Raw genomic sequence first — 72,089 nt, forward strand, 5'->3', positions numbered from 1 at the left:
GATAGATAGATAGATAGATAGATAGATAGATAGATAGATAGATAGATAGATAGATAGATAGATAGATTGTTAGAGGTAATAGAACTAGAAACATAGACTAGATTTAAAAGAAAAAGAAAGGGAGTTTAGATAAATTAAACACAAGATAAAAATATTGAAATATTTAAAAAATGGACTGGTCCTGCAGCATTTTGTCACTCTGCTCAGTTTGTGATTTGAATTTGGAGTTAGTCAGAAGTGAAACATATGCAGTGTGATCTCCAGCCTCACTTTATATTTCATGCATCTACCTACACACTCCCTGTATCTTGATACATGCACCTGGTTTCTTGTTTTTACCTGAGCCAGTTTTCCATAGTAAGGGAAATAAGAGAGATCCATTTTTCCTCCCTCAGGGAAATACTCGATTTTGGCCACGTTGTTCTGTCCTTTCTGTAAGTGAAAGAACACAAACATACATATCAAAGTGCCCTTTTATATAATATAAAAAATAACTTCGGACTGGTTTTCTTTATTGCATGTTGTTGAAGCCAGTCAATGCAGTAGTTGCTCACCAGTACGGTGCAGTTGACATACGGGGCGACACCAGTGTGATTAGAAGGCAAGAAGTCAATAATCTGCAGAGACAAAAACACTGAGACATTTATCATTTGTCTTGGTTATTGAATGGGATTAAATTGTTTTTTTATTAGTGAATTGTTAAAAAAACAAACCCTGTTCATCTTAATGACGACACAAGGCATGGTGCAGTTGTAGCCGAAGGTCGGGTCCTCGAGTCCCGAGCAGGCTCCCAGCATGCTCTGCGTGAAGGGACAGGCCCACTTCGTGTGTTGGGGGCCGGAGAAAGTTTTCTGGATGAAGTACTTTCCCGTAGTGCAGTTGTGCGGGTTACATTCATGCTGCATGGTGTCGTTGTAGGCTGAGGGAGAGACGCAGAAGCACTCTTATATCTTTAATTTCTTAATTTCTTTAAATGTTCCCACGTTAAAGGGATAGTTCACTCAAAATTGAAATTTCACTCATTATCTACTCATCCTCATGTGGACTAAGGGCTGGGAGAAGTTTCAGAGTCCTCCGTGGCTTCTCTGAGTTACAGGGGGTCTCGGCGTAGCAGTGCATGTCCATATAACGGTTGCAAATTTAGAATATTGGAGTTATCAGAAGAATACGTCATCTCCTGCCTGGTAAAATCTTGATTAATTTATATTATACGATGATCTATCCTTTCATTTCATATTGTAATATTATTTGGGCAAGCACTTTCAAGAGCTCTCTCAACTGTATTCTCGTTTTACAAAAGCAATTCATCAAAATGATAACATTTTCTAGCAGATTTACTAGATCCACACCTCTGTTTCAATCTCTAAGTATTCTTCCTGTTTTTGCTGTAAATACTTTTCAAATATGTATTTTTGTTTATCAATCTATTCACAAGTTACTCCCAATTTGTTTCCAAACTGTATTTCAGTTCAATTCCCAGATTCATAATTTCAACACTAGATCAGCAAATAATCTTCATCTCACCTTTTTTAAGTCTACTTTTTCTCAGTTCTCAATCAGATTTAGAGGTCCGCATTTTTGGAATGCACTACCAATCCACCTTAGAAACTGCACAAGTATAAATTAATTTAAGAAACAAATAATTCACTTTCTATTGGCCCAATTGAGCGATTCATAATTCCACATACTTTTTACATCATTTTTGTTTTTCTCTCTCTCCTTTTCTAATTGTTTTGTTTTTCACATGATGGTAAACTGAACTTATTCTGAATGTCAAATGTCTATCCTGAATATCCACACAATATTGATTTTCTCTTTTTTAATTGTTTTATGTTGTTTTTTCATTCTGTAAACTAAATTTATGTTGAATGTTTGTCTTATGGAGGACCACTTGACAAGCCCTTAGGGGTTTTTTTGGTTTCTCCTGCACATTTGCTTTATCTACTGTATACTTTGTATGTCTCTTGTCGTTGTCGTTCCACTTATCTACTGTATACTTTGTATGTCTCTTGTCGTTGTCGTTCCACTTTTTTAATATGCTGTTTTATACATCTTTTATGTGCTAAATAAAAATACAATACAATACAATACAATACAATACATATAACGGTTGCAAATGGATACCAACTGTCTTCGTAACAAAAAGACACACCAAAAAACATCCATGCTGCTCGTATGTAATGTCCGTCTTGTATTGAAGCCTCAAAATGCGAAATTGTCCCGAAAAAAATTAAATAAGTCTATATTTCAAGCTTGTTTGTAGCTGAAGCTCCTCTTCCCGGTTCGTCAGAATACGAAGGCAGTTGGTATCCATTTGCAACCGTCATATGGACACATGCACTGCTACACCGAGACCCCCTGTAACTCAGAGAAGCCACGGATAAAATTTCAATTTTGGGTGAACTATCCCTTTAAATGGTAGAAATAAATACTAACGCTTCAGGAACTCGTTGAGGATGGTGGACATCTTCATCCAGCTCTTCTTGTCTGACGTGTTGTAGCAGATTTCAACGGCCTCCTCTCCGTAAGTGTCGGGCCACACCATCACCCCTGAACCGGCAAACACAGAGCAGGTTAACGACAGGCGCTCTGGTTTAGTCTGTTATCGTCTGAACTCTTAGTTGTTGTTGTTGTTGTTGTTGTTGTTTTTACCCGGGGATTTTAGCCGGTCTTGGTAGTCAGGGGCGTACGGACACAGGGTGTACATGAGCACGTAGATGGCCAGAGAGAAGAGGCCGGTCATGATCACGTAGAAGGCCACGTAGTACATACTGATGTAGACTGTGAAGAGACAGATTCATACAGATGTGTTTTTATTTCTCACATCTTCATGGTTGCACATTGTCTCTCATTTTCAAGTTTTCATGTTTTGAATTGTGGTTAAAAAGGTGTGAGTGTGTCTGTCTGCAGAGGTCAAGGCGTCCTCTGTCGATATGAGCTGAATTTTATCTGATTGTAACTAAGATCAAACAAAACACAAAACTTATGAAGCTTATCTCGCCACAGCAGGCTTATCTGTGCCCGTCCACATGCTGCACACATACACTTTACTGTGGTGATATTAAAAGGACACAAAAAGTCACACACACAGTGGTGCTTTCCAGTGCGTTACATTGTGAGATTATTTTAATATTCCTCTTAATGACCACTTCAGGGCCCGCACGGACAGATGGTAACTCCTAGTCGATGTACATGAGGGCATCTGATTTCTCCTGCTAACATTTCCATATTTCGCACATTCTGTGACATAAACTGTAAACTGTTTTCTTGTCTGTAACAACATCTATTGCACGTCTGTCCGTCCTGGGTGAGGGATCCCTCCTCTGTTGCTCACTCTGAGGTTTCTCCGATTTTTCCCTGTTAAAAGGGTTTCCGTGGAGTTTTTCCTCAGTCGATGTGAGGGTCTAAGGACAGAGGATGTTGTTATGATGCCATGTAAAGCCCTTTGAGACAAACTGTTTGTAAAAACGGGCTATACAGATAAAATTGCCTTGCCTTGCCTATTACAAACTTGAAACAAGTGCAAATGAATCTATACTTTTACTTTGATTTGAGGAAATCCTTTCATTTCCACTGTTTAATTGTCGGAGAAACGGTATACGATGTGATGGTAAAACTCAGTAGTGGACAAAAAAGCAAAACAGCAACAAATTTTTAATGCAATTTAAAAGTTAGTCAAAATGCTAGATTTCTAGATACCTTGAAGAGACAAAAATCTCCATCACCAAAAGTGAATGAAACTACAAAATCATTTAAATTCACTATATTCAACACAGAATCATTGATAACTTAAAAATTCAGCATATAAAAGTGGCTCATGAAGACATTTTTTAAAATTATTTTATTCCTACCCCATTTTTCTGGCGTTCTCCCAAAAAACATCCCGGTGTCTGAGTTCCAGACAAAACGGCCAAAGTCTTCACATCGCTGCCCACACGTCCTCTTCTCCTTCAGCGTCGCCATGATGAAGCTCTGTCCTGACCAGGATCCACAGTTTTACTAAACTTCAACCTTTTACTTTTCTCTTCCTTCTTTGTTTTATCCTCCCTCCTGTCGAGGAGTTTCGAGGCGCTGTCAGCTGTGAGCTTATGTCTCGTTGTCTCGTTGTCTCCTGTCTTGTTCTCGTTCACAGTAAAAGCTAAAACTCAGCTGGATGTTGCTTCACAGTGTGATAAATGTGTGTGATGTGTTATCTCTTATTCACTATTTATAAGGCCGTGATAAGGCGGGCTTGCAGGAGCGAGGCAGGTAGGGGAGCTGAGGTGGGCCAGCATCCGAACAGGTGAACTTCCTTCTTCTCATTGGACGTCCTTTAAAAACCTTCAAATCACCTTGAACAGCCAGAAGAGAGCGTAATGAAGGGTAAAATAAAAACCTAAATGCCTTTATTCCATTTCTCAGTGTAATAAAGAAGAACTTTTATAGTCAAGGAGTGAAAACCTGTTGTGTATGTTTGATAAATCAATGTTAACCCAAGAAGTTTCAAAGACACTGGCCAGTTGAAATCATATCAAAATAGACAAGATATCTGCAAATGTTAGCGTGCTAATGTGCTGCAGATGAACCCAAACCCTTCACAGAGCTGTTTAGCGTGGCTGAAACTGGGAAAACAACAATGTCTTAGAAATATTAAAGATAATTTTCTGTTTTAGTGAAAATATAAGAGCGCCACAAGCGTTATTGTCAAAGCTAACAGCTAGCAGCTCTGTAAAATCTGAATACAAGTTGTTTGAACTGAATACAGATGTTCAGCAGATAATGTTGATCATATTCACCACCTTATTTTTACTTTCATTGATCATTGAAATAGTTGTGATGTTTCAATGTGAAGTGTGAGTGTCGTTGACCTACAGGAATCATGCAGCTAGCATAGCTAATACCTGTAGTTAGCTACCGTCCTTACCACAGTTTTACAGGGAATTATGGGAGGGAAAATGTCTTGTGTTTTAAAAAGAAGTGAAGTTGTCCAACACATGGACTCATTGGAGGTTTGTTAAAAGAGATGAGACCAGAAGAGTCCAGAACCAGAACAGGAGGATACTATCTACTGTCAACACTATCTACTGTCTTTTTCTCTCATTTCTCTCTATAACAGAGGCCATTGTCCAACTCTCTCTCTAGACTTCATCACCAGCCCACCACATGCATACCACATCTATCCCTCCTCTTCCTCTCGCTCTCTCTGTCTCACTTCCTGTCAGTCCTCTAGCTCCATCATTGTGTCTTCTCTTTTCCCTCCTCTTCACCTGTGATCGTCGCGGGTCACTCAGCGCAGGATAAAGCCCTACAGAGTGACAGCGTGGACAAATCCCCTTGTGATAAGTGGTGATGAGTCAGGTAGATCTGCGTGCTTGTCCGAGGAAGAGCAGGGAAACTCTGAGCTCCCTGCGAGGCTCAGATGGTCGTTCGTATGAAACGCTCTGCTGCTGAATCGCTGGACGAGGAAGAAATCCACATCACATCCAGGTCTTATCTGTTTCCTTTGTAAAACTTTTGTCCCGTAGCTTTTGCTGCAGCTCACAGATTTCTCCGTCCACCATGGATATCGGTGGCCTGACGACGGTGGTGGCCAACTCCGCCTACATCTCGGCCCGTGGGAGCCTGGACGGCACCGCCAACCCTGCGTCCAACCGGGACAAGAAGTACCACGGCCGCCTGAAGCTGCCTCACATCACGGTGTGCGAAGGTCTACGGGAAACCTTGGACCTGGGCTTCCATACGGTCTGTGTGGAGCAGCCCATCGGCAAACGTCTCTTCCACGAGTTCCTGGACGCCAACAAAGAGTACAAAGGTCCCTGCCGCCTGTGGAAGGACATCGACGAGTACAACATGGCCGAGGACGAGGATCGTGTGCAGAAAGCGAACAAGATCATGTCCCGGTACATGGAGCCGGACGCCAAGTTCTTCTGCCCGTTTCTTCCCGAAAACGGCATCACAAAGGTCAAAGAGAAACACCAAGGGGCCGGGGACGATCTCTTCAACGAGACCATGGACTGTGTGATGGACTTTCTGAAGGAGGTGCCCTACACCTTCTTCCTGGAGACTATGTATCTGAAAAGGTTCCTGCAGTGGAAGTGGCTGGAGACGCAGCCCATGGGAGAGGACTGGTTCTTGGATTTCCGTGTGTTGGGCAAAGGGGGCTTTGGGGAAGTGTCGGCGTGTCAGATGAAGGCCACGGGGAAACTGTACGCCTGCAAGAAGCTCAACAAGAAGAGGCTGAAGAAGAGAAAAGGTTACGAGGTCAGTGCGCGCACATCGAAATAATGGGAAATACGAGTTGTTGTCTCGTTTGTGTTTTGTGTCTGTGTATAATCCCGCCTTGTAAACGCAGTCCGTAACTAGATGAGAGCCGTTTTGATCTCCTAATAGAAAATGCCATGTTTATAAATGGAGCAGCTCTTGAGTAGATTTCCTAATTTTCTGCTCGCTATCCAAAACAAACAGGATGCCTGTAACTTTACTCAGCACCGTCCAATTCAACTGATACAGTAACACCAGGATGATCAGAGTCACTACAGTGTAATATCATCACAGTAAAGCTGGTTAGTTCTGCACAAGACGCATCCTATGTGGAAATAGAGCTGCAGACACAAAAAACTATGAAGAACAAAGGAGAAATAGTTGGTGCAAATAAATCATAGTATTTTCTAATTGAAATAAAAGTGAAGTTTAGGGAGTCACAACATTTTTAGATGTACAATTAAGTAAAGTCTTACTTAATTTCAACCATCATACGACACTTCCTCTGTGCACTACACTTCAAGCCAAAGCCTGGTGATCATAGACATGTCTATGTTGGTGATGTTGACCTTTGACCTTCAATTATAGGGAAATTAAAGGAGACAGTAAATTAAGAAGAGTAAAGCTACAGTATGTAGTTCAGTTTAAAGGTAGAGTCTGGAGGTTTGTTCGCTGCAGTTTGTAAACCAAACATTCAAACTGGGCCCCTCCTCCCGGCCTCAACTGTGCAGCAGCAGCAGCAGCAGCAAAGAAAAGGAAATACAGAAGCACTGGAGTGGCAGCCGATACCCGTCCGTCACCGTCAACGGGAGCGTCCAGTGTTATGCTGTTACGAGTAGGAGGGCCATTTTGGTGAGCTGGGAAGCGGGTGCTAGCGGCGGATGCTAGCCGCTTTTATCCGCGACAGCTAGCGGGGCTAGCAGCCCTCCTGCTCTGCTGCACGGAGCTTCACCTGAGCTCCGTCATTGGCTGGAGAGAAAACACGACTCTCCACCCAGAAACGTCCCCGTGCACAACCAAACAAAGCAAAAGACCAACATACAGGCGGGGGGAGGGGGCTCTAGTCTGCAGACACAGTCACCACCACACAGGAGTAGAAGTCCATAGGTGACGATTAAGACGGATTTCATTTGTATTAGGCTGTGTATTAGCGTTTATTTTTGAGCGAAAACCTCCAGACTCTACCTTTAAAGCTCCAGTTGGTAAGTTGACGAAAGTGAAAGTAAACTCCGCGACTTGGTCGGAAATTTCAAGACAATACTCCGTCAGGTCCCTTTATGAACCTCTGCCAAAGAGTTTATAAACCGTCTTTGCCTCTGCCAAGCGCCCCACACACACACAGACACACACAAAGTAGCCATAAACGCACCCACAGAAGATGTACCGTATCCATAGCACGACGTGTAGGAGCGGCGATTGGCTGCTCCTCCTGCTCCCTCTACCTGACTGGTGGAGAATCGTCGGGCGCGGTGGATTTTGGCAAATACGATTACAGGCTGTAGGTGGAGCCAGAGGAGTTGGATTTTGTCCTAAATTACTCATTTAATGTCTGACCATCAGAATATAGTGACAGTTCCAGCAAATATGACTGAATAATTGTTACCAACTGAAGCTTTAACTACTTTAACTTGCTTTGCCCTGTTTCAGACTCTTTCAGATTCAGATTCAGATTCATAATTTATTGTCCCCGAGGGGAAATTCATTTTCACAGTTCTGTCCCAGACAAAACACCAACACATGTGCAACACCAGAAAAATAATACCTACATATAGAGCTGTAATGGCAGAGGGGACGAAGCTTTTGCAGAAGCGGGTTGTTCTGCAGGACGGTTGTCTGAACCTACGACCAGAGGGGAGGAGGGTGAAGTATGAGTGTAGTGGGTGGTGGGGGTCATTAATGATACAGACTAAAGACGACAGAAGCCTTGAATGCTATGATCAATACAAATATCTGCTGTCCCTCTCTGGCCTGTAGGGGGCGATGGTGGAGAAAAAGATCCTGGCTCGAGTTCACAGCCGGTTCATCGTGTCTTTGGCGTACGCCTTCCAGTCCAGAACAGAGCTGTGTCTGGTCATGACCCTCATGAACGGAGGAGACCTGAGGTCAGAGCTAACTCACTCACTGACATCCTGATCAGTGTTTATAAAATGTGTTGGTACCACTTTACGTTGAAGCTAGCCTTATAGAGGATTTATTAATGGTTTATTATTTATTTACTAAGCTTCATAAATCATTTATAAACTGATAAGCTGACAAAAACGGCAGTGTGGCTTGTTGCCTGTCCAACAGTGATCCCACATTTATCTGAGCTGAGCTGTTAAGCCTCAAATCTCATTGTCATCATGCTTTATCATATAACATATTTGTACTATAAAGTACCAGCAATTAAGCACCATTACAATCTTAATTGCTACATAGTTTTATTTGGCAGATTAAATCATCATATTAATATCATACCCCAGAGATTCCTCTATTGTGAATATTTGTAGTGCGTTTGTGTATTTGCAAGTATTTTCTTACGTTGTGCTCAGTGTGCTGAGCTCACAGGGCCACTACAGTATATTCTACTGATATAGATTTATCATTTTGTCTATGTAAAGTCAGAAAATAGTGAAAAATACCTGTTGTAATATCTCAAAAGTCAAATAAAGCACCATTTGCTGTATTCAGTCCCACAACTTTTGAGGTTGGTGCCAGTGAATGTTTGGTATTTTTGCTTTAAGTACAACAGAAATGAATAATTAATAATCTCAATAGCAGCTATATGTCTCTTTGCCAACAAATTAATTGACTGATTGATTGTTGCAGATACATTTAAAGAGGGTTAAGATACACAGAGATGCTGTGTTTAGAAAGGGAAATAATCTGTGTTTATAACAAATGTCTCCATCACATGTTTTTCCTCACACGCTCCTCCTCTGACTGATGTGACCAGGTATCACATTTACAACGTGGATGAAAACAACCCCGGGTTTGACGAGCCGCGGTCCTGTTACTACGCTGCTCAGATCATCCAGGGTATGGAGCACCTGCACCAGAAGAGGATCATCTACAGAGACCTGAAGCCGGAGAACGTGCTGCTGGACAACCAAGGTCAGAGACAAGACTGAGACATGTCGTTGTCTTTAGTCGGAGGTCTAGGTTCACTGATATTATATTTGGACCATTACAAATTTTCTTTTTCAGTTTCCTAGAGGGTTAGGTAAGAAGATCTGGTTGAATTAACTTAATATTAGCACAAATACTGGAAATGTGAAGACACGACTGTCGTGGTTCAGTCCAAAGGCGACACAATCTGCTCAGACACACCTGAAATATCTTGTTTATTTCATTGAGAATAGAACATTAGAGTTAAAGCAAGAACATTTAGTTGTGGATTAATGAACACAGACAGGTTTTCTTCTTGTTTCCAGACTTTGTGCTAAGCTAATCGTGTCCTGACTATAGCTTCAGTTCATACACAGATGCACCTGAACAAATAAGTTCACACACGTCGTAAAATGATTAACTGTCCTTTAAAACATCACAATGTAATGTAGAAACCAAAGACACAAACTTATTTTATTATAATAACGTTATAGCCACTCCCTTTAACTTTAGAAAAGTCTTATTCTCAGGCTCTTTAAGTCAAAAGACACATGCACGTGCCACACACTTCACAGTGTCGAACCAAACACAAGGACATCTCAGAGTTATCACACTACGACAGGTGAACGAGTCGTCGTGGAGACGTAGAGAGCAGGTCAACACTCGTATCTGTGACGTCCGCGGCTCTTGACTTTGTCCTCGTGTTTGTCCTCAGGAAACGTCCGGATCTCCGACCTTGGTTTGGCCGTGGAGCTCGCGGAGGATCAGCTCAAAACCAAAGGCTACGCCGGGACTCCAGGTACGATCCAGGACAGACAGCAGGATCTATTTATTTATTTTATTTAAAGGTTTAAGGATCTGGGATCAGCGTCCACACCCACAAAACCCACAGCGCCACAGTCTGTCTGTATTATGTTATTTACACTGCAATAGATCATTTAATAGAGCACAAAGACTGGAGATTAAATATCTTAATGCTTATATCAGCTTTAACAGATAATGTAAGTATTGTATATGCACTGAATCTGCCATAGTTGTTTTTTATTCTCTGGTTGTTGTTGTTTTTTAAAGTAATTATCATATACAGTAATAACCTTTATGAATAAGGAATAATAAAGAGCTCTTTTAGTAAATGCTCTTGGTTACTGGCTCTGCTTTAATATCACATCAAATTATAACTATAAAACCAATTATTTTTGGTAATAGTAGAAGTATTTAAAGTCATAATTTCATTCAGTAACACGTGGGTGGTAGTTTCATTATAATAATATAGCGAGGCTGCTTCTATCAGTAAGGTTTGTTTTGTTTTGTACAATATTTCTTTAGTCTTTAACTTCATGCATGGTATAATTTGAAGAGAGCTGCACACACTCTCACCCATCACTTGAACTTAATTTGTTTCAGTCCTCAGATTTCTGTCACACAGGCAAAAAAAAAACTAACAAAAAACACAGCAATCAAATGTTTGAACTTAATGAAGAATCTATAGATATATATAATATATTGATGATGACTGATCACTTGCTGTTTTGTCTCGGCTGCAGGTTTCATGGCTCCAGAGCTGCTCAGAGGAGAAGAATACGACTTCTCTGTGGATTATTTCACTCTGGGCGTCACTCTGTACGAGTTCCTGGCTGCTAAAGGGCCGTTCCGGACCCGAGGAGAGAAGGTGAATATAAATAACCGTAGATTCACTGTGGTTTCTTTACGTCTTTTAACTCCTTCTGTCATGTGATGTTTATTTTAACCCTGTGTGATGATACAGGAACAGCCATGTCAGATCTAACAGCTCAACATCACCGACCTGTGGCCTGATGCTGACACTGCTGCAGAATACGAAGCTGTGACCTTCGTTTAACTTTAAACTTTTGAGTTTCATCACAAATTTACACTTTTGTTTTTATGTTTATGTTGATTATCACAGATATTTAACGTGTACAGGATTTCAAATGGTGTTTGGATGATTGTGCATGAACACTGACATAAAAGGCCTGGATTCACCTGCTGGATTTAACTCACAATCACACATTTTCATTTTTTCGTTTAGTGTTTTTCCCATTGAATTTTTTTATCATTTTCAAGTGTCAAGTGTTGCACATACTCAGAATCTGTCCAACCTCAGCAAACTCTTTATGTCAACTAGTAAATACTTCTTATTCAGTATAAAACAGGTTTATGTCCCATCAAGCCAAAAAACTAAAAACCGACCTTGACTTTTTCCTTATTTTCATAGCTAAAAGTTATAAACCATAATAAAGAAGGAATTTTTCGCCTCAGAAAGTTGTTTTTATCTGTTTGGATTGTTGTAGAAGTGATTTGAAGTTTCTCTTTTTATCTCCGGAGCAGGATTTATGGATGTTTTCTTGTTTTCTCACAGAAAGAAACTAGCTGCTGGGTCTCGGTTCAGTTCCTGTATCTGATCTGATCCTCAGTCCAGGGCCGTTGCTAGGAATTCTGGGCCCCCTTAAAGAATACTAAAGTGGGCCCCTCCCCCTAACTTTTCCTTTTTTTTTCTTAGACTATGTACGTATTATCGTTTTTTATTTAGCCTTCTTTGTTTTGATGCTAATGCAGCATTACACTGCAAAAACTCAAGTATCTTAGCAAGAATATTTGTCTTATTTCTAGTCAAAATGTAATTTCTAGTCAAAACAAATCTCATTCTACTTAAAATAAGACACATCATATTAAAAGCAGCTTGTTTTTAGACACTTTTTTACTTCTTTCAAGCAGATTTTCACTTGGAATAAGTAGAAAAAATCTGATAGTGGAGCAAGTTTTTCTTCCTTATTACAAGCACAAAAAACTTACTTTCACTGGCAGATTTTTCAATTTTATTGTGAATTTAAGTGAAAATGATCTAAAAACAAGTTAATTTTTAGGTAATGAGTCTTATTTTAAGTGGAAAGAGATTAGTTTTGACTAGAAATGAGACATTTGGACAAGAAATAAGACAAATATTCTTGGAAAGATGTTGAGTTTTTACAGTGTACTATGAGTATTAGTCAGGGTCTTACGCAGAATAAATCAGTCATACAACGGCCCTGCCTCAGTCTCTGTTTCTCGTTCACACAGGAAAACACAGCAGGACTCAGCTCAAACTGATCATCTCATCTGTCTGTACAGGCTCGTGTCTGAGAGCGTCTACTGTTCGTTCTCCTCTGGACCTCTACTCAGCGAGTTTTAACCGGAGCTTCTCTGTTGTGTCTGAAGTTGGAGAACAAGGTGGTGAAGAAGCGGATCCTGAACGACCCCGTGACGTATCCAGAGAAGTTCAGCGACGAAGCTCGCTCCTTCTGCGAAGGTCTGCTGCACAAAGAGGTCGACAAACGCCTCGGCTTCAGGAACGGGTCGTGTGACGAGCTGCGGGCTCATCCCTTCTTCAGAGACGTCAACTGGAGGAAACTGAACGCAGGTCAGTGAGCGACACAAACCGGTCACCACCACACGTCTGCTTCTGCTTTTCTTTATTCAGTCGTCCATTAAAGCAGAAGTAAGCGATATATTTGTGTTAATATAAGTCTTAAATAGTTCTATCTTCCGACAGCAATCACTTCTATAGAGTGTTTGGTCTGAAACACGGGTCTGTCAGTCACTCTGCTCTGCTCTGAGCCGAAGAGAAAACATTTATCGTATCCTACAGTTTTTATCCAATGAGGAGAGAGAACTGCATGCAGGGCTGTGTGTGCAGCCAAGGGATGCTCGTGAATGTGGTGACGTAGGGACGAGGACTGTTATGGTGCGTTCAAGGCAACTCGTAACTCGTGTTTTTCCGACCTGTGAAGTTGTACCAGTTCGATCTGGTACGCAGCATTAGCCAAAACGACCGGATCGCTTACTTCTGCTTTAAACCTTTATTTTAACAGTTTATTCTGACATTAAGGTGGAAACTCATTTACAGAGTAGCCGAGAAAAAGAAAGGAAAGAAACAACGATGTTGAGCTTCAAAGTAAAAGTGTCAGGAAACAAAAACATAATCATAATAACAATAGAAGCCAGAAAATGTTAAGAAAAAAAAATTACATAAATTAAAATATTAAGATAAGTGTGTGAAAATATGTTGTATGTAACAGGAAGATCTGGAAGTAAAGTGTGATGTAATTAAAGATTTACGGATAAAAGTGAAGAAAGATTCAGTTTATTCTGCTTCATCTGTTTCATGTTGCAGCTGCACAAAAAAAACCCGAATTCACTAAAAACAGTCGACTTTAAAGTAAAATAAAGACTAAAATCTGCAGGTTTCACTGTTTTATTTTACTTTTTATTTTCTGCTGCTTCCACACAGACTTCAAAAAAATAATAAATAATTAACAATATCAATATCTAGTCACCCCTGTTGCTGCTTTTTTCTAAAGTTTTGTGATGCTACTGAACTTGATGCGATTGATTTGCTGCTGTTGGCTCAGAGTAAAAACCTAAATAATTAGATGTAAATGCATTTATTTGAACTTATGTGAGTTTGCTGCCATGACAGTTGTATTGTTAAACTCTCTAAAGTTGTTTTTATGAATGTTGAATGTTGTTGTTGCACTTTTATTCGTAATTTTTGAATGTTATGTAACACATTTTTATTCTAATCAACACTATTTTGTGGCAGCTTTGACTGTTCATGTTACATCTTGTTTCAGTTTTGAAATAACTAACAAATATTCAGTTCTGTGTGTGTTTTCACCGGTTGAGTAAAATATCCTGATGAGCAAAGAGCAGGTTGAAGTATTTCACCTCCTTCACAGGTAATTACATTAAGTTTATTTGTGTTGCACCAACTCAACTACTAAAGTCATTAGGAAAAAGATTCACAAGACAATAAAAGAAGAAAGAGTCATTTACCTGGGACTGAAAAAATGAAATAAAAACCAGCTAAAACCAAACAAAACTGAGAAAACCACAGAACCACAAAGTGAAAAATCCTCATTAAACTGCAGCAGGAAACATAAAAAGTCTCATAGTGAAACATGCACAGAGGTCGTTGTGAATCTTTCGTTGGGTGAAAGTAGTTTAACAGTCGAGTTTTGTGTTTTTAAAGATCTGAAGATCTGAAGATCCCTTGGCTGCACACACAGAGAGGACTGCCCCTTTATGCCGTTCTCTCTCCTCATTGGATAAAGGTTGTAGGATACAAGGAAAGTTTTCTCCTGGGCTCAGAGCAGAGCAGAGTGACTGACAGACCCGTGTTTCAGACCAAACACTCTATAGAAGTGATTGCTGTCGGAAGATACAACTATTTAAGACTTATAGTAACACAAATATATCACTTACTTCTGCTTTAAAGATCTTTAAAGATTTAAAGAAGAAAGAGTGTTTTCGGGGCGGTGCGTGGCGCAGTGGGTAGAGCGGCCGCCCCATGTAGAGGCTACAGTCCTCGCCGCAGGCGTCCCCGGTTCGAATCCCGCGTCGGGCAGACCTTTCCTGCGTGTCATTCCCCCTCTCTGCCTCCCCATTTTTCCTGTCTATCTCTACTGTCATCACTATCAAATAAAGGCAAAAAAGCCGAAAAATATACTTTGAAAAAAAAAAAAAAAGAAAGAGTGTTTTCAAAGTTGTTAAAAACAGCAACAGACAGTTAGAATAAGTCAAATAAGACAAACACCACAGAGTCTGATAGGGGTGGGAGAAAAAATCGATTCACATAAATATCGTGATATCTTTTTGGACGATTTTTAAATCGATTTTTTTTTTCAAAAATCAATTTTTTTTTTTGAATTTTTTTTCTTTTTGAATTTTTTAAAATATTGTGCAATGTGCATTTGTGCCTTTTTTACATCCAGAGAGTCCAGGTTTTGAAAAGGGTTTAAGTTCACTTTATAATGGAGTATGTTAATTTATAGGCTCCTACAGTATTTGTGTGCAGATAAATGTTAAAAATGCTAAAGACTAAAAATCAAGAGAATCTGCAATATCGTAGAATCGCAATTTAAACCAGCACTAAGTAACTTTTCAACCTTCATAAAATATTTTCATAACTTTTGTGATGATACATCGACTTATAACAAGTTGAATGACACCTCTGTCGTGGCCTGAGGGGGTCTGTATCATTATGGTCTGTATCTCTTTCTCTGGCACTAAGCAGCTTTGAGGAGCATGGTAGGAACCCTGCTCTCACTTAAGTTTCACTTTCACTTTTGCGAGTCACAACAAGGAGGGAACAGGCAAAACGGCACTTTAGCAATGGATTATGTTTGTGTTTTCACTTTGAAATGATCCACTGGAAACAGAAACTTAGTTTTGATGTCTTCTGTTAATTTTAATGCAGGATATTTACAGGGCTTCACGCTAGTGTTCATGGGAAATGGAGTCTTCCTTCAGGCAAAACACTACCGCTTTGGGCCACTGGTGCCGCCAAACTCAACCAAAACTGAAAGTTCTTTAGTACTGCTTTAAAGGGTGATAAATCAATTTTGGGAAAATTAAGACCCTTAAAAAGTATTAAAAAGTCTTTTCACGACTTTATAAAGTCTTAAATATTGAAGGTATTTTTTCTGAATTAGCTGTCCAAGAGTTTGAGTTGTAAAAAACATTTTGAAAGTGTATAAATTTATTTGTTTTATTAAAAAACAAAGATGAACCGGTTCATGAAAAAGAAAAGAAGATTGTTGTTTTTGTTTTTCTTGAGAGTTGAGCAATGTTTTTTTGGATAAACTTTGCCTTTGATTTATTATCCCAGCCTTTTTTGAATTCTGTTGTATCATAGTGGTCTGTAGTCTTTATCTCAAAAACTAAAACTGTTAAGTTAAAAGTGTCACTGATGTAAATGGTTACAGCTTGAAGCGGCGGTGAGGTATTAAAAAATATTGAGAAGGTCTTGAAAAAGTCTTAAAAAGGTATTGAAATTAACTTCAAGATTCCTGTATAAACCCTGGTGCAGATAAATGTTAAAAATGCTAAAAACTAAAAATCGAGAGAATCTGCAATATCGTAGAATCGCAATTTAAATCGAATCGCCATCCAAAAAAAATCGTAGAAGAATGGAATCGGGAGAAAAGCGTATCGTCCCTATCAGCCCTAGAGTCTGACGTGGTCCTCTCCGTCTCCTCAGGGATCCTTCCTCCGCCCTTCGTCCCGGACTCGAAGACGGTCTACGCCAAGGACATCGGCGAGGTGGGGGCCTTCTCCACGGTGAAGGGCGTGCAGCTGGAGGACGAGGACGGCGGCTTCTTCCACCAGTTCGCCTCGGGGAACGTCTCCATCCCGTGGCAGGAGGAGATGATCGAGACGGGGATCTACGCCGAGCTGACGGTCTGGGGCCCCGGCGGCGCTCCGCCCGACGACCTGCGCCGAGAATCCGTCCTGGAGCGGCCGCCGCCTGCCAAGTCGTCCACCTGCAGCGTGTCCTAACGCCCACTCACCGTCAGTGAACACATGACTTCACATCCTGATCCTTTATACAGACACACAGGAGAAGAGGGAGGTGATGATGATGATGACGATGCACTGCAAAAACTCAAAATCTTTCCAAGAATATTTGTCTTATTTCTTGTCAAAATGTCTCATTTCTAGTCAAAACTAATCTCTTTCCACTTAAAATAAGATTCATCACCTAAAAATTAACTTGTTTTTAGATCATTTTCACTTGTTTCAAACTAATTTTCACTTGAAATAAGTAGAAAAATCTGCCAGTGAAAGCAGGTTTTTTGCGCTTGTAATAAGAAAGAAAAACTTGCTCCACTGGCAGATTTCTCTACTTATTTCAAGTGAAAATCTGCTTGAAAGAAGTAAAAAGTGTCTAAAAACAAGCTGCTTTTTAATGTGATGAGTCTTATTTTAAGTAGAATGAGATTTGTTTTGACTAGAAATTACATTTTGACTAGAAATAAGACAAATATTCTTGGAAAGATTTTGAGTTTTTGCAGTGCAGGAGAAGAGGGAGGTGGTGATGATGATGACGCTGCTGCAGCTCTGATAGATAATAATCATAGATATATAAACGTAGATGCCTCTGCCTCTGATGCTACCGCCCATTGGAACGGATTGTCGCCGCCGCCGCCGCCGCCGCCATCTTGAGCAGGAGGAGTCTAACTTTTACTTCCTGTAGTCTACAGAGGCAGTAGAGGTCTATCACTGCATTTTCAACCGATTTTCAAGCCGTTTGTTTTAAAGGGATAGTTCAACATTTTGGCAAATTGGCCCATTCCCATAATCACTATAGTCATAGCAGTAGGTTCATTACCTTTATTTGTCGGTGTAAGCTATTTTTAGAATGAAGGAGCGGAGCGGCAGGCTGCTCAGAGCTACGCTATGGAGGCTAAAGAAATTTCTTGGTTTCCCTCATCAAACTCATCAAATACACAATCCCAAAACTCCAAAACGCTTTCGTGGACAAGTTGTGAGCTGCACATTCACCACGCTATGAGATAATAATGGAACGTTACGAAACGGAGCCGTTTTCGAGGTAAATACAGGGTAAATACAGAGTCTGCTTGCTGAAAAACTGTCCCTGAACGCAACGCGCATCAGCGGTTTTGCATGAAAACAACTCTGTCTGGTAACGTTCTGTTATTATCTCATAATGTGGTGAATGTGCAGCTCACAACTTGTCCACGACAGCCTTTTGGAGTTGTTGGGTTGTGTATTTGATGAGTTTGAAGAGGAAAACCAAGAAATTCCCTTAGCCTCCATAGCATAGCCCTGAGCAGCCTGCCGCTCCGCTCCTCCGTTCTAAAAATAGCTTACACCGACAATTAAAGGTAACGAACCTACTGCTACGACTATAGTGATTATGGGAATGGGCCAATTTGCCAAAATGTTGAACTATCCCTTTAATATAAATACTACAATTCAGCTACATAGCTCACGTTAGCAGTTATAGGGTTCATGTCAGTGCCATGAAACTGATTTAATATGGCCTAGCACAATTATATAGGTAGCCTACAGTGGTTTACACTCACTCGCCGGCCTCATCACCATGGCAACCACAAACTCACAGCCGGGGGAAACAGCTGATAAGCCTAATAGCCTACACATACAGGCAACAAAATAACAAACTATTAATATATGAACTACCGGTATATGCACTAAATGTAACACACATCCCACCCTATGATACGTTACGTTAAGTTTAATTTATGTCAGATAACTTACCTACATCAAATTCAACAAGTTCATAATAGTTATATAATATAAAACAACTTATTACTTGAGAAAAGTTATTCCATGTCTCTTCGTTTTAGCGTTTCTTTCATGGGAACATCCGTAGGCGGCACTAAAGTTTGGCATTTCACCAGATTCACAGCTGTCAAACCCTCTGACTGTTGACTGCTGCTCAGAAGGAACTACTCCTCAAGATGGCGGCCGTGAGACATTCCTGACAAGCCAACGCGGCGTCTACGTATATATATCTATGGATAATAATGACACTGCACTTTATTTTCAGTTGTAGCCAAAATTCATTCATTCATTCTGGTAGCGCCACATTATTATTATAATAACGCAGCATTTATGTAATGATGTAACAAATGTTCACCTCATGATGTAATCACACCGCATTTTGTAAAACATGCCACATTTTGTGATAAAATTCTTGAAAGCTATAATAGGTATTAGGTAATAAACTTTGCCGCATTTTGTAATTATAATGTTACAATATTGCACCAAATTATTACATTTACTAATAACACTTTATAATAAGTACACACTATACACTTTCAAACTGTAATTTTGATCGGATGGGATCAATAAACTATCTATCTATCTATCTATCTATCTATCTATCTATCTATCTATCTATCTATCTATCTATCTATCTATCTATCTATCTATCTATCTATCTATCATCCATCCATCCATCCATCATCCATCCATCCATCCATCCATCCATCCATCCATCCATCCATCCATCCATCCATCCATCCATCCATCCATCCATCAAGCATTATAGTCTACTTGCCAACAATGTGAACCCGGAAATGTTGAGTACCCCAAAGTTTTATGTTAGAAATAGATAGTATGGGTCCCCAGTATTCAGAAACTGCTGGATGCTAACTTATATATATTGGGCAATTAGCATAACAGACATAATTAGCATAAATTAGCATAATTGCATATATGGACAATATTTCAACAAAATTCACTTGGCTGATCTGGGCAATATTGGTGTGGTTTTAGGGGTTATTGATGATGCTGAATCCATTTCTGACATTTTCAAAATTCAAAATGGCTGTCTAAACCGGAAGTGACCAGATTTTTTTTTTTTTTTTTAAGTATATTTTTCGGCTTTTTGCCTTTATTTGATAGTGATGACAGTAGAGATAGACAGGAAATGGGGAGGCTGAGAGAGGGGGAATGACACGCAGGAAAGGTCTGCCCGACGCGGGATTCGAACCGGGGACGCCTGCGGCGAGGACTGTAGCCTCTACATGGGGCGGCCGCTCTACCCACTGCGCCACGCACCGCCCCAGGAAGTGACCAGATTTTAACTGCCAGTGGGCCGATTTTGATGGATTTTAAGCCAAATCTTAAATTTTAGAGGATGCTGGTTGGACATATAACTCATGTATTTGAAGTAATATATAGTATGGGTCCCCAGCATTCAGAAACTGCCGGATGCTAACTTGTAATGAACAATTAGCATAATTGACATAATTAGCATACATTAGCATAATTGCTATGGGCAATATTTCAACAACTGCTTGGCTGATCTGGGCAATATTAGTCACTTCCGGTTTAGACAGCCATTTTGAATTTTGAAAATGTCAGAAATGAATTCAGCATCATCAATAACCCCTAAAACCACTCCAATATTGCCCAGATCAGCCAAGTCAATTTTGTTGAAATATTGCCCCCAATTATGCTAATTTATGCTAATTATGTCAGTTATGCTAATTGCCCAATATATATAAGTTAGCATCCGGCAGTTTCTGAATACTGGGGACCCATACTATCTATTTCTAACATAAAACTTTGGGGTACTCAACATTTCCGGGTTCACAATGGGGCCCTATGGGCTGGCAAGTAGACTATTAATAGTTAAACATTATATACTGAATTCATCATTTATAACACATGAATACTCATTAGTATGTAGTTTACAAACACTGTTAAAAATATTTTTCTCATTATTGATTAGCACTAACTGTGTTTATAAACTACATACTAATGAGTATTCATGCGTTATAAATGAAGAATTCAGTATTTATTAATGCTTAATAGTGTGTACTTATTATAAAGTGTTATGCAATATACAACTTATTACAAAATGCGACAAAGTTTATTACTTATTGCGCTGAAGAATTTTATCACAAAATGTGGCAGATTATTACAAAATGCAACGTTGTTACATAAAGTGGCGCTACAATGCTTCAACAACTTTTTACTATAAAATGTTGAGTTCATGTGTTGTTTTGTTTTTTGTTGTTGTTTTTTAGAGCTGCACACTTTCTTACTCATCTGTTTCTTACTTTGTAACACTGTTGTTGTTGTTGTTGTTGTTGTTGTTGTTTTGTTTTTTTTAAGGAGTGACTGATCATTTATTACGAGTGAATGAGTTTCTGTTTCCGCACTTTAACGACCACACAGTGAATCTCTGTGGTTTTATTTGGCTGCGGTGTGAAGAAGTGGCAGCAGCTCACACACACACACACACACACACACACACACACACACACACACACACACACACACACACACACACACACACACACACAGTGTTTATAGAGTTTATAAGGTAGGTCAATTCAGGTGACATCACACAAACACAAACAAACACACACACACACGGGTCGGTCCAGTACTTGTATCTGTGTTTTTGCTTCTCAGTCGTCGTGCAGCTTCAGAGGTGTAAATAAGCTCAGAGATGAAGTTTATGAATCTGAATAAACATTTTCCCGTTAAACTCACCGCCCAGTGTGTGTGTGTGTGTGTGTGTGTGTGTGTGTGCGTGTGTGTGCGTGACTGACACATTAACGGCTCCTCCACCTGCAGCAACACACACACACACACACTCATAAAGGTAAAGACAAGAAGGAAAGGTGTGTTGACACTTGATATAGTTTATAATCCAGTTATTGAACGAACTGTCTTCTCCTGTGTTATGAATAAAATGAACTGAAATTCATTCTGCATCTATTCTGATAGTAGTCTTAGATAATAGAAAAGTCCCAAGTCATTTTAAAGTCCAGTTTCACTCTTTTATGACATTTTACTCACAAAATATCAAAAATTGAATCAAGGAAATGACAGGCAGATGATTGGATGATGAAAATAACTGATCCATGTAGCATTAATATTGATGGTTTTGATCCAGATGTTGTATTGATGGAAAGAAACAGCTCAAATATCTTAAAGGACAATTCCAGGCGAATTCAACTCAGGGGTGTATTTTCATATCATTTTAGGTCTAAAAGAAGGAATCTGAGGATTTTCAGTTTAATCGCTCCTGTTTTGTGGTAGTTGTGTCTGTCCCCGCATCGCCACGGCAGCAATGAATGGGAGTGGATGTAAGTTCCGCTGTTTAGGCTGTTTACAGCCCTCAAAGCCACAGACAGCGTCACATGGAGACTCAAACATGCACCGAGAAGTTTATTTACTTCAAGCAAGTCGACATGTTTGTAAAACTAGATCTAATTCAAAGTCTCCCGGAGTCTCGCACGAGACCCAAGTTCATTTCATTTTCATTTCATTTCGATTCTTTATTGAACATGTCAACAAAAATAAAAAAAATCAGATAAGTGCATATTGGCAATCATCATCTCTAAAAGAAAATTGCCTGCCATGTTCAAAAGGGGTAAGAAGAAGTTAAAAACTTTTCTGGTCCTACCCCCTCTATTTATATACTGTTAATCAAAATAATAATGACAATGACAAGTTGATGCTCGGTGTGTTCAGGTGCAGTGGGAAAAGCTCCCGTTTGTGTCATAAACACAGGAATATCAACTCTTTACTTGCTTCAAGTAAAAAAAACTTCTCGGTGCATGTTTGAGTAGCCATCTGACGCTGTCTGTGGAAAAAAATTGCGGCTTTGAGGGATGTAAACAGCCTAAACAGTGGAACTTACATCCACTCCCATTCATTGCTGCCGTGGCGATGCGCGGACAGACGCAGCTACCGCAAAACAGGAGACATTAAACTGAAAATCTTCAGATTCCTTCTTTTAGACCTAAAATGATATGAAAATACACCCCTGAGTTGAATTCGCCTGGAATTGTCCTTTAATGTAGTGAATCCGCACCTGAGTGTCTATGTGTCTGTTTGGCCGACGGGGGGCGCTGTGGACTCATATTACTGATGCGATCCAACATAGGAACAATGCAGCATCATTAAAAAGAAAGAAAAACCACATTGAATATCCCCTCATATTGATTATCTGTTATTGATTATATCCACACAGAGCATTAAACCCAAAATCTAATCTAAAGCGATCACACCTGAGAGATAAATGATTAAATAATTTATCACTGAGGTGAAAACAGGAGCTGATGACGCTCTCTCTCTCTCCCCCTCTCTCCCTCCCTCTCTTTCTTTCTCTCTCTCTGACTCTCAGGTTTCAGAAAAGTTGAAGCAGTCTGATCTCAGAGCAGCTCTGCTCACGTTTATCTCTCATCTACACTTATTCACCCAGAAGACGAAGGAGAAGGGAAAAAATGATTGAATCCTAAGGAAAACAAACCTCCTCCTGCAGCTTGTAGCTTCTTGGTTTAGTTGCTCTTCTTGTGTTTTTTGTTTTTGTTTTTTTCTATTGAATTTTTATCCCACAGAGCGGATTCATCCTCCAGACTCGAGTCGAGATGCAGCAGCCTGAGAACCAGCAGACGAGTCCACAAACGGCCACAGACCCACTGGACCCCGAAGGTACTGTACAGTCTGTCCCTGCAGCAGCAGCTTTGTTTAATGCCAATAAGGATTCATCATTATTTATGAAATCTAAATATATCATTCTTATATTTTATCTGTTAAAAGCAACTTCTGGGTCACTTTGCTTATTGACTGTTTGAGCATCACAGTAATTCACCTCCACACAGAGTTCGACTGTGGCTGCTGAGTTGCACACACACTTTAACGTTGTTTAAAAACTAGAATAAAAAACAATAAAAGTGAGATGTTGATGGTGAGATCTGCTTTTATTTTCATTTTTAATTTAAGAAATGTATAGTTCATTGTTTGTATAATCATCACTCATTCATTCCTGTGCCCTGTTGAAACAGTGTTTTGTCTGGTGAAGTCATCAGGTTTGCAGAATTGAATTGAGTTGAATTGAATGGAATAGACTTCATTGTCCCTGTGAGGAAATTTTGTCTCGGACTCGAGTGCCTTCACATGTTTGAATAAATAAATAAATGAATACACATAAGCAGCAGTCAGACACACTCAACAAGTTACAAGGTTTTAAAACAGGTTTAAAAACACACAATTTTAAAAACAGGTTTAAAACAACTCATAAGACACGACTCAGTAAAGGTTAAAATGTTAATTTGACATTTGTAAATGGTCGTTAGTTTCTACATTTAGTAAAAGTCAAGTCACCTGTGATTATAAATTCCACAATAATCAAAAAAAGAGTAAGATTTCCCACAACCTGGCAACCCAAACGCTTTTTTAATCAAAGACTCATATTATTGGTAAATAACTACAATTTACAGCCTACTATTTGCTAATGATGCTTTATCAGAAACATAATATTTATCTTCCACATCCTAAAAGACCTGTTTCTTCTCTAAAACGATCATTATTTTTGTTCTAAATACTTCAAATGCTTCTCAAACAGCTCGTCTCCAGAGGTGGGAGGAAGATTTACTCAGTATTTAAAAGCTAATACATTTTTAATTGAATAGATCATCTTCACGGTCTCTACTCATCTGATCGCCAGAGTTAATTTAATAATGTGCAATAATTGACTGGAGCTTCAGAAGAAAAACTACTGCACTGTATGACTGTGGAAACAACATAAGTCTGCACATCACTGACACATATACGACACGTATTGTGAGACTGCTGCAGAATATTATGATATATATTATTATAATACAATGCAATGTTATACAGTCAATACAAAAAAGATTAAATTAGCCCCACCAGCTCCAAACATGAAGGATGCTCATGTGCTACGAGATTGAAGTGAACACACTGCAAAAACTCAAATATCTTACCAAGAATATTTGTCTTATTTCTAGTCAAAATGTCATTTTTAGTCAAAACTAATCTCAATCTACTTAAAATAAGACTCATCACATAAAAAGTAGCTTGTTTTTAGACACTTTTTTACTTCTTTCAAGGATATTTTCACTTGAAATAAGTAGAAAAATCTGATAGTGGATCAAGTTTTTCTTCCTTATTACAAGCACACAAAAAAATTCCTTTCACTGGCTGATTTTTCTACTTATTTCAAGTGAAAATTTGTTTGAAACAAGTGAAAATTATAAATTATCTAAAAACAAGTTCATTTTTAGGTGGTGAGTCTTATTTTAAGTGAAAATAGATTAGTTTTGAGTAGAATTGAGACATTTTGACAAGAAATAAGACAAATATTGGAAAGATTTTGAGTTTTTGCAGTCAAAATGTCATTTTTAGTCAAAACAAATCTCAATCTACTTCAAATAAGACTCATCACATATAAAAGTAGCTTGTTTTTAGACACTTTTTTAATTCTTTCAAGGGTATTTTCACTTGAAATAAGTAGAAAAATCTGACAGTGGAGCAAGTTTTTCTTCCTTATTACAAGCACACAAAAAACTTCCTTTCACTGGCAGATTTTTCTACTTATTTCAAGTGAAAATTTGTTTCAAACAAGTGAAAATGATCTAAAAACAAGTAAATTTTTAGGCGGTGAGTCTTATTTTGATGATGATGATGATGACGTGTCCTCAGCTCAGTACCTGCGCCGGAGGAGGTCGGCGCTGTGGGTGACCGTCTCGCTGCTGGCCCTGTCCCTGGTCGTCCTCACCGTGGGTCTCATCTCCGCCACGCGCACCGACAACGTCCCCGTGGCCGGACATTACCCCGGCATCACCGTGAGCGACTCTCTCGACCTTCACCTTCACAAACTAAAGTTAAAGTTAAATATCTTTTGTGTCCTGTCAAAAAAAAAAAAACACTTTCACTTTCATCTCTCCCCTCCTTTTGAATCTCTCCAGTTGAGCTTTGGAGCCTTTCTGGGCATCGTTGGCATCCACCTGGTGGAAAACCGCCGCCCCATGGTGAGTCTGTCGCTCTGACCCTCAGGTCAACGATGTAACACGTTTAAAATCACATTATTAAACGGATAGTTCACCCAAAATTCAAATTCACCCTCATGTTGTGGACTAAGGGCTGGGAGAAGTTTCAGAGTCCTTCGTGGCTTCTCTGAGTTACAGGGGGTCTCGGCGTAGCAGTGCATGTCCATACGACGGTTGCAAATGGATACCAACTGTCTTCGTAACAAAAAGACACACCAAAAAACATCCAGATACCTCCATGCTGCTCGTATGTAATGTCCGTCTTGTTTTGAAGCCTCGAAATGCGAAATTGTCCCGAAAAAAATTAAATAAGTCTATATTTCAAGCTTGTTTTGTAGCGGAAGCTTCTCGAACTATCCCTTTAATGATCATTTCAGGTGTTTTACATCATTTTACACCTTCAGACTCAGAGGAATGTCTTATTCTTGCATAGTCTGTGTGTTTTATTCACCTGCAGCTGCAAGTACATTTATTTTACTGAAGCAGAACAACAGATAAGAAATATAAATCTTGGCCACCGGCTTTAAAAATCTTGGTCAACTCTTCTCTTTAAAGGGGCATAAAGTGTTTTTCCCAAGAGCAGAATGATCAGTGCAGGTTCATGATAACCAGTGTCGGGGAAGCTGCAGTACTTTGCAGGCGTAGCTTGTAAAACTCTGTGTCGTTCAGCCTGGCAGTACTTTGAACAAACTACATTTCTACTCCTGGAGAAATGTAGTTTGTAAAACTACAGCTAAAAAAAAGTAGCTTTAGAAACTACTTATACTCATTATACTCATTTAAATCAACATGTGGTGAATATGAAACAAAATATTATAGCTTTTTTTCTTTAAAAATAGACATGTTGGGTAATTTAAAGATAAAATGAAAATCCTACCCTCATACCCACTTGTAAATCAGAAATGTAAATCAGTCAACAAAAAATTTACTAAGAATACAAAGAGGTCGACATATTCTAGATCGGTGTGTCTTGAACAACAATGTTTAAAATTGTTCAAGACTCTAAAAACATCTTTGTCGACACTAAAAAGCCGCTCACATGGCTGGGACACCAGTGTTGAACTTCACAAACATGTTTCACATTTTTCATAGAGATTTGAAAGCACTTTGTGGGCAAAATTGTAAAGAAAATGACCCAAAAAGTTGTTGAAATACTTGACACAGCACAAAATATGAATGTAGTTTAACTACCAGCAAGTTACAGCAAATTGTAGTTAAGCTCTGTAGTTCAACTCCATGTAATCTCCCCAACACTGATGATAAATAAAGCAGACATTTATAAGAGCTATATGAGAGGGCTGCAACAAGGTCGGGATTAAAAGAGTCTCCGAACTTAAACTTAAAGAAACATGGAGGAAAAATTATGGAAAACGTGCACTTATGTTTTTAGACTATGTTTTTTCTTCAGTAAACACTTAAAGTCATCATAATATACTGTTTTCATCGCACTTTTTCCACATCAATACACCAACTTTTCCACTTCAGCTATGTATAACATCTTTGATTTATTTATTTTGTTTAATTTTTTTGCTATATTTTATCTTTATTTTCTGATTTCCCTGCTTCCAATCTGACTTTTTAGTAAATAAATAACAAAGACAGGTGGATGGAGAGGCACCTGCAGACAGTTGCTGTTCATAATGTTTAGCATTTTACTTTTTTATTTTATCAGTTGGCCAATAGACGTCAAAGATCTACAGATGAACCAAAACAGCCCAAAGAAATAATAATGTTGCTCCATAGTGACTTTTTAAAAGGTCGCAGCTTCAACTGTGCAATGTCACAGTTTGTTCTTCAAACTCAAACTCAAATATCTTACCAAGAATATTTGTCTTATTTCTAGTCAAAACAAATCTCAATCTACTTAAAATAAGACTCATCACATAAACAGTAGCTTGTTTTTAGACATTTCTTACTTCTTTCAAGGATATTTTCACTTGAAATAAGTAGAAAAATCTGATAGTGGAGCAAGTTTTATAAGTATATATATAAGAAATAATAATGTTGCTCCATAGTGACTTTTTAAAAGGTCGCAGCTTCAACTGTGCAATGTCACAGTTTGTTCTTCCTCAAGGTGACTCATGTCAGATTTCGAGCTTCATATTATTCATCATCTAAAACTGAAGCCTTGTTCCTGGCAAACAGGCCGTATATTTATATTTATATTTATATTTATATATAAACCATAAATCAGAAGATTAGGTTACAGACTTTGCAAATTCAGTAAACTGTTTTACAGGAAATTGCTCTATTATGAGCGAGAAGCAAATCCAATTACCCGATGGCGGCCGGGCGTAATGTGTTCTTGGTTCTTCGTGCCCCGGGTCGGCGTACGTGACTGGATTCGTGGTCGCGGGGAAGTGAATGTGATTGGTTCTGGATTTCAGTGACAAGGGGAGAAATGTCATTAGCATCGGTCGGTTGTTGACAGGGCTCCTTCATCTCAGGTGTAATGTCACCAAAAATACTTCTCTCTCTGGACAACACAGGCCTGCAACAATAACCACGTTAACGAGTCCAGAGTGGAGACTGTCTGAAATGATTATTGATTATTATCAGAGAGCCACTGACAGTCTGAACCAACTGACCTCTGATCAGCAGTTAAAGCCGATCTCGACCGGTTGGGAGCAGACGGACAAACACCGACGCTACTTAAGAAGCCAAGAAGCTGAAATTGTCCTTCTGTTCTGTGTAATTCAAGTCGTATCATCGGTATCACATTCTCAGTGCATTAAACCCAGCATGAGGTTTAACTAGAAGACGACACCGGTGACACAGAAACTACTGGTCTTTGTTTTTTTTAACCCTTGAAGACAAGTCGTCCTACTTATTCAACAAGTGTTACTTCATTTTTTCTTTTCAGTTTATTGTTGGAAAGACAAGGCTATATAATAGGATTATTACATTTTTCTATTTCAAAATGAAGATTTGATTCAGTCACTAGTAGCAGATCATGACATATAGCTACATTAAAACAAAGGGACAAAGTGTAGAAAGATTGAACATTTAAAGGGATAGTTCAACATTTTGGCAAATTGGCCTATTCAACTTCAACTTCAAACAACTTTATTAATCCAGCCAGGGGCAATTGATTTCAGCAGCTTGCACAGTCCAAAAAAACACAGTACACACAATAAATACATATAAAAGATAAGGTAAATAAATAGAATAGGATGCCAAGGGTACAGTGTTGTCAAAGATCAGTTGAATGAGTGAATAAATACATAAATTGCACATGTTTGACCAATAAAATGTGCATGGTAAGAGGAATAAAATCATTATACAGAATTTAAGAGGCGAATAGCAGAGGGGATAAAAGCTTTTAAAAAACGGTTTGTCTTGCAGACAGGTGAAACATAGCAACGACCTGAGGGCAACAGAGAGAATTCACTTGACAGCATGTGATTATTGACATAATCCCTATAGTTATAGGCAGCAGTAGGTTCATTACCTTTAATTATCGGTGCATGTTGTTTTGAGATCGGCGGGGCAGAGATGTGAGCTGCTCAGTGAACACAATGGAGGTGAAGGGTACAGGTCCCCTGTCCCTCATCAAACTCATCAAATACACAATCCAACAACTCCACAACGCTCTGGTGGACAAGTTGTGACCTGCACATTCACCACGCTATGAGATAATAACGAGACAGAGTTGTTTTTGAGGCAAATGCAGACACGGCTGCTGGGCGGAGTGATTTCAAAAGCGCAAGTAGTTCCAAGTATTTGCTTCCTGTGTTGTAGTTACATAATTATACATGAATATTTCATAGTGTGGCTATCTCAAAACAACATGTACCGATAATTAAAGGTAATGAACCTACTGCTATGACTATAGGCTATAGGGATTATGTCAATAGGAGAATTTGCCAAAATGTTGAACTATCCCTTAAATACAATCAATATATTTGAAGGACAAATACCAATTAATCTGTTCATAAAATTAAACGTGAAAAAGTAAATAGAGAAAGTAAATACTTTCAATTAGCCGACATTAGCTTGGTTATCTTATATTACTGTAACGTAATTAGCATACATTAATTAGCTTGTCATTTAAGCTTCGTTACCATAGTAACCTGCATTACGTAACATGCGTTCAAACGTATGGGAGAAACGTGGATAATGTTGTTTTTATCTGTACAGTCCTTTAGATAATTTAACACTGAACATTTAAAATATTAACTTTAATACAAGAAAGGCAACCTACACCGTTGCCATGGATACGAGTGAGTGAGGTGTGTTTTTGCTGTGTTTTGAGCAGAAACTGTCCTAATACATAAACTTGTCCAAATAATAATATTTACTCCCAACTAATCAATCTTTACTCATCCAATTAAATACAAAAGAAAGAAGAATAAGCTCCATGTGCACGTTTACTGCGCCCGGCCGTCTCCATGAAACCGGTGTACCAGTGTGTGTGTGTGTGTGTGTGTGTGTGTGTGTGTGTGTGTGTGTAGTTAATTTTTCATGTGGTGTTCAGGTGTCGTGTGCCTGGTCGGGTCACTGTAACGCTACAGTGTACTGTATCTAATCCGGCAGGCGACACAGAGATGGGCTCACACGTGGGAGGAAGATGGCGTGTGAATGTGGTTGTACGTGTTAATACAGCTGACGTGGTTCAGTATGTTGGATAAAGACAAATATTATGTAAGAAAAAAAAGAAAAGAAATTGAATTATTTTTGCTAACCCTTATAATAATGTAATAATGTAAAGAAATAGCCAGAAAAATAACAATTAATGGTGTCATAATGTCTAGAAATAGCCTAGAAATAACGGTCAGTTGCAACAAGGACTTGGTGGAGCAGAATTCTGGCCTTTCCCAAAACATTTAAAGCATGAGAAGCATGTGTAAGCTTTTGCCTTTATAAGATAAGATAAGATAAGATAAGATAAGATAAGTTAAGATAAGATTACACTTTATTGTCAGATCACTCTGAAATGTGTATTGCGTCCCATGACGTCCAAAGTTTCACACTAACAAAATACCGAAAGCATACATTTACAGAAATCATAAATGTTACCCTCAAACATTTATGCTTTATGTAAAACATGACATTACATGAAATTGACCGTTATTTCTAGGCTATTTCTTGACATTACTACGCAATTAATTGTTATTTCTCGACATTATCATGTAATTAACGGCCTGTAAATTAAAGGGTCACCACCATATTTTCCAGTCCTTCAGTCCTTCGCCTTGTTTGCTAAAATTGTTGTTCGGCCTCAATTGACCCTTATTGTACTAATCACTGTACTTAAAATGAAAATAATTAATTGAAAACTTGATACAATTTCTAACTAATTTGCAGTTCATCAAATTATGTTGATGAAAACTGAGTGGGACCTTAAGGTTTCGCCTCCGTTGCCCGTTGACTAAACCGGCTGTGGCTGCGTGTTAAACTTTAATGCTGTGATCTTATCTACGTCGTCTCTCATGAGGCTCCGTGTTCGGCCTCACACACACACAGGTGTCGTCTTCCCTCTCGTGTCCGAGGCCTCGCGCTGTAACGTGAGTGTCTAACTCTGCTCGCTCATTAAAGAACAACTAAGCAAAAACCCACAAAAGCCCCGGACACCCGAGAGCTTCTCCACGGCAGCGGCAGCAGCAGCTTCTCTCTACTTCCTGGATCTCACAGCTCTCTGCTCCTCTGACCTCACGCAGCCGCCGACAGAGGGTTTTCATGTAGTTTGGATCGTAAACGGTCGAAGAAGTGACGAGTTATTCAACTGCTGCCAAACACAGAGGTTTCCTGTTTGATAACAGACAGGTTTTCTTTCCTACAACGTATACAGGTGCATCTCAGTAAACTAGAGTCATTAGTCAGTAATTCAGTTCAAAAAGTGAAACTAATACATTATGTAGTTCCATTACACTCTTTATTTATTTCATTTATTTTAATTGTAATGATTAAGGTTTGTATTGCATTTAACGAAGACCTAAAATTCTGTATCTCAAAAAAAATTGAATATTACAAAAGACCAATTTAAAAAAAAGAAGCATTTTTAATACAGAAATGTTGGTCGTTTGAAAAGTATGTCCATCTAATTATATGCACTCAACACTTGGTCGGGGCTTGTACAGTAGCACCACATTATGTAATAACGTTGCATTTTGGAGTAAAATTCTTGAACACAATATGCAATAAACTTTGACACATTTTGTAATAAGTTGTTACATATTGCATTAGTTATTAGAAAATGCAAGTGTTGCACTTTTTAATGAAGTAAATGTAATTTGGTGCCTTATATAACAATTTTAAAAGTTGATTACATATTGCCTTTAAGAATCGTATTTCAAAATGCGGCAGATTATTACAAATGATAGCCTACATAACGCAGAGTTATTACATAATGTGGCGCTGCAGGGCCATTTAAAGGTACAATATGTAAGAATGTGGCCAAAAACGGTTACTGCAGTCAAATTCAAAACACAGCGATCTGGTTTTTCCTACCAGCCGCAGCAGCAGCTCAGTGGAAGCAGACTGAGGCTGAAATGCCACTGACGCTGCTGTGACTGGGAGAGAGGGCTAGGTGGCGCAACATGTAAACACGTAAATTCAAAACATAAACATGATTTGCAGTCTGCAAAAAAAAGATTTTTAATGCGAATACTCTGGCTGTACTATTGTTGTTGGTGAGTTCATCATGTTATATGAACTTTATTCCTGAGTCTCTGTGACATATTTGGAGGATTTCACAGCCAGTTGCTTTATTGATTGTTTTTTTATTTCGTATGAATGACATACATACATATGTACATACGAAACGGATAGGTAAGAAGCCAAAGGCTTATGAGGAACCTACCCCCTTACAACTGTTACATTTACAATCAATCATGGTGTAGAGACAATATCACTAAGGTACTTACATATAATACAGAGACAAGTTGGAAGACATGATTCAGTAAGCAAACATTGTTAAATAAGAAAATAAGACGAGTATGGGTTGCTTTGGCAAAATTCATACATAACTCATACCTCACACTTTATGAGAAATGAGGAATAGCTTTCTTCTAACTTATTAACGCAATTTCATAAACAAGGAAGAACAATGATTAACTTAATTTCACCGATGTCTATAATAACTGTAAATACAGTAAATTTGCATGAACACATTTGATTCAATCATCATGTACAAAACACACAAAGCCTTAAAGCTACGAGCCAACATCAAAACCTTTAGATTTCTTACATACTGTACCTTTAACTTGAACTACTGGAAATTGACTTATTTATTGAGATGCACCTGTATAGATGATTACTTCCCCAATAACAAAAAACAGAAAAAGGATCCTATAAAGATAAAAACCCAGTGCTGCTGTACCTACTGTAAAGTCCAGGTTAAATAATCAAGACTTTGTGTCCACCTGACATTTTCTTGGATTAAGTCTTAAACATCTCTGTGATCTTCATTTGATCTCCTCTCGTCCTCCAAAACGTTTAGAGAGATTGTGGAGCGTGAAATCCCGCCAGTAGAAAGGATGAAGAAGTAGAAGAGGAAGAAGAAAGCTGCGTCCTGCGGCGGCTATAACTCTATAGCTCTACTGCCTTGTTACCCTCTAAGATCTTTCTTTATGACTAAATGCTTCATGTAGCTCATGTTCTCACCTTGCAGCTCACTGAACCTTCTCCAGGTCGTATTTTACCTGACAGGTCACAGGGTCGTTTCTATTATCACGGTGTTTAGCTGCGGTCATGGCTGCTCACTGAGGAGGAGGAGGAGGAGGAAGAGGAGGAAGAGGAGGAGGAGACAGGGCCGTTGCTAGGAATTCTGGGCCCCCTTAAAGAATACTAAAGTGGGCCCCTCCCCCTAACTTTTCCTTTTTTTTCCCTTCTTAGACTACGTATGTATTATCGTTTTTTATTTAGCCTTCTTTGTTTTGATGCTAATGCAGCATTACACTGCAAAAACTCAAGTATCTTGGCAAGAATATTTGTCTTATTTGTAGTCAAAATGTCATTTCTAGTCAAAACAAATCTCATTATACTTGAAATAAGACACATCATATTAAAAGTAGCTTGTTTTTAGACACTTTTTACTTCTTTCAAGCAGATTTTCACTTGGAATAAGTAGAAAAAATCTGACAGTGGAGCAAGTTTTTCTTCCTTATTACAAGCACAAAAACTTACTTTCACTGGCAGATTTTTCTATTTATTGTGAATTTAAGTGAAAATGATCTAAAAACAAGTTAATTTTTAGGTAATGAGTCTTATTTTAAGTAGAAAGAGATTAGTTTTGACTAGAAATGAGACATTTGGACAAGAAATAAGACAAATATTCTTGGAAAGATGTTGAGTTTTTACAGTGTACTATGAGTATTAGTCAGGGTCTTACGCAGAATAAATCAGTCATACAAAGATTAGACTACTGGGGTTTTTTATGGGCCCCACTGGGCGCTGGGCCCCTAGAATTATCATCATCTTTCTCCCCTATACAACGGCCCTGGGAGGAGGAAGAGACTCTGCAGCGCTCAGCGACTTCAGTAACATTTAAACTGATTTATACCAGGATGACAGATTCATCTCTGTCTTTATCTCTTCATCTCTAAAGCATTTAATTTATATATTTTTTTATTAACTTTACTCTCTGAAAGAAGTTTCCAGATCATTTACTTGGATTTTAACTCAAATATTTCGGCTTAAACCAAATCTACAACAGTTTCATGGCTCAGCAGAACTCTATTGCAGGTTAGTAAAAAGGTTTAAGTCACTAAGAACATTTTTATTTACGTTTCATAAACTAGTTTTTGTGTCGGTTAATTGTTCGGTGCCACTGAAGTGAAAAGTGGTTTTGTGGTCAAAATGTAAAGATGCTTTTACACCATGATAATCATATATTGACTTTATCGCTGACACAAGATTAAAATGACATAAATTGCACACAAAAAAGCAAAAGCAAACAAGAAAATCATTGAATAACAATAAAAAAAAGACGAAATAAAAAGACAAAACAAAACAGCTACAGTGTAAGATTCACTGGTCCATCACTCTCACCTGGCAGATATTTAGTCAGGTTACTGAAACAGCCATAAGTTTTTATAACATATGTAAGACAGATATTTTTTGATAATTTTATGGATCATTTTACATGTGATGCTTAACGGGATAGTTCAACATTTTGGCAAATTGGCCCATCGTCATAATCCCTATAGTTTTAGGAGTAGGTTTGTTACCTTTAATTGTCAGTGCAAGCTATTTTTAGAACGGTGGAGCAGAGTCGCGAGCTGCGAGAACGAGTTGTTTTTGAGGCAAATGCAGAGACTGTTTGCCGGAAAACTGTCCCTGAAGGCAACGTGCATCAGCGGCTTTTCATGAATTTCCCTCTAAAACAACTCTGTGTGGTAACGTTGTGTTATTATCTCATAGCGTGGTGAATGTGCAGGTCACAACTTGTCCACCAGAGCGTTGTGGAGTTGTTGGATTGTGTATTTGATGAGTTTGATGAGGGAAACCAAGAAATCCCATAATGAGCCTCCGTAGCGTAGCTCTGAGCAGCTCACAGCTCTGCTCCGCCGTTCTAAAAACAGCTTGCACTGACAATTAAAGGTAACAAACCTACTGCTATGACTATAGGGATTATGGCAATGGGCCAATTTGCCAAAATGTTGACCTATTCCTTTAAAAGTTGAACCAAAGTGAATAAGAAGAGGTGGAGGAGACCAAAAACGGAGCAAAAAGATGATGAATATCGGACAAAAACACAAAAACTGTATTTAATTGTATTGCGTTTGGTTGAGATTGAGCCACAGTTCAATACAGTTGTGTTGTTTGGTCCAGCTAAATGCAAAAATTTTGAACATTTTGTTTCATAATATATGTTACATGTGTTACAGCAGCCAATCAACAGCTGTTTACATAGCAGAATAAAAGAGTTTTCTCTCAGACACGAGGCTGAGTAGAGATAGAGAGCAGGATAAAACAGCGCTACTGTACAACAGATGAGTTAATGTGTTTTTATTTCCTCTCACTTGACTCTTTATGAGCAGAAAAGTTCAGGTTGTGTCTTTAATCTTTTACTTGTGAGTGATTTCTCTCTTCCAGCTGTACGAGGGTGGGGGGGTTTGTGGGGTTTGTGCGACAGAGTGTGTGTGTTGAGTGCGTTGAGTGTGTTTTATGCGCTGGCAGCTGGTGCTAATGTGAAATAATGCAGTTGTCGGGCTCTATTGTCTCTGCTGCTGGACTCATCTCCCACTCACAGCCCATAAAAGCAGAGTCATTTAAACGGCTAATGAAGTGGAGAGTCTGGAGCAGCGGCAGATAAAAACGCAGGCAGGAAGAGATGATTTTCTCTCTTTGGCTCTTATTTCACTTAGAGAGAGGAGATATTTCATACAGAACACACCCAGAGGACATGAAAACACCTGCGCCGGTGTGTTCACATCACAGGAAGTGATTGATCATTCAACACACTGCAAAAACTCAAAATCTTACCAAGAATATTTGTCTTATTTCTAGTCAAAATGTCATTTCTAGTCAAAACAAATGTCATTCTACTTAAAATAAGACTCACAGACATTTAAAAAGCAGCTTGTTTTTAGACACATTTTACTTCTTTCAAGCAGATTTTCACTTGATAAGTAGAAAAATCTGATAGTGGATCAAGTTTTTCTTTCTTATAACAAGCACATCTTGCTTTCACTGGCAGATTTTTCTACTTATTTCAAGTGAAAATACGTTTGAAACAAATGAAAATGATCTAAAAACGAGTAAATTTTTAGGTGATGAGTCTTATTTTAAGTGAAAAGAGTTTAGTTTTGACTAGAAATAAGACATTTTGACAAGAAATAAGACATGGAAAGATTTTAAGTTTTTGCAGTGCAGAAACTAATGTTATTTCATGATTATGTTCTTATTTTATGTTTGGTTTTTCTGACTTATTATCATTATTATTGACTTATATCACCAAGAAAAGCTCTTGTTTGGTTTGTTTGTTTACACCTTTGCACTTTTAACTGTGACATGACAAGAATATTTGATCCAATCAGATCGATGCATTTGGCTGAAATATTAAATATTAAATGACATCAGAAATGAAAGCGATGAAATAAATTCATTGTCATTGATGATCGGTAAATTTATAGAAATAGTTACACACTTTTGCTCTTGGTTTCAATTTCTCAGGCGGGTGAAGAACAAAGTGTGTGTGTGTGTGTGTGTGCGTGTGTGTGTTTAATCTCGTGTTTGAGCAGGACGTTCGGTCCTGGAGGAGCGACTGAACAGACAGGAAACGATGCTCAGTGATAAAGTTTATGATCGGACATCTGTGATCAGCCAGCTGGGTCTGCTGCTCTGTGTGTGTGTGTGTGTGTGTGTGTGTGTGTGTGTGTGTGTGCGTGTGTGTGTGTTACAGCAGGAACTTCACAGATTTTCGTTTATTGATCAGTGACTTGAGATTCTTCCGTTTCATTCACAAAACTGGTTGAATGTGTGAAATTGCTCTGGTCCTGTGTGTGTGTGTGTGTGTGTCTGTATGTGTGTGTGCGTGTGTGCGTGCGTGTGTGTGTGCGTGTGTGCCTCGGTTTGGGAGGATTAGTTTGACCTTGCTGGTACAAAAGGCCGTCCTTCTGTCCTGTACATCGCCACTTTGCCCATAAATTACCCACAAAGCACCTCTGTGTTGGCAGAGCGAGAGGCCGTACATTTCCTTTATCGTCCTGCAGCCCTGACGCTGCAGACGAGGACACACACACACACACACACACACACACACACACACACACACACACACACACACACACACACACACACACACACACACACACACTAAACCAAACTCCACAATCTCTGACTTCAATCTTCATTTTGCTTTTATGCAACATAAACTCACAGAATGATCATTAATGAAGGGAAAATAATGAAATAATGAGGAAATATTCAACACTGAAGGTGATGAAATCCCAATTCTCTGACACAATATTGTCTTTAATGTTGTGAAGTACTTCATCAAAACTGGACATAATTTTAATAATTAAAGGATAATTACCGTTTTTTACAATCTAGACCTCATGGTGCGTTCATAACACCTCGGAGGTCGGGATTCCCAACTTGGAAATTTCCGACTTCCGACATCATTGCGTTCACGCTGCAGGAACTCTGGAGAAAAAAAACATGGATACCTGAAGGAAGTTTGGCGTATTATTGTGGCTCATAACTGAATAGGAAAAATCAATGCAGCAGTAAATTATGTTTATTTTGGAGGAGAGGAGACACTGCAGATGAGTGCACATATAATGTTACAGCCTCGATAACAGTTAAACGTTATTTCCGTCACAAACGAGGACCGCAATTTCACACCATACAACAATCACACCTTAATATAAACGTATTTCATACAGGCTACTGCAATAATACACAAAAATATGCATTAAAACCTCAACTAAACAACTAAACTACTAACTAAATTCTAACTATTTAATCCGAGGGCCGCCATGTTTTGATGTTGTCGTGACGTCAAGTCGGAAAGTCGGAGCTCTGATATGATACCCTAGTTCCCGACCTGTAATTTCCGAGTTCGACGCCGTTCAATTCATTTTTTACAACTCGGAGCTCGTTTTTTTCCGACTTCCGAGTTGTCTTGAACGCAGCATTATTTCTAGCATAAAATACAATCATTTACTCACCCAGACAACTTTGGTGTCATTCGTTCAGATGAAATGAGCTCCAGCCGAGAGCCGTGTATATCCGTATAATGTGAGTCTACAGGGCAGCAGAATGCAGCCTCTAAATAACACATTATCTGCCGCAAAACTCGTTAATTTCACTAATATTTAGTTCTGATAGGCTAGTGCTATTCCCCTCTGAGTCCGGGGTTAGCTGTTATCAACATCCGGGGTCTGTAGGTTGACCTACTGACCTCTGACCTGGATGATGTCATCTCTGAGCGCCACGCGGCTTGTTGCTACCGCTAATGCTACGGTTCGTTTCTGCGTGTTTCGGCAGCTGGATGAAGTTGAGCTTCCACAGGCTTCCTCTCCTCAACCTGGACTCACTAAAGCTCCGGCTAGTTGAGATAAAAATGGACCCGAATGCCGAAGCAGAATGATTATTATCAGGATGAGCCGGGCGGCGCTCGGAGATGACATCATCCAGATCAGAGGTCAGTAGGTCAACCTACAGACCCCGGATGTTGATAACAGCTAAGCCCGGACTCAGAGGGGAATAGCACTAGCCTATCAGAACTAAATATTGGTGAAATGAACGAGTTTCGCTGCAGATAATGTGTTATTTAGAGGCTGCATTCTGCTGCCCCGTGTTCTTGCATTATACAGATATACGCGCCTCTCGGCTGGAGCTAATTTCATCGGAACGACTTGTAATGACACCAAAGTTATCTGGGTGAGTAAAAGATCGTATTTTATGCTAGAAATAAGGTCCAGATTGTAAAAAAAAAAACATAATTATCCTTTAAATCTATATTTTTCAAATATATATTCAATATTTACACTTGTATATATGGATTTAATCCTGATTGATTTGGATTTGGTTCTTATTTCATTCTAACAGATGATCTCAAACTGGTTGAATGTGTCTTTACTCTGGTGTGTGTGGTGACTTTTTGGTGTTTGTTTCTCTCCTCTTTTCTTTTTCTCTCCTCTCGTTTTATTCTCTCCATCCTCCTCCACCCCTCTCTAAAGCTCACGGCCGCCATCATCTTCATCAGCATCGGAGTCATCGCCTCTTTCTTCTGCGCCATCGTGGACGGGATCATCGCCTCAGAGTTCATCGTGAGTGTCACACACACACACACACACACACACACACACACACACACACACACACATCGGTCAGACACAGTAATAACACCAGGGAGGTTGTGGATCTAATCAGACAAAACCGACACTCGACTCGACTCATCATCTCGGCACCGACCTGCAGGAAGCTGCCGGGTCACATGACGAACTCGGCTGATTAAATGTGTCCAAAAGTTTCCTGCTCGCTGAGAAACTCCTGCAGTGAGTAACAAACAAACAAACAGTAAATCTGCAACAAACAAAAAACATACAAACACATGACACATTTTAAAGGGACAATAGGTGCGTTTACATGGACACAAATATTCGGAATAAAGGGCTGATCCGAATAAAAATGTGTCATGTAAACACGTCAATTGGAAGATTCTGATCGGATTCGGCTCGATCCGAAAGAAATTCTGTTCGGATCGAGAGGGGTGGTTTATACCGATCGTTATTCCGAACGAGGTCCATGTAAACACTTATTCCGATCATTACGTCCTTTCCCACTAGCGCGACACGGCTGTCTACACAGTTCTACTCGGTTCTTATTTATTTAGCCTATTCATTTTTGCTTTTACACACTCCAGTGTGACGTCCGACAGGAATCAAACCTGCTAAGTTTAAAAACACCCTGGCAGCAGCCACACGGATCTACTGAGACTTGTTATTCTGTCAGCTGAGTTAACGAGGTGGACGAGTGAGTTTGGAGCTGATGAGAGGAGAGAAAAAAGAGAGCGAGTAGTAGCCTACCGACCCGATATCGCCGTGTATCTCGCTTTCAGAGTAATCCTGCTTCTTTCCCCGCTCTCTCTCCGTTGTCTTCACCGTCTTCCACTGACGTAACTCCCCAAATTTCCAGAGCGCACATGGCTAATTAATATGCACGCGCTGTTTTGCATCGACCATATGGTTGTGTTTGGGTGTATAGAGGGCGGGATATGCCGTGTTCACATCCGCACTTTTCATGGGTCTGGTGAGATGTATCAATTGCAGGAACACGTTGCTGAGTCTGCTTAATAACGATATAGGAGAACAGCAACAGCTCTTAAAATCTGGCGCAGGTCCATTTTGAGTAGGCACCTGAATGGGATAAATTGAGCCACTTCCGCGTTTATTGGTTTGTTTACAGTAGTACAGGAAGTACAACTCTTCTTCTGCTGTTGTTTTAGGGAAAAAGACAGCTCTGCGCATGTCAAAATGCTGTTATTCTGAATAAAGCTCGGTGCATGTGTATGGCGATTCGATTTAAATTGCGATACTACGATATTGCCGATTCTCTCGATTTTTAGTCTGCATTTTTTATATTTATCTGCACACAAATACTGTAGGAGCCTATAAGTTAACATACTCCATTATAAAGTGAACTTAAGCCCTTTTCAAAACCTGTACTCTCTGTATGTAAAAAAGGCGAACAAATGCACATTGCACAATATTTAAAAAAAATAAAAAAAAACAAACAAAAAAAAAGATATTTTTCTCCCACCCCTACCGTTTATGGTCGGAACTACGACGGTATGTGATCGTCTTTGAACCTCCGACTTTCATTCTTGATGAACGAAAACATTCTCGTCCATTCGGCCCAAGAATTTCACCGTGCACGCGGAGGCTCATTTAAAGCAGAAGTAAGCGATCCGGTCGTTTGGGCTATTGCTGCGTTCCAGGCAGGCTTTTGAAACCGTAAATTACAGCTTCAAGTCACGACTTACAACTTTGTAGCGTTCCAGGCAACCCACTCGTGTTTCTCCGACCTGTTTTACCTGTGAAAGTCACTATAACGGCCACTCGTAACTTCTGACCCGTGAACTCGTACCAGATCGAACTGGTACGACTTCACAGGTCGGAAAAACACGAGTTACTGGTTGCCTTGAACGCATCATAACAGTCCTCGTCGCTACGTCACCACATTCACGGCGTCCCTTGGCTGCACACACAGAGAGGACTGCCCCTTTATGCCGTTCTCTCTCCTCATTGGATAAAACTTGTAGGATACGAGGAAAGTTTTCTCCTCGGCTCAGAGCAGAGCAGAGTGACTGACAGACCCGTGTTTCAGACCAAACACTCTATAGAAGTGATTGATGTCGGAAGATATAACTATTTAAGACTTAGATTAACACAAAAATATCGCTTACTTCTGCTTTAACTTTGTAGATTTTCAATGAAACGTCCTGATAACGATCTGTTTGAGTTTGGTAAATAAAGTGTTTTATTATGAGGAATAAAAAGAAGTAAAAACAGCTACGTGTGATATTACAGCTGAGCCCACACATCAAAATGTAAAATACATGTTGTAACTTCACTCACTGACAAATGATATAAATACAATATAAAAGGTTTATTATTCATCCATTCAACCTTTAATTTAACTCAGCAACACACTGCGGTAGAGACTCATTTAAAATAAAGCCCAGAAAAGTTTAAGTTATAAAGTCCTTCCACATAAAAATGTTAGAAAACAACAATATAACAACTCTAAGTACACACTATTAAGCATTAGTTAAGCATTAATAAATACTGAATTCTTAATTTTTAACGTTAGTATGTAGTTTATAAACACAGTTGGTGCTTATCAATGATGAGTAAAACATTTTTAACTGTGTTTATGAGTATTCATGTGTTATAAATGATGTATTCAGTATTGAATGCTTAACTAATGCTTAATAGTGTGTAATTATTATAAAGTGTTACCTATAACAACTATAAAAACCACAAAACATTAACAATTATTAGTAAGTAAGTATTTAATAAGGATTGTTTATGTAGTAGGCTATTTATAGTATGTGCTACATATTTATATGGATGTTCATGCATTGTATATATATTTTATATGGATATGCATACATATTATTAGCAACAGTATAAAAAATATATAAACCATGATGGTTACAACAGATTAGGAATTAGAAAAAAAAAAAGTACTTCTTCCTACTTGTTTTTCGAACTTGTGTATATACTATGATGTGATGATACTTTTATTTTTATTTGCCTTTTTATTTTAGACACATTTGAAATAAAGTCATTCATTCATTCCAACGTGCAGAAATCAACTAAAACAGGAACATCTGGAAGTAAAGTGTGGTGTAATCAAAGATTTGAGATGCGCTAAGTCTAAGTCATATTATAATTTATCTTTTCCTCTAACGTGACCACCTCTTTACTTTCTTGTTCCCAATAATTCCCCAAAATATTCCAGTTCTCCTCTGTTTTATGACGTTCCAATAAATATATGTCAGAAGTGAAAAAGCAGAGAGGTCACCTGAGGTCGCTGGGTCCTGGTTCCTCGGATGTTTGGTCCTCGGTTCGTCACATCAGCTGAATTAATTTTAACGAGAGTCTTAATTAGTGTGGAGCAGAAAGTCTCTCTCTCTCTCCCTCTCAGCACCTGGCATCAAGTCCCAGATATTGATCACCGGCGCTATCGGAGCGCTGCAGATATATTTCTCTCGTGCTCACGGGACAGTAAAAGTCGTATTTATTGCAGCTCCAAGGCTTCGGACAATGAAAATGATTTTATTACCTTTCACATTATATAAAGTCCAGTGAGGTTTAGTGCAGGAGGGTCTGCAGTCCGCTCGCTGCTGCTGCTGCTGCTGCTGCGACACCGAGTGGACGCGGGGTTTTAATCTACACACATCCAGGGCCGTTGCTAGGAATTCTGGGCCCCCTTAAAGAATACTAAAGTGGGCCCCTCCCCCTAACTTTTCCAGTTTTTTTTTTTCTTAGACTACGTATGTATTATCATGTATTATTTAGCCTTCTTTGTTTTGATGCTAATGCAGCATTACACTGCAAAAACTCAAGTATCTTACCAAGAATATTTGTCTTATTTTTTGGTCAAAATGTAATTTCTAGTCAAAACAAATCTCATTCTACTTAAAATAAGACACATCATATTAAAAGTAGCTTGTTTTTAGACACTTTTTTACTTCTTTCAAGCAGATTTTCACTTGGAATAAGTAGGAAAAAATCTGATAGTGGAGCAAGTTTTTCTTCCTTATTACAAGCACAAAAAACTTGCTTTCACTGGCAGATTTTTCTACTTATTTCAAGTGAAAATTTGTTTGAAACAAGTGAAAATGATCTAAAAACAAGTTAATTTTTTAGGTGATGAGTCTTATTTTAAGTGGAAAGAGATTAGCTTTGGCTAGAAATGAGACATTTTGACAAGAAATAAGACAAATATTCTTGGAAAGATGTTGAGTTTTTACAGTGTACTATGAGTATTAGTCAGGGTCTTACGCAGAATAAATCAGTCATACAAAGATTAGACTACTGGGGTTTTTTATGGGCCCCACTGGGCGCTGGGCCCCTAGAGTTATCATCACCTTTCTCCCCTAATACAACGGCCCTGCACACATGTAACTCAACGACAACACAAGAGACAGAGAGAGAATGAATAACACAAACAGAAAAACATGTGGATTAACTTGTGTTTCTGTTTCTGTCTCACACTCACAGGACATCAGACCGCTGCAGGAGGACATGTGCGACTTCTACGCCAGTGGATCGGGCTACGCCTACGACAACTACTACACCGAGGTGAATCTTCTCATACAAACAGTAAACAATGCAAAACTTTTACAGGTTGCAGCAGCAAAGAAATGTATAGGACAGATAATAAATACCAAATAGCAACAGCAGTATTTGTAATACAGTAGATTAAGATTATGATTAAGACAAAATAATAAATAAGAAGAAATATAAATACATTTACACATTTGAATTATGTTTAGAGCTGTGAAATACACCTGTGATTTCCAGTCCGTGACTAAGAGAAACCAAACTCAAGACTCATTGTCGTCCTCTAAACTTTAGGACAATGCCACGCACATTGTTTATCTGCACGACCTTGTCCTGACAAATTGACATGTTTTATAGACCGAAAAGGTGAAATACTGCAAAAAATAAAAGACTGTAACTGGAAAACTGTGTTGAAGTAACAGGTCTGTGCTGTTTTGTTGGTTTTTATTCACTTTTAGCCTTTTAAGGGTTGTATAAAGTCATTTAAATGCACGTTAGGTTCATGTTTAGATTAGATCCTGGTCTTAGTGTCAAGTTTCATTTAGTGTGCGCTGACATCTAGTGGTCACATGATTTTACTGCACCCAAATCAAATTAAAAGCAAACAGGAGCTGTGGATTGTTTCATCATGATAATAAAACACAACAGCACTGACGGTCTGTAACTGCAACCGACTCTGCAGGTGTCGTGCCGCTCGTTCGACAAAACCTGCAAACTGAAGCTGAGGAGCAACACCTGCTACTGCTGCTACCTGTACAACTGTGAGAGGTGAGCTGGAAGATCTTTATCGATACAGATCAATAATGATAACAATAACTTTATTTATATAGCACACAAGTTTACAAAGTGCTTCACAAAGCAACATATAAGAAACAAGTCACAAATGCAATACAGCAGCACGGCAATACGAGACCCAACAACAAATTGAGACCAGGACGACTCGAATTACAGTGCAGGATGCAGTTGAGTAGATAAAAATAAATTAAAAGGTGGGTACACATGATAAAAATAGATAAGATGAGATACTATTAGATGAGAAAAGATGGATAAAAGAGTTAAAACAGAAGCCTACATCAGTCCAACTGTAAACTATACTAAACTATTCTTAAACTAAGTCTGTTGTCTGGTACGTTATTGTGCAAGAACATGAAATTAAACACTTTTCAAAAGTTCATTTTATTTTGTGTAATTGACAACAACAATCTAATATATTTTTTAATGTGCTTAATCACATAAATAATAATATATAATAGCATGTGCACACACACGCACACAACAAGACATTGCTTTTTTCCGTATATTGTAGTTAATGTCTTAATGTTGATATTTAATTATTTATTGACTCAATTGCACTTTGTATATCTTTTTTAAATGTTTTTTCTGCTTCAGGAGAGAGACTGTCAAACTATTTTGTTGTATTTGCCAATGCAATAGGCATAAACTTAGACTTAAATAAGTATATAACAACAGTGAATCAGCTGAAATGGAAACAGCATCTTGCATTGTGCAGGTTCGTCATTTGGTTTATAAAGTTTGTAAAGTGATAGATATTTTATTAGAGAATAAAATAAATAGTTTTTAAGGTTTAAGATTTCAGAAATATCTCAAATATTTTTTTGTCTTTAATCTGAGTCCAAGTTTGATAAGTGAAGATCTTGAGTCCTGGAGCAGGTTTATCGTCGTTTATTATTATCAGTTATAATAATTATGGGATAAAACGCAGGAGAAGGTGGAAAACACCTGTTTCTCTGTGTCTGCTGCCAAACCTACAGCTGGAGAAAATCACAGTTACACACAAACCGACATGAATCATGTGAGTTTGTTTCTTTCTTGCACTGAGTTTCCTTCAACCCTTCAAAGTTTACTGAGTTTTTTTGAGCAAATCAAAGCGGGAGAGCTCCAGTCTTATCTCTGCCTGGAGGGTTTCAACATGTAGTTCACCGAGTACAGCTGACGAACAGGGTGTAGCAGTGTTTGTTTTTCTTCCAGATACGGAGGAATTGAAATAAAATAAACCAATAAATAACAGTACTGACCCTCCTCGTCCTGCAGCATCGAGTACCACACACAGTACTACGAGTTCACCGGGGTGAGCGGCTGCTGGGATGTGATCCACCTGTACCGGCTGCTCTGGGCCTCGGTGGTGCTCAACGTCGTCGGCCTCTTCCTGGGCATCGTCACCGCCGCCATCCTCGGAGCGTACAAGGTCATGGTGAGCAGCAGCAGCAGCAGCACGGACCAAAAGAAACGTTCACCGCCCGTACGGGAAGATGTTTCTCTGCTGCAGGATGAGTCATTCTCAGGAACAGTTTGTTACAGCTTAATGTCTCTCACCACAGCTGGTTTCAAAGCTTCCTGAAGTTTAGATTTGTCCCTGACAGAGGAAACATGAAAGTCACTGCAGCTCCTGAACAAACTCCACATCTACTGACGTTTTTCATGTTTTCATGCAGTTTATGTTTAAATATAATCTGATGTTTTCTCTTCTTTTACTTTAACAAGACTTCAGGTGCAGATAAACTGTATATCTTTCTTTGTCCATCTCCCTTGTTACATTAAAAAAAAAAAAAAAAACCTCTTCCATGCAAATGAAGGAGCAAAAAAAACAATGACTTGAGCTTTAAAGGGATAGTTCAACATTTTGGCAAATTGGCTCATTGCCATAATCCCTATAGTCATGGCAGTAGGTTCGTTACCTTTATTTGTCGGTGCAAGCTATTTAAATACACAATCCAACAACTCCAAAACGCTCTGGTGGACAAGTTGTGACCTGCACATTCACCACGCTATGAGATAATAACGGCGCGTTACGAGACAGAGTTGTTTTAGAGGTAAATACAGAGACCGCTTGCTGAAAAACTGCCCCCGATGGGAACGTGCATCAGCGGTTTTGCATGAATTTACCTCTAAAACAACTCTGTCTGGTAACAGAGTTGTTCTGTTATTATCTTATAGCGTGGTGAATGTGCAGGTCACAATTTGTCCACCAAAGCTACTCCTAAAACTATAGGGATTATGGCAATGGGCCAATTTGCCAAAATGTTGAACTATCCCTTTAAAGGAGACATATTATTCCCAAATTAAAATAGTTCCCAGGTGTCTTAAAGACAAATCTGTGACATGCTGTGGTCAAATACTCCAAGGATCAAACATCACAGCTCTTTTCATCCTCTCAAAACAGCCCTGTTTCAGTGCCTGTCCCTTTAATGAACCACTGCTTGCCCCTCCCCTTCTACTGGTCCCAGGTAGGGGTGGGGTTATGCAAATTAGAAAACTAGTTACATCACTGGAAGAAAACTGAGGGAACAGCTCGTAAAATCACATGGATTTCAACCTAGGGAGCCTGAAAATTACAGATTTTTTTTGTCAATTCTCTCATTTTGGGGGCCGGAAGTAAAGACAAACGCACAGATAAATGTTAAAGAGCCTTCAAAAAGTTTTATATGTCCCCCTTAGTGTCTCTCACCACAGCTGGTTTCAAAGCTTCCTGAAGTTTAGATTCGTTGCTGAAAGAGGAAACATCAAAGTCACTGCAGCTCCTGAACAAACTGCACATCTACTGACGTTTTTCATATTTAGGCTATGTTTCAATATAATCTGATGTTTTCTATTTTATTACCAGACTTCATGAGGAAACACAGCTCTTCACTGTCTCCCTTACTACATTTTTAAAAATATATCTCTTCCATGCACATGAAGGAGCAAAAAACCAACCACTTGAGCTTTAAAATCCAGTTTCCAGTTTCTACAGATAAAAACACAGAGGCTGTAGTCCTCGCTGCATCCAGTCCAGGTTCAAATCCCCCAGTGTGCCCTTTGCTGCACGTCATTCCCCCTCTCTCTGCTTAGCCTACCCATTCCCCATGTATATCGACTGTCCTGTCACAAAGCCTGAGAAAATTTAGGAGTTCATTTGCAAAAGCAGGTAACTCCGTCTTTAAAAACATTTCAAAACAATTTTTCATTATTATTTACACCAGGTGATATCAGTCAAACCAAAGTTGAGTGGCTTTGACCAAGGAGATGAGACGTAACAAAACAAAACAGACGCAGCTCAAAAAAATAAAGCTTTATTGAAAACAACACTATGCAAAGAATAATTCAAAAGCATCAGCTCATCTTTTTCAAAATGGCATTTATCTGCTTTTGCAAATTAACTCTAAATAAATAAATAAAATCCAGTTTCTCTGGCGTGAAAATGTAAAGTACAGGTACAACGAGGCGTGTGTGTTTCTGTGTGTGTGTGTGTTTCTGATGTGATTTCTTCTTGTGTCCTGCAGCAGAAGCCCAGTCCTCCGGTGGCGCCCAGTCCGGCGCCGCCGCCCCACATCCTCTACAACCCGACCCAGCACATGCTCACCTACGCCGGGTTCTGCCCCTCAGGACAAGCCCTGCCCGCTTACCCCAACTACCCCATGACCATGCAGGTAGAGTCCACACACACAACACAAAAAGACACAATTGTTTTCTTCTGTTCTTTGTTTTTTAAATTGTTTTTTTTTCTTTCTTAGTGTTCATTTTTCCTCAGTTATCTCTTACTTTGGTAATTTTGTGTAGTTGTTGTCTCTAATGGCATAAGTGTAGGTAGGTAGCAGGCATTTATGTGTATGTTGAATATAATAATAAGAATATACATGAATTTATACCTAAATTAGAAATATAATTAGTTATTAAAGCAGATATCAGTGGCACGGCCGTTTCGGCTAATGCTGTGTTCAAGGCAGGCTTTTGAAACCGTAAGTTACAGCTTCAAGTCACAACTACGACTTGGTAGCGTTCCAGGTAACCCGTAGCTCGTGTTTTTACCGTCCTGTTGTCTGTGAAAGTTCCCTATAACGGCCACTCGTAACTTCCGACCCGTGAACTCGTACCAGATCGAACTGGTATGACTTCACAGGAAGGAAAAACACAAAGTACGAGTTTCCTTGAACGCACCATGAGTTAGCAGCCCCCGCCCTTGTCAGGCATCAATTGGTCCTCGTGCTACGTCACCACATTCACGCGCATCCCTTGGCTGCACACACAGCCCTTCATGCCGTTCTCTCCCCTCATTGGATAACACTTGTATCCCACAAGGAAAATTTTCTCCTCGGGTTACAGCAGAGCAGAGTGACGGAGAGACTCGTGTTTAGGCTGAAATACTTCATGTAAGTGATTGCTGACGGAAAATAGGACTATTTAGGACTTATATTAACAAAAACATTCCACTGATATCTGCTTTAAATAGTAAAAACTTAATCTTAAAGGGATAGTTCACCCAAAATTCAAATTTCAGTCATTATCTACTCACCCTCATGTGGACTAAAGGGCTGGGAGAAGTTTCAGAGTCCTCCGTGGCTTCTCTGAGTTACAGCGGGGCTCCGTGCAGCACTGCATGTCCATATGACGGTTGCGAACGGAGCTCACTTTTCTTTGTCCAAAAAGACACACCAAAAAACATCCAGATACCTCCATGGTGCTCATCTGTAATGTCCCTCTTGTATTGAAGCCCCAACATGAGAAATTGTTCAGAAAAACATTAAATAAGTCTATGTTTTAAGTTTGTTTGAAGCGGAAGCTCCTCTTCCTGGTCCGTCCAAATCTCGCATGATTTGCACCGGCGCCAGTTAATCGCACTGACGCTGGCGCAAATCGCGTGAGATTTGAGTGAAATTTGAATTTTGGGTGAACTATCCCTTTAACCAGGAAGCTAAAAAGAGAAAAGTCAATATTGTAATTAGGAGGTGGGATTACATAAATGTATACTTCTTCCTACTCCTTTTGAATATGAAAATATATAGTTGTTGTTTGTGGTTAGATGACGACTTTTTAAAAATATTTTTTTGTTTATTATTGGTTGTTTTGTTTGTCACATATTCGAATTAAAGAAAGAAAAGTGAAGCCGCAGATTAGTAAATAATAAAATGAGCTGTTTTTCAGTTTCAGGGTCGTGACCTCACACACATTTGTGGTTTTCTGTGTTTCACTGTCACGGCTCATTCAGAGGAATTAAAGAGAACAGAGCTGCTGCTGCTGCTGCTGATGTTGTTAGTAACACTCACGCTTTACCTGCTGCGACAGGTCAAAGTGTCGGCTGTGAAAAAAATACATATTTTACATTCCAGAGAATTAAATCGGAGCGGCGCTGGATCACATTTCTTATCGCAGCTGCTCCACTACAACATCAAAGCTCTTGACCAGAGAGAGAGAAAAGAAAAAAAAACTATTAATCTGCTCTGCTGCCTCGTCACATTATTACTGAGAGAAAACCTGCTGAGCATTAGATACTTTTCCCCCCAGTCACCTGAACGCTGTTTTAAAAAGCAAAGTTTTATAGATCAAATAACAAATCAATCAAAAGAAAAAGTAATAAAAAGTAAAACTGACAGTTTAGGTGAAAACACCCAGAGTCACTGGCACAGCGGCTGAAAACAGGAATGTCTGATTGATGCTTCACGAACTGGAGCCATGAACTGAACCACGACCTCTGCAACAGGCAGCGCTGCAGAAACACCACGACTCAGCAGATGTGAAGGTTTATTATTTATATTATTATTTAATTAATCTCACAGATTAACTACTTGTTGATGTCTTATCTTTGCTGATATTTCTGCCCGAATCCAGATCCAACTAAAAAACAAAACGCACCTTGTGTAAAAAGATGTAGAAATAATCTCAGGTACCTCTGTCTCTGTTTCTCCACTACATACCACACACTCCCTCTCTCTCTTCGCTCCTTCTCCTCTTAAAGGAGACGTATTCTGCCTCTTTTCCACAAATTAAAACAGTTCCCAGGTGTCTTAAAGACATGGATCAAACATCACAGCTCTATTCATCTGCTCTCAACAGCCCTGTTCAGTAGTGATGTGCAGATCGATACTGAAATATCGATACTTCCGATACCAGGTCTGTCTGCTCTAGAATCGATACTCAAATGAAAATATCGGTACTTTTGATACTTCAGTCATTTGTGGTTATGCATATCATTAACAGGAACATAGTGGAAAGTAACTAAACTATTCAGATCTTGTCTAAATGACACACGGTGGGTAGGAACTACTTTTTCTTCCACCTGGGTAAGTGCGTAACGCGTAAGCTGCTCACAAAGTCAGTCTTTGTACGTAGAGTCAATGGCGGAGCGGAAAGGAGTCATGTGTGGAGCTATTTCAGTGCCACAAACAGTGAAGACGAAGTCTGTAATATCTGTGGGAAACTAATAAACAATATTATAAATAAATACATTAAAAAAATATATAAATATTATGTTTGTTTATCATTTTTAAATTTAATTTATGGTTTTATTATTTTACTTATGTTCTTTTTTTAGTGTTTGAAACACTATTTTTGGCTATATTCTAAACGAGGCCACTACCTCAATATAGTTCAGAGTTTAAAATAAATACGTTAGGCTACTCTGACGTCTTGCATCCTTAGGAAGCTATGACTTGAAATACAGTACTTTTTTTAATTTTATTAGATTTACCAGGCACATTAGGTGCATTTGCACAAAGTATCGGATCGGTATCGCCGATACCAGCCTGAATTTTACTCAGTATCGGATCGGAAAGGAAATTTGTGGTATCGAACATCACTACTGTTCAGAGCGGCCGGTTTCAGTGCCTGTCCCTTTAAATGCAAATGAACGAATGGTATTATGCAAATTCAAAAACTAATGACATCATTGTCAGAGCCCGTCCACACAAATACGGATTTAATTATAAGTATTTTATCGTTTTGTCCAGATGGAAACAGCGTTTTCATCTGGGGGTGAAAACTGTATTTTTTGGAAACGGGTCCCAGAGTGGGAAAATCTGTAAATGCCGCCCCAGCGTTTTCGTGTAGACGCCCAAAACAGACCTTTTGTGAAACGATGATGTCATACCCCAACCCAACCCGACCAACCCACTACTGTCGGGTCGCTCAGACACTGCAGCTTAAAGGTACATTGTGTACGAATTACTCTTATTACTCTAGCGTTGTGGTTGTATATCCCAAGCAACTTAATCGCATTTTTCATGCTGCATTCACGTGAAATTGGGCAGACGGCAGATGGACGACATACGCTACACGTAACGGCATAAACAAACCTCTAAACAAGTGTAAACAAGTGGTCCGTCAGCACGAGGCAAAACAATACACGTGACAATACGTTGTCATGGCGATGTCATATTGTTTACCGGCTTTCTCTGGACTTCTGTGACTAAAATGACATCTGGTTTGTTAGCGACGGCCGTCTGCCCGACTGCAGGTGAATGCAGCATCAGTGTAACGCTCCATTCCTCCTCCTCACTGCGTTACCGCGGTGACTTTTCACAGACGCCACCTCGACCTGAGCCGACAGCTCCGGTGTCTCCGCTGAGTTTCCGTGGTTACCTACCGTCACGCTGCCACTGAACGTAAAAACATGGCGACACCACATGGCAGCAGCACCGAGCTTACCGTCTCCATGGAGATATGAATGATATGAACGGCTCATTCAGAGCTGAAAGGAACACTTCACTTTGTTGATGGGGGGATAACTGGTTAATGAAAAACATATTTTTGAACCAAATAATAGATTTTTGTGAATAGATAACAGGAGAAGTTACACAATGTCCCTTTAATCAAGCCCATTTAATCAAAAGCGATCGTCATATTCACTCTGATACGACTCCCAGTCAACATTTAATCCACTTATAATGTTTCGAGTTTGAATCCAGCGGGGAACTTTCCTTCTTCTTCTCCGTTTGTGTGTGGCAGCGTTACAGCACCACACACAGGCCTGGAGGATGTACTACAGCGTTTTGCAGGGTTTCCTACGCAAAATGGAAAGTATGGAATTTGGTTTTATACATTGCCAGGTCTGGAAAAGTATGGAAAATGGAAATTATTGTATAGAAAATATATTTATCTTAATCTTATCTGAAGTTATTTGGGTAATATTTTGTATGCACTATTGTACCTAGCTATAATCTCCTGGAAATTATTTGGTTACATAATGGCATACACATTCAGAATAATGAAAACAAATGATTAATTGCGTAATTTTTTTATATTATGCACATCTATTTACTCAAATTATTTTAATTTCTTTACCAAGAAGTCTGGAAAAAGTATGAAATTTGGAAATTTCAAATAGGTTTTGAGTCGTTTTCAGTGGATCTGTGTGTGCACAGATATTTGTTGAAATGATGACGTGTTTACGAAGATGTTTTTCAAAACTAACAAGAAAAAGATCTTTTTGGGTGAAACCTCGGGAGCCTGAAAATTACAGATTTTTTTGTCAATTCTCACATTTTGGGGGCCGGAAGTCAAGACAAACACCCAAAAATATGTTAAAGGGATACGCCAAAAAAAATTTTCGTGTCTTGCCTCACTCCCGAGTCCATGACAAGCAGATAGACACCATCCTTTCGACTGTGCGTGCAGTAACAAGGGAGATACGGGCAGAGCTGGCGCACCGCTAATTAGCTTAGCTCAAACACTGGAAGTGTATGGGTAGTGTTAGCCTGCCTCCACCTAAAGTCGCTAATTAGCTTAGCTCAAACACTGGAAGTGTATAGGTAGTGTTAGCCTGCCTCCACCTAAAGTCGCTAATTAGCTTAGCTCAAACACTGGAAGTGTATGGGTAGTGTTAGCCTGCCTCCACCTAAAGTCGCTAATTAGCTTAGCTCAAACACTGGAAGTGTATAGGTAGTGTTAGCCTGCCTCCTACCCGAGCCAAAATCAGCAGTCAGAAGCTGATTTCATTTTAGCTCTAAACTCTGTAAATATATCACTTTATCGGCATTTCAAACATTTTTAGGCAAGAAAGTAGCCGTTTAGATCAGCAGTGTGTTGTTAATTTGTCTAAATACCAGCTGTTTACAATTTTGTTCGGATGAATTCGGCGCTACTCAAGCTAGCCGTTGTGACCAACGCACTTCCGGTTACTTTCACAAAATAAAACACCCGTTGCCCTTTACATACAGAAGTGCTTTTACTTTGAAATAGGAAGCTAACCTACCCTCGATGTAGCTAGCTTGAACCAAAATAAATCGTCTTTGCTTGAACCCTCCGTTTTGACCGATCTCGTCCCGTTAGCGGCATTTGACCGCTCAAGATGCCTTACCAGAGAGTTTTGTCAGCTCTGAGACCAAGATCGGCCCGCCGGTTTCCGTTTAGAGTTGCTAAGAGTTTCTCTGATGACTTTAGGTGGAGGCAGGCTAACACTACCCATACACTTCCAGTGTTTGAGCTAAGCTAATTAGCGGTGCGCTAGCTCTGCCCGTATCTCCCTCGTTACTGCACGCACAGTCGAAAGGATGATGTCTATCTGCTTGTCATGGACTCGGGGAGTGAGGCAAGACACGAAAAAAATAAAATGTTGGCGTATCCCTTCAAAGAGCCTTCAGAAAGTGATATTTCCATGATATGTTCCCTTTTAAATCAGCACAACAACAACTACCAGGCCCCGGCGACGCCCCAGATGCTCCCCGACGGCGGCCTGGCCTCCACCCCCTGCCCGTCCGAGGAGACGCAGCCGCCGCCCCAGGCCCCGTCCCAGCAGCAGCAGCAGGGAAACACCCAGGAGCCAGGAGGAGGAGGAGGAGGAGGGGGGGGCTTCATGCTGACTCCCAACGCCCCCGTCCTCTACGGGTCGTCCTACAGCGCCTTCGAGAAACCGCCGCCTTACGCCTGCTGAGCCTCGAGACGAAAAACTCTGATGTGCTGCATCAGACTGAGACATTTAGATGCTCATGTTTCACGTGTCTGTTGGATTTTACCCAAAGTTGTTGTTACTTCGTGTGATTATATAGATATAATTAACTTATTTCTTGCTTATTTATTAAAAAACAGTCCTGGAAACACACTTATTTGCTTCCACGCCATCAGTTAGATGAGTAACTCTCTACGCTGCTCTCGTATCTACAGGTAAACAGGAAGCTTCAGTCTGCAGGGTTGGTGAATAAGTGTATTTCCTGGATTGTCCTTCACATGTTACATATTATATATATAAATAGATTTATAATTAATGCACTTGGATGTGACCCGACAGTTGTTTCTGAGTTGTGCTGACTGGATTACAGGTGAACCTACTGTGTATTATCTCACTATAACTAACTAACTAATTAACTACCGTACAAGTAACTAAAAGGGCTTTTCTTGAAATGTAAACTGGAGTTAATGCCACTGGTGTTGCTGTTATTTTTGCTGAATCATTTAATGTGCACTTTAAAATTAAAACACTGTATTGTGTATATATATATATTATTGATGATGCATGCTAACTGCTGTGGGATAGGAGTCTGCTGCTGCTGCTGCTGCTGTGAAACACATTATATATTAAAGAGAAAAGAAGAAATCCCTACAGTCACTGATGCATAAAAACTTGTGGAGTAAAAAAGCTTTAGCTCAATGTCACACTTAAAGGAGGAGTTCGGTATTTTTGGGGAATAGAGAAATGAGAAAATCTATACCAGTCGTGTGTTTGTGTAGGTAATAAGCTCCTGCATGCAGCCAGTTAGCTTAGCATTAAATGTAACATAATTATGGTACCAGCATCTTTAAAGTTAATTAACTAACATAAATCATGTTTGGTTACCGGTGTAAAAACATAAATTTGCCGTTTTACAGATCCCGTTTACACTCTAAGTGAACATTATAAGACGTTTTGGCAAATTGGCCCATTGCCATAATCCTTATAATAGTTTTAGGAGTAAGTTTGTTACCTTTAATTGTTGGTGTAAGCTGTTTTTAGAGCGGCGACTGAGTTGTTTTCAAGGTAAATGCAGAGACTATTTACCGAAAGACTGACACATGAAGCAACATTTCACCTTCAATCAGTTCACATGATTATTCTCATCATGGCCGAGTCTAACGCTGAGGAAAACATATTAAATCCCTTTATGTTTTCTTTCTAGATCAGGCAATGTCTCTGTTTCTGGCTAAATTGGGGTGTCAAACTAATTTTAGTTCAGGGGCCACAAACAGCGCAATTTGATCTCCAGTGGGCTGGACCAGTAAAATAATAGCATGATAACCTATGAATAAAAATAATTTTGAAATTTTCCCTTTGTTTTAGGTCAATATTAAGATTTTTCACAGTTAATGAACTCTCCTTTTACAAAACATATTATGAAAAACCTGAAATTTCTTCATAAAAATGTGCAATTTTAAAAATATTATGCCTTTTCTATCTTCTATGTAATGTTCACACTTGGCAAATTCATCCTGAGGGCCGGTTTGCAAAGTCTTTGGATGTGTCTTTGGAAGTGAACATTATAAGACGTTTTGGCAAATTGGCCCATTGCCATAATCCTTATAATAGTTTTAGGAGTAAGTTTGTTACCTTTAATTGTTGGTGTAAGCTGTTTTTAGAGCGGCGACTGAGTTGTTTTCAAGGTAAATGCAGAGACTATTTACCGAAAAACTGCCCCCGACGGGATCATGCATCAGCGGTTTTGCATGAATTTCCCTCTAAATCAACTCTGTGTGGTAACGTTGTGTTATTATCTCATAGTGTGGAGAATGTGCAGGTCACAACTTGTCCACCAGAGCGTTTTGGAGTTGTTGGATTGTGTATTTGATGAGTTTGATGAGGGAAACCAAGAAATCCCATAATGAGCCTCCCTCTGTAGCGTAGCTCTGAGCAGCTCGCGGCTCTGGCCAATTTGCCAAAAATGTTGAACTATCCCTTTAAATCAACTCCCTTCACCCACTAAAACCTGTTTTTCCAGCGGTTTGATGATGTAGCTTATAAGGATGAAGGACGTGTGTATTTACCCGGGGATGACGAGCTCAACTCAAGGTTTACTTACTGCTTCCTTTTCTGATCAGATCAGTCGTTGTGGGTTTTATTCAAACATCTGTCAGGTGATTATTTTTGAGCGTTTGAGGATTACAAACCTCTTATTAACTGACTGAACCACCACTTACAGCATCAAACTAACATCATGAAGTCAAACCTTCAATTAGATGCAACTTAGGGTTGGTATGTTTTATCAAAACTGGCTTTTTAAAGTAGATTATATCATTTAGTCAGCAGCGTCTAAAAGCTGCATTTAAATACAAGGATTTCATAGTTGGTTTGATATTTGTCATGATATTATACCACACTACAACTGACCGCAAGTGTCATTCACAGTGTCACTCACATGAACAATCATTTGATGTTTTGTATTTATGTGTATTTTAAGTATATTATTATTATAATTCACAGAAGAGGGCAGAGAGATTCAGGTGAAAGCTGTCTAGTAAGTAAACCTTGAGTGTCATGTCTGGACTGGAACAAGACATAATAAACCAAGACAACATACAAATCTTTTTTTTTTTTTTTTTGAAAATACATTTTTACTCTATAATGTTCATACAACTGCTTTTATTTTTGTTTTTAAATAGGATTTTTCACTGTTGAAGGAAGTTAAAACTCAAACGGCAGACTTCTCTCAGCATTGTACACATACTGGCAGTTAACATGAATGAAAAGTAAAAACTAAAAAGAAAGTTCAATATACAACACATGATTAAAAAAAATATAATAATAATAATAATAATAATAATAATAATAATAATAAACACGTCAAGCTCTATATTCTGGCATTCATTCATCAGAGAAACTAAAAAAATGAAACATTAGAGAGGGAAGTAAAATAACACCGGAGCCCTTTTGGCATTTTTCAATCACAATGCTCCTCTGACATTCTTTGTTTTTATTGTGTTTTGATTTGCTCAGCACCTATTTAAAATGAAAAAATGAGAAAAAAAAACAAAAACTCAGTCCCTAAAGAGCTACGGTACTTTGATCCCTGGCGATTGATCAATCGATCGATCGACTGATTGATTGATCGGCTCTCACAGTTCCCGTTCCAAAAGAAGAATCATGGATTTATACTTTTTGTTTTGTTAAACTTTGGATAAAACGTAAAAATGTGCAGAAAAAACCTCGGTGAGCGTAAAGGTAGTGTTTGTTTTTTTTTTTGTCTTCTATAAAGCATTGTACAGTCACATTATTTACATATTCAGTATTTTACAGCGCACTCTTATTGTTTATTTTATAATCTTTTTTAAACTCTCAGTAGCTCGTGTGGTGCGTTTGATGCAGTGCTCTCTGTCTGTCTCTTACTCTCTCTCTCTCCTTCATGGACGAGGCCCCTTCCTGTCTTCCTGTGCTTCTGTGACTCATCTCTCCTCCTCAGATTGTTCATTCATGGCAGGTTTTTATTATAACTCCGGTATGTGTGTGTGTGTGTGTGTGTGTGTGTGTGTGACTCTGAGGGAACGAAGGGGCCTTTAGTGATGAAGTCGGACTGAAGATCGTTGAGAATCAGGGTGTTTTTGTTTTGTCGTTAATACTCCTTTAAGATGCAACAGGTGGAAAAATGCATAGTAGTGTGTGTGTGTTTATGGTAACACTTTACTTGAATTCATGTGTTCATAAGACTGACATAACACTGTCATAACCATTACATTACATTACATTTGATGCAAAGTTGACACTGTTTGAGACATAATAAACTTGACATAATAAAGTCAACATAACCTGTCATAGCAGACCTGATTGCCGAACTTTATAGAGATAGTTCAACATTTTGGCAAATTGGCCCATTGCCATAATCCCTATAGTCACAGCAGTAGGTTTGTTACCTTTAATTGTCGGTGCAAGGTGTTTTTAGAACGGCGGAGCAGAGCCGCGAGCTGCTCAGAGCTACGCTACAGAGGGAGGCTCATTATGGGATTTCTTGGTTTCCCTCATCATCAAACTCATCAAATACACAATCCAACAACTCCACAACGCTCTGGTGGACAAGTTGTGACCTGCACATTCACCACGCTATGAGATAATAACACAACGTTACCAGACAGAGTTGTTTTAGAGGTAAATTCATGCAAAAACCGCTGATGCGCGTTGCCTTCGGGGACACTTTTTCAGCAAGCAGACTCTGTATTAACCTCTAAAACAACTCTGTGTGGTAACGTTGTGTTATTATCTCATAGCGTGGTGAATGTGCAGGTCACAACTTGTCCACCAGAGCGTTTTGGAGTTGTTGGATTGTGTATTTGATGAGGGAAACCAAGAAAACCCATTAGCCTCCGTAGCTAAAATAGCTTGCACCGACAATTAAAGAACCTACTGCTAAGACTAAAGCGATTATGGCAATGGGCCAGTTTGCCAAAATGTTGAACTATCCCTTATCCCAAATAATGTCAAGTTGTCATAACAAGTTATATCTCTAACAGTGTCAACTTTGCATCAAAGGTGACATAACTTAAAATTACACTTAACGTCAGCTGTCATAAGAATTCATTGATGTTTATGACAGGTGGCATGTCACGGTTATGTCAGTGTTATGAACACATATTCAAGTAAAGTTTTATCATGTTTATTTACTGGTAATTATGAGTGTTAGGGTTTCATCATCAGTTTTGTTGTGTGTTGTGTTACAGTACTGCACCTTTGTGAAACTGGTGGGAAGGGAAGCTGTTTGTTCCGGTTGTTGTGTAGTTGTTTTGTGTTTTTTTTTAGGCACATGGTTGATTTTTAAGGTTGCAGGCAAACATGGAGTGCAGCATCATTCAGAAAATGGCTTTACATTGGCAGTCCATTTTTTACCTGCAACAATGTGCAAGGTTTCTTCTTTTTTTTTTTTTTCTTCTGTTTTCGACAGAACACACAAGTTGTGCCTTGATCGTTGTAGCACGGCTCCACCAACCGCTGCTGTAACGCGCAATTAATAATAATATATTTAATCGTTTACACACCAAACACTCACTCACTCGCTCACGGAGATCTCAACCCGTCTGCACAGTTTCTCGGCTGATGTAGGACAGATGTTTTGTTTGTTTTTTGTTAAATTTTCTTCTACATTAGCACTCGATTATTATTTCAAGCTTTTGTTGAGTGTCGGGCCTCTGGATGTGAACCGGATGTACAGTAAGCAGCAATGACCGCAGCTCTGTCTTTTAAAACTGAGCTGCTGCAGCAAAAAGGAGTCACTCTGCCTACAAAAGATCCAGCCAAATCCGCTTTTTTTTTGTTTTTTCTGCCTGACCCAAGACCGAGCGTTTACATAGATCTGGATAAGAAGGCCGGCCCTGTGTGTGTTCTGGCGCGTCGACGACAAGGCTGTGATACATGGGCAGCTTTTTGAGGCAATGTTGTGCAGCATTTATTCCCGTTATCTTCTTTCTTTCTGCCTAGTACAGGGGATGTTGTCGCCCGTCGGCTTCTTATCTTCGACTAACCTACTGATTTACATCACAGTTACAGGACTAAGGCTCCACCTGCACCACAAAACCTGGGTCTAGTTTGTTTCTTTGTTGTCGTTGCTTTGTCTTACAATCCAATCTAAAACATACTATATAAATATATTGGAAATTGTTTTCCCCATTGCCTCAATTAACTGCTTATGGATCAGTTTTCTTGTTTTTGTTTTGTTTTTTTTGGCAGAGTGACATGCTGGGTCACTGGTGAGAGTCCAGCAGGGGGCAGGAGTGTGAGCGGATGTCGTTGTGTTTATGGATGGCCTGGTCCAGGTCCAGAGAGCGTCCGTTCACACTGACCTCCATGCAGCCGCTGTAGGGCGCCGACACCAGCGTGGACACCAGAGGAATGTCGTCTGAGGGAGGGAAGAGACGACAACGTGTGAAGAGACAGAGAGAAACACGACGAGTCTGCAGACAGAACAACGAGCTGAATCTGACTCAGCAAACACATGAATCAACATTTCACCTTCAATCAGTTTACATGATTATTTAACAATGAGGAAAATACACAAAATGCTTCTTGTGTTTTATTCCTAGATCAGGTAATGTCTCTGTTTCTGGCAAAACTATCAATTACAGAAGTGGCAGTGTTTTAAAATCTATATATCAGGGGTGTCAAACTTCATTTTTCATCATCATCGCATATATTATTTTTTGTTTACTGTTGTATAAATTGCTCTTTGAATTGTAATTTTGTGAAGCACTTTGTGAATTTTATTTCTGTGAAAGGTGCTATACAAATAAATGTATTAGTTCAGGGGCCACAAACAGCGCAATTTGATCTAAAGTGGGCCAGACCAGTGAATTAATAGCATCATAACCTATGAATAAAAGAATTTTGAATTTTTCCCCTTTGTTTTAGGTCATTATTAAGATTTTTTTTTTTACAGTTAATGAACTCTCCTTTTACAAAACATATTATGAAAAAACTGGAATTTCTTGATAAAAATGTGCAATTTTAACAACGAGCTGAATCTGACTCAGCAAACACATGAATCAACATTTCACCTTCAATCAGTTTACATGATTATTCTCATCATGGCCGAGTCTAACAATGAAGAAAATACATAAAAAGCTTCTTATGTTTTATTCCTAGACCAGGTAATGTCTCTGTTTCTGACTAAATTATTTATTAGTGTTTTAAAATCTATATATCAGGGGTGTCAAACTTTTCATCATCATCATTGGTGGGAACTGTATAAATTGCTCTTTGAATTGTAATTTTGTGAAGCACTTTGTGAATTTTATTTCTGTGAAAGGTGCTATACAAATAAATGTATTAGTTCAGGGGCTACAAACAGTGCGATTTGATCTAAAGTGGGCCAGACCAGTGAATTGATAGCATCATAACCTATGAATAAAAGAATTTTGAATTTTCCCCTTTGTTTTAGGTCATTATTAAGATTTTTTTTTTTTTTTTACAGTTAATGAACTCTCCTTTTACAAAACATATTATGAAAAAACTGGAATTTCTTGATAAAAATGTACAATTTTAACAACGAGCTGAATCTGACTCAGCAAACACATGAATCAACATTTCACCTTCAATCAGTTTACATGATTATTCTCATCATGGCCGAGTCTAACAATGAAGGAAATACACAAAAAGCTTCTTATTTTTTATTCCTAGATCAGGTAATGTCTCTGTTTCTGACTAAATTATTTATTACAGCAGTGGCAGTGTTTTAAAATCTATATATCAGGGGTGTCAAACTTCATTTTTCATCATCATCATCATTGGTGGGAACTGTATAAATTGCTCTTTGAATTGTAATTTTGTGAAGCACTTTGTGAATTTTATTTCTGTGAAAGGAGCTATACAAATAAATGTATTAGTTCAGGGGCTACAAACAGTGCAATTTGATCTAAAGTGGGGCGGACCAGTAAAATAGCATCATAACCTATAAATAAAAACAACTTTGTATTTTTCCCTTTGTTTTAGGTCATTATTAAGCTTTTTCACAGTTAATGAACTCTCCTTTTACAAAACATATTATGAAAAACCTGAAATTTCTTCATAAAAATGTGCAATTTTAAAAATATTATGCCTTTTCTATCTTCTATGTAATGTTCACACTTGGGAAATTCAACCTGAGGGCCGGTTTGCAAAGTCTTTGGATAAAAAAGGCTTGTGTGGCTTTGCTTTTTTAAAATGTGCTTGTTATGTTTCTATACATATTCAAAACCACACATTTAAATGCATTAATAATCAACAAATCCGTGTCTTTATTTTACCTCTAATATAAAGAGGAAATGTCTGACTCTAATGTTTATTATCAGTGTGTAGTGAGACCACCTGAGTATAAAATCATGTCTGGCAGCTTTACAAGCTTCTGCTGTTTTAATAATCTGGAAACAACAATTGATAATTTATAACCGAGTTCTGTTCAATCCATTGTAGTTAATATTTTATTTATTAAAAACCCTTTACGGAACATGCTGTAAGGTGTGCGTATCCAGATGTGCGTATCCAGATGTGCCCTCACCTGGCAGGCCGCCTATGAAGGTGCTGGACTGAGACAGGAAGTCCGTGGGAACTTGGACGTCTTCACTTCGTCCCGACTCGCCGTCGACCGTCACCGTGGTCTGGTTGCCTGAGATCGTCACCTGGATGTCGTGACTCTCGCCGTCGCACAGCGGCGCCGGAGCGCTGGCGACGATGACGTCACCTGCCGACACCAGGACAAACTACAGACACACAAATGATCAGGTTTTTTTCCCCAAATCAAACCCACAGAAACAAACTAAGTTCACACACTCGGGCTGTCGGGACGAACTTCGCTTTTCAAACAGAATTCGAATTATTTTAAACTTTTTTTTTTTATTGTTCGATCCGCGGACCACTTGCGTGCCGATCGGTGGAGTGATCTGAAGGGACCACGGATCAACTACTTATAATATTTCGATTTCCCTTCTTGAAGTTTTATACTGGTAAAACGTTCTCAAAGTGGGTTTTTACGACTTAAAAAAAAAAAAATAAATTCTGAGAATTTTTATTTTTTTGAAATTTTACCACTTTTTCTAGAAGTTTTAAAAAATATATATTTTTTGTGAAATGTTACCCCTTTTTTCTCGAAAATGTTTAACTTTTTTTTTTTTTTTTTTAGAAATCTTACCACTTTTTTGCAGAATTTATTTACAATATTTAAAAAATAAATAAAAAATTCACGCCATTGGCCCTAATTTGAAAGTACATCGACTACTGATGTTCTTCAATATTTGTGTATTTCTGGTGTTTGCTTCAAAATTTCGTCCAATTGGGGTCCGTGGTTTAATTTGTGTCAATTTAGGGTCCTTGATGTAAAAAGGTTTGAGCAAGACGTAATAATAAGCTGGTATAGGTGGATAAAATGAGCTAAAAAAAAAAAAAAATTAAAATTTGAATATAATTCTTGTGATCAAATCCATGTAAACCTTGTCTTCTTGTTTTGTGCACAGCCTCTGTGTTGGCGAACTCATGTATGTGCTTTTTGTTTTGTTTTGTTTTTTCTGGACTGGTGTCCCAACATGTTCGTGGGGAGGGCGGGGGGGCGGTTATTATGGTATATAAATATGAGAATTGTGATCCCTCTGTATGTTTATCTATGTACAATATTGTTGATGCTCAATAAAAAGAAAATGAAAAAAAAAAAAAAAATTGAATATAATTCAATTCAGAATATCTAACATAAGAAGTGTCAGAAATTTGAATCTGATTTGGGGGGAAGACCGACAGCCCTAAATCACACACAGGTTTGCTTGTGATTTTAAAGAACTCACATCTCTCCACTCGTCGGTGCCGGGGTGATAGTCGGCCAGAGCGATGGAGAGCGGGACTCGGTCCTGGTGGACGAGGACGAACAGGACGCCGATGGCGGAGGTTGGACGCAGCGTCAACTGGACGCTCAGGTTCTGTGGCTCTGTGAAGGGACGAGAACAGGAAGGAAGTCGTTAACTTTATCGACAAACAAGACAAGTGACAAGGCAAACTGTTGACAGAAGCGAAGTGGATGACGGAGGCTCCTCCAAACAACTCAGACATCGACAAACAGGGACAGGAAGAGGCGGCTACACTACGTTACGCAACACGCTACGCATCACACACACACACACACACACACACACACACACACACACACACACACACACACACACACACACACACACACACACACACACACACACACACACACACACTGTACCATAGCTGATGTTGAAGAGAGCGAAGCCGGTGCCGGGGTAAAACGCTCCGGGATTCTCCGAGCTGAAACACTGCATGTTGTCGTTGGAGCGAATGGTTTCCTGGATGGAGGTGTCTTCACCCGTCAGCCAGCGCCACTCCCGCATGCAGCCGTCCAGTCGCGGGTTCACCTGCAGCATAAAAAACACAACAATCAGCTATTAAAGTCCGATATTAACACCTGAAGAGGTTCGTAAAGCTGTTTAATGTGCTAAACTGAGAAAATCTTCTGGTATTGGGTGTCTTTCTGACTGAAAAACATCTAAAACTTCTTTCAGTTCTTGAACCAATTCCTTCAAGTATGTTTTAAATCCGGTATTATCCAAATTATTTGTGTGAATTCTACTTGAAATGTACAATCTATGTGGTTTTGTTTTGTTTGTACACTGCTGATTATGTTTGCTGGCTGTGAGTATGAAATCTGTGTCTTTTAAGCCCTCATAGGTGCATCTCAATAAATTTATGTCAGTAATTCAATTCAAAAAGTGAACCTAATAGGTACATTATATAGATTTGTTACACACAGAATGAAACATTTCACGTCTTTATTTATATTTATTTTAATTGTAATGATTGTGGGTTGCATTTAATTACTGTAAGACCTAAAGTTCAGCATCTAAAAAATTTTGAAAATTACAAAAGACCAATTTAAAAAAGCATTTTTAATATGGAAATGTTGGTCTTTTGAAAAGTATGTCCATCTATATGCACTCAATACCTGGTTGGGGCTATTTGACCTAAACTACTGGAAATTGACTTCTCTGTGATATTCTAGTTTATTGAGATGCACCTGTTTTGGTGTATGACACATAAAATAATTCGATAGTCGATTCAATGCAATTCACAACAGTTTGATAAATATTTAGAAAAAAAATCTCATTTTGGTTCAATAAAGTCAAGTGAAAAGTAGCACCTGGTTGACGAGGCCGTCCTCTCTGAAGGGGACGCCGCCCACGGTGAGGTTCAGCTCGTGCATGCCTTTCTTCAGAGTGAACAAGTCGCCGTTCACTGCGATCTTCATGACGGCCTCTCGGTCGATCTTGATCACCAGGCTGCGTCCCTGCTCCTCCACCGAGATCTGACCAGGTAACGACGAGTTAATGATGAGGTAACAATGAGTTAATATGGAATACAGATGGAATATATTCTATGGATTGTGTTAAATGTAATAAAATCCTACGTAAATCCACTCAAATCAAATGAGACATCGATGAAGTTTACAATCAGCTGACTGAAGACAGAGTTTCACTGTTTCCATAACTGGCCTCCATTAGGAACAGTGTTTGTAATTACCAGGAAAAGTAACGATTGTGATACTTTTTTATAAATTTATGCTCAAGTATGTCAAATTACTTGGACTTCCCTCCCTAACCCCACATTTATCTGGAACTGACCAACTCACTCGGTATTCCTCCACACGCCGCTGATCCAAACAGCTGATAGGCGGAGTGATACAGCGCGTCGTGTGTGGAGGAATACTGAATGAGTTGGTCAGTTCCAGATAAACGGCTTTTTTCCGACCAGTTGATGAACTGAAAGTAATGTGTATATAACGTCCCACACTTATGCTGCGTTCAAGACAACTCGGAAGTCGGAAAAAAACGAGCACAGAGTTGTCAAAAACGAATTGAATGGCGTCAAATCTCGGAAATTACAGGTGGGAAACTCGGGTATCATTTCAGAGGTCCGACTTACCGACTTGACGTCACGACAACATCAAAACATGGCGGCCCTTGTCTTAAACGGTTAGAATTTAGAAATTTTAAGTTATTTGTTGAGGTTTTAATGCATATGTTTGTGTATTATTGCAGTAGCCTATATGAAATACGTTTATATTAAGCTGTGATTGTTGTATGGTGTGAAATTGTGGTCGTTGACGGAAATAACGTTTAACATTTATCAAGGCCATAACAGTGCACTCATTTGCGGCGTCTCCTCTCCTCTTCATTTGCCTCCAAAATAAACATAATTTGCTGCTGCATATATTTTTCGTATTCAGCTATGAGCCACAACACGCCAAACTTCCTTCAGGTATCCATGTTTTTTCTCTTGCGAGTTCCTGCAGCGTGAACGCAATTATGTCGGAAGTCGGAAATTTCCAAGTTGGGAACTTGAACGCAGCATTAAACAATTGTATTATATTTGTATTGTAGCCTATTTTATTGTCAGTAACAGTTACTGTAACGGGGGAAACAGTAACTTTTTTGCTAACTCGTTACTGAAAAAAGTAGCACTGTTAGTTTTTATACTGAAAACCTAAGGCAATTACTTTTAGTCAAACAACGCGTGATTTTTTTCATTTGGATGTTAAATTTTTGGAGGTCCGTAGCCAATGGCCGATGAGGTAAAAAGTAAATTTTACACCCTGCATCACAGATTTGGTTGCAAACGCCTCTAGTGGACGCGGGACGTAATAATAAGCTGTTATAGGTGGATATATAATGAGCTAAAAAACAGTCGTATTATTTTCCGATGGGATTTCTTGAGTCAAGTAACGGTGCATTTTATTTATTGTCAGTAACGGTTAACGGCGTTGAAAACGGGGGAAACAGTAAAGAAGCACCAACCTTTCTCCACTGGCCGTCGTTGACGATGGGTCCGCTGCTGGTGACCCTGCTGACCACGCCGTACTTCAGCTGCAGCTCCAGCTTCCCATGATGCATTGCCAGGACGATCCAGGAGCTGTTGAGGTGACCTCCGGCGAAGAAGATCACGCCCTCGGGGTCGTAGGTGCGCAAGTCGAATTCTGCTGAGAAGCTGAGATGGAAAAAACGGAGACGAGTGTTGATGAGCGGTGAACATGTGTGATTGAATGAATAAGTTAAAATGATGGAGATGTGTGTGTGACAAAAGAGAAAAAAAAGGAAAAGAGAAGGGAGAGGGAGAAGTGGGAAACAGGAAGCAGGAAATTCCTTTTAGTGTCCAAAAGAATTTAATCTACTCTGATAAAGTGAATGGCATTTCCATCCACAATAATGTTATAAATCATTCACAAATTAGCTGATAAAACTTCACAAAGTGACTCTGTTTGGTAAAAAACAACTTCTCCTTTCAGACCTCTGACTGGTTTATTCCCGGGGTCAGTCGAGTGGAAACTCATTGCTTGTAAAGAGTGAATTATTTTATCCTCTGATGTATTTAAACATCAACGAGAAGCAGGAATGTTGGGCAACATTGCTCAAGTTGAACATCTTTGCTCCGGAAGCACTGGGATGTTTTGTTGATGAAAACACTTAAGGCTTACAAACATGTCTGGCAAAAGACGCTGAGACGCTTCCTGGATGAAGAATGTGAACGTTTCACAGCGACACTAAAGTGAAACGAGGGCAGGTTCAGTGAAATGACTCCACTTTATCATTTGTCTTTCTGCTCGGTGGCTACGGTTGAAATGTGGGGGAGCAGCGACATCCATTTCAGGAGAAAACCATCGTGAGTATTGAGCATTAAAGGAGACATGTTCTGCCCCTTTTCCACAAATTAAAATAGTTCCCAGGTGTCTTAAAGACATGTCTGTGTCATGCTTTGGTCAAAATACCCCAAGGATCAAACATCACAGCTTTTTTCATCCTCTCAAAACAGCCCTGTTCAGAACGGCTGGTTTCAGTGCCTGTCCCTTTAAATGCAAATGAACCACTGCTTGCCCCGCCCCTTCTACCGGTACCAGGTAGGGGCGGGGTTATGCAAATTCGAAAACTTGTTACATTATTGTCAGACAACTGAGGCTCATAAAACCACATGGATTTCAACCTCGGGAACCTGAAAATTACAGATTTTTTTGTCAAAAAAGTCCAGAAGGCAAAACAAAGGCCCAGATATATGTTAAAGAGCCTTAAAAAAGTGATATTTCCATAATATGTCCCCTTTAAGATTGGGGCCCAAGCGATATTATTTACTTATCATTGTGCAATATACTGTGTATTATTTATTTATATTTTTAAACTGCATTTGTGCCTTCTTATGCTGCTTTTTAATGTGGCGCTAGAGACGAAAGTTGGTTGTGTTTTTATATGCAATGACAATTAATATCTATCCAATATGTATTTTTTGGGGCCGATGCCAATATTTGTTAATCAAAAAATCCACTAACCGTTATATCGGCCAATTATATTTTTAAATAAAACAAAACAAATCACATTAAAACAAAAATATGCTTCTGATGCCTTACATATAGTTCAAACATTTGTTACAAAGATATAAACTGAAGGCAGAAGTGGTTATTGGTCTATATAAGAGACATTAGTATTAATTAGAGTGGCATAAAAGTTTTTGCAGAGGAGTAAAGAGTAGACCAATAATGTAAAACTGTTACATTATTCATTTACTTCAGTCCAGCAATGCATGAATCAGCATGAACACTGGCGTCTATTGGTCAGCTTTTAGTGGATTTTGATTATTCTCTAATTGATTAATGGACCATTTAACCGGTCGGGCCCTAATAATGATTGATTTTCATCATCATTTCTCCTCACCCAGTTTGAATCCTCCTGCGGAAACGCAGCCTCACCACCGGCACGCCGCTGAACATGCGGCCCAGGTAAAGAGAGCGAGAGTTCCTCTTCAGTATCGGCGACGAACAGGAAGTTATAGGCTGGAGGAGAAAACACAGACGGACACCAGAGAGGACAGATTTATAAATATATAAGTGTTCAAGCTGTGGCTGGACTCATACAACAGAGTTTCTGAAGGTCTGACCATGATAAAATTTAATATCATGAGTCTATCGGATAAAATATGAAAATATAACATATGGAAAACCTGGAGTGGCTATATGAACTAGAATTACTCTATGGCTTTTTCAGAAACGTAACAATAACTTATTATCACCAAATGGACGGATGGATTTCACTAAAATCAACCCTTGTCCTTTACAAGTCAGCAGAAGCCACAATAAGCTGTTGGACTGAAAATAATTAAATTCAACACCCTACAGAGAGTCCAAACCAACTTTTACTTCAATCAGATACAAAAACAACTCATATCTAATCTAACTTTCTCTTGCCTGTCATAAGCAAGTTTAATTATAGACTCTTCCAGACCCACAGGATGGAGAAAGTTGTTTGTGGTTCATATTTTACAACAACGAACAAACAGAGAAGTGAAATCTGAAACGTCTGGTTGATACACCACAGTTCATGTATTTCACCTTACAGCTCCTGAGGTCCTGGCTCAGCTTCATGCCCTGACGACCGTCACAGAAGCAATGGAAACTCCCGGGAGTGTTCAGACACTCCTCTGCACACACACCTGCCAGGCACTCGTCCACATCTGAGAGGAGCGACAGAGCAGGTGGAGGAAATTACAGACAGAGAGAGAGAGAGAGAGAGAGAGGGGGAGAGGTGAACATGATGATGTGAAGGGTTACAGAGGAGCAGACAGTTCGTTAAAGGAGAATTGCGTCCAAAGGACTCCTAATGACAACAAAGTTAGATGAGTAAACGACCGTGTTTTATGCCAGAAATAAGGTCCAGGTTGTAAAAAAAAACGACACTTCCCCTTTAAAGGGCTAGTTCAACATTTTGGCAAATTGGCCCATTGCCATAATCCCTATAGTTTTAGGAGTAGGTACGTTACCTTTAATTGTCGGTGCAAGCTATTTAGAACAGCAGAGCAGAGCCGTGAGCTGCTCAGAGCTACGCTACGGAGGCTCATGGGATTTCTTGGTTTCCCTCATCAAATACACAATCCAACAACTCCACAACGCTCTGGTGGACAAGTTGTGACCTGCACATTCACCACGCTAGGAGATAATAACACAACGTTACCAGACAGAGTTGTTTTAGAGGGAAATACAGAGACTGCTTGATGAAAAACTGCCCCCGATGGAGACGCGCATCAGCGGTTTTGCATGAATTTACCTCGACCACAACTCTGTCAGTGTTTCCCATACATTTATTTATTCATGGCGGGCCGCCACGAATTGATTTTTCAGCTTTTGGCTTGACCAACGCAATATTGTTCCGTTCATTCATCTCCGTATAGCGCTCTTTCCCCGTTATTGTCGTTCACACACACAGACGAGCACGCATGCATGACAGTAGCGCCCCCCGTCGGACGGTCCGACTCTCGCCACAGTCTCCGTGCAAACCTGTGGGAAACACTGCTGTCTGGTAACGTTGTGTTATTATCTCATAGCGTGGTGAATGTGCAGCTCACAACTTGTCCACCAGAGCGTTGTGGAGTTGTTGGATTGTGTATTTGATGAGTTTGATGAGGGAAACCAAGAAATCCCATGAGCCTCCGTAGCGTAGCTCTGAGCAGCTCACGGCTCTGCTCCGCCGTTCTAAAAATAGCTTGCACCGACAATTAAACGTAACGAATCTACTCCTAAAACTATAGGGATTATGGCAATGGGCCAATTTGCCAAAATGTTGAACTATGCCTCTAAGTCATAATCGTCACATCGGTCAAAACACCAACTCACAAGAATCAAAACAAAACATCAGTTCAACAAGGATGAAAGAAAATGAAAGAAAAAAAAAATCAGATTTCTTTCCTGTCAACATATCAGGGAATGTAAACAACACTTGAGTCTAGTGGTCGTTGACGATGTCGCGGCTGCATCTTCCTGCTACATTATATAACCTTACATGGCAATGAGGAGATTGGCTATAATAAATGTTAAATCTCAGAGGGGGGACGCCGAGGTTATGAAAAGTCTGGTTTCCCACTCCACAGCAAAACAAGGCACACACACACACACACACACACACACACACGATTAATGACTGAGTCCAGTCTTTTCCGTGTTGTTGTTGTGAACAAATCTGATGTTTTTGGTCACTTAATCTTTCTGTGTAATCTTATACAATAACAACACAACATTTTTTTGGGGGCTCCTGCTGCTGAGAAAAGCTTCGTTCTTGTGTAATAAACTGCATCGTGAGCAGTTTTTACATCATCACTTACACTGCACTTCAACATGAACATGACACAACGCCTGTTTGACTGTATGTACTGTATGTAAGATCGGGGCTCCAAACTATCTTTTTACCTCTGATTGATGTATTTATTTATACTTATTTATATGTATTTTTGCATTTCTACTTGTGGGTTTATTAGTTTGTGTGTTTATGGCTTAATTTTATATTTAGGTCTGCAATTCTTTAGATAGATCTGTTTCTTTTTTCTTTTTTTTTTTATTGTTGCAATCAATGACATGTGAATGCTGCTGCTCTAACAACCATAATTTCCTGTGAAGGATTATTAAAGTATCTATCTATCTATCTATCTATCTATCTATCTATCTATCTATCTATCTATCTATCTATCTAGGTAGACGTCATGGTTTTTTGTTTATATTGTATATAATATTATTTTTCTGGTGTTGCACATGTGTTGGTGTTTTTGTCTGGAACAGAACTGTGAAAATGAATTTCCCCTCGGGGACAATAAATTATGAATCTGAATCTGAATCTGAATCTGAATCTATCTATCTATCTATCTATCTATCTATCTATCTATCTATCTATCTATCTATCTATCTATCTAGGTAGACGTCATGGTTTTTTGTTTATATTGTATATAATATTATTTTTCTGGTGTTGCACATGTGTTGGTGTTTTTGTCTGGAACAGAACTGTGAAAATGAATTTCCCCTCGGGGACAATAAATTATGAATCTGAATCTGAATCTGAATCTGAATCTATCTATCTATCTATCTATCTATCTATCTATCTATCTATCTATCTATCTATCTATCTATCTATCTATCTATCTATCTATCTATCTATCTATCTATAATTAAGGGGCGCACACCGTAAATTCACTTGCAAATCAAATATTCACATTTCCTTTCCATTCATGATCCTCACACACACACACACACACACTGGCCTGACACCTTTAATGACAGATACCAGATTGTTTGAGTCGCCCCTTCCACGTTTCACCACCAGTGTTAAAAATAAAACAATAAAGTGACTGGTTGCACATGTGCACGTAGATGAAACA

At 39.1% G+C, this 72,089-nt stretch overlaps 4 protein-coding genes across 4 annotated transcripts in view; 2 read left to right on the forward strand and 2 right to left on the reverse strand.

The window, feature by feature from the left end:
- Positions 1 to 4,026, reverse strand: part of LOC146989476 (potassium-transporting ATPase subunit beta-like) — a 4,478-nt gene extending 452 nt beyond the window's left edge. The window contains exons 1-6 of the mRNA XM_085805921.1: positions 3,852 to 4,026; positions 2,653 to 2,781; positions 2,437 to 2,550; positions 714 to 919; positions 555 to 617; positions 340 to 432 (exon numbers count right to left, since the gene is read on the reverse strand). Of these exons, the coding sequence (XP_085662047.1) occupies positions 340 to 432; positions 555 to 617; positions 714 to 919; positions 2,437 to 2,550; positions 2,653 to 2,781; positions 3,852 to 3,963 (717 nt within the window). The 5' untranslated portion in view covers positions 3,964 to 4,026. The remainder of the gene's footprint in view (positions 1 to 339; positions 433 to 554; positions 618 to 713; positions 920 to 2,436; positions 2,551 to 2,652; positions 2,782 to 3,851) is intronic.
- A 1,457-nt stretch (positions 4,027 to 5,483) lies between these two features.
- grk1a (G protein-coupled receptor kinase 1 a) lies at positions 5,484 to 16,679 on the forward strand. The gene is made up of 7 exons (XM_085805930.1): positions 5,484 to 6,240; positions 8,215 to 8,342; positions 9,176 to 9,333; positions 10,043 to 10,126; positions 10,872 to 10,996; positions 12,541 to 12,742; positions 16,364 to 16,679. The coding sequence occupies exons 1-7, from the start codon at positions 5,539 to 5,541 to the stop codon at positions 16,660 to 16,662; spliced, it is 1,698 nt and encodes a 565-aa protein (XP_085662056.1). The 5' UTR covers positions 5,484 to 5,538; the 3' UTR covers positions 16,663 to 16,679.
- Positions 16,680 to 22,973: 6,294 nt separating this feature from the next.
- Positions 22,974 to 54,359, forward strand: tmem255b (transmembrane protein 255B). Its single transcript, XM_085773079.1, has 9 exons — positions 22,974 to 23,109; positions 25,123 to 25,265; positions 25,389 to 25,451; positions 39,101 to 39,190; positions 43,655 to 43,735; positions 44,400 to 44,485; positions 45,770 to 45,929; positions 47,998 to 48,144; positions 54,108 to 54,359. The coding sequence occupies exons 1-9, from the start codon at positions 23,046 to 23,048 to the stop codon at positions 54,357 to 54,359; spliced, it is 1,086 nt and encodes a 361-aa protein (XP_085629205.1). The 5' UTR covers positions 22,974 to 23,045.
- A 4,719-nt stretch (positions 54,360 to 59,078) lies between these two features.
- The window catches only part of gas6 (growth arrest-specific 6), a 25,439-nt gene continuing 12,428 nt past the window's right edge, over positions 59,079 to 72,089 (reverse strand). Inside the window, exons 8-15 of the mRNA XM_085805939.1 lie at positions 69,283 to 69,404; positions 68,609 to 68,727; positions 66,707 to 66,896; positions 65,053 to 65,217; positions 64,102 to 64,270; positions 63,680 to 63,819; positions 62,407 to 62,608; positions 59,079 to 60,273 (exon numbers count right to left, since the gene is read on the reverse strand). Coding sequence (XP_085662065.1) covers positions 60,119 to 60,273; positions 62,407 to 62,608; positions 63,680 to 63,819; positions 64,102 to 64,270; positions 65,053 to 65,217; positions 66,707 to 66,896; positions 68,609 to 68,727; positions 69,283 to 69,404 — 1,262 coding nt within the window. The 3' untranslated portion in view covers positions 59,079 to 60,118. The remainder of the gene's footprint in view (positions 60,274 to 62,406; positions 62,609 to 63,679; positions 63,820 to 64,101; positions 64,271 to 65,052; positions 65,218 to 66,706; positions 66,897 to 68,608; positions 68,728 to 69,282; positions 69,405 to 72,089) is intronic.

Source organism: Trachurus japonicus, chromosome 3 (assembly GCF_045865225.1).
Source record: "Trachurus japonicus isolate A0001 chromosome 3, Traja_1.0".
Classification (NCBI taxonomy): domain Eukaryota; kingdom Metazoa; phylum Chordata; class Actinopteri; order Carangiformes; family Carangidae; genus Trachurus; species Trachurus japonicus.

What these genes read in the sequence shown, in the direction of transcription:
- grk1a (XM_085805930.1), top strand. Translation starts at nt 5,539, where the DNA reads ATGGATATCGGTGGCCTGACGACGGTGGTGGCCAACTCCGCCTACATC. An exon ending in AGAAGAGAAAAGGTTACGAG is followed by an intron (nt 6,241 to 8,214) that starts GTCAGTGCGCGC and finishes TCTGGCCTGTAG; the next exon opens with GGGGCGATGGTGGAGAAAAA. An exon ending in CTGGAGGAAACTGAACGCAG is followed by an intron (nt 12,743 to 16,363) that starts GTCAGTGAGCGA and finishes CCGTCTCCTCAG; the next exon opens with GGATCCTTCCTCCGCCCTTC.
- tmem255b (XM_085773079.1), top strand. Translation starts at nt 23,046, where the DNA reads ATGCAGCAGCCTGAGAACCAGCAGACGAGTCCACAAACGGCCACAGAC. An exon ending in GACATTACCCCGGCATCACC is followed by an intron (nt 25,266 to 25,388) that starts GTGAGCGACTCT and finishes GAATCTCTCCAG; the next exon opens with TTGAGCTTTGGAGCCTTTCT. An exon ending in ACGACAACTACTACACCGAG is followed by an intron (nt 43,736 to 44,399) that starts GTGAATCTTCTC and finishes CCGACTCTGCAG; the next exon opens with GTGTCGTGCCGCTCGTTCGA.